The sequence below is a fragment of the Columba livia genome, chromosome 2 (assembly GCF_036013475.1).
Source record: "Columba livia isolate bColLiv1 breed racing homer chromosome 2, bColLiv1.pat.W.v2, whole genome shotgun sequence".
NCBI classification, from domain to species: Eukaryota; Metazoa; Chordata; class Aves; order Columbiformes; family Columbidae; genus Columba; species Columba livia.
Window position 1 is genome coordinate 42,164,079 of NC_088603.1, and position 72,089 is coordinate 42,236,167.

The following is a 72,089-nucleotide window of genomic DNA, read 5'->3' on the forward strand; positions in this document are numbered from 1 at the left end:
GACCATTGTGAGATTTAGTTCTTTAATGTACCTGCATCTAGAACATGAATTTCATACCATTGTTGGCTATGATAAAAATCGATCCTCTAGTAAAAGGAATATTAGGTAATGGATAAGGAGAAAGTCACCCAATTTATCTCCACACTGGAAGAAGTGTTATTCCTTGCTGATTTTTGTACAAAGTTATTAATATCTGAGAAGCTTAAAGGAATAGATGGTACCAGATGATTCTTTAATTAAGCCATTGAAATACTACCTTGATGTTTATTAACTTTTAAGGATCCAGTCCTGTAAAATCTTATTTATATTAATAACCCTTACAAACAGTCTTGCTGAATTATGTAGGGTTTTTTTGCATTAGAAAAAATAGCTTGTGTAAAGGTTGGTAGTACTGGGCCCTTAAATATTTATAAAAGCTTACCAAAATTATTTTATGAGGTAAACTTAAAAACTATCTGGTATCACCTACTATTTTATGCTCCCTAATTTTCATAACTAGGTGTAGAAGTCAGCAAGTATTAGCAGTTCCTTTCTTATCTGAGGGCAGCCAAATGACCTTAGCCTTTATACTCCTTCCTAACAGAGGACTAATCCTTTCACTTCTACTTATGCAAAATGGTCATGCGATGACAATAAGCTAATGATCACAACTGCTAGTGGGTTTGTTCATGGAGCTAAGTCTCTTCCACCTAGAATAATCTATTTTTTCTACTGCACACACAGCCAACTGAGTTGGGGGCACAACATTAGCTGTATTTCAGTTCTTAAAGATCTGTGGCATTTTTAACAGCAAGTAGCTGTGCATCCCTTCACAGTAATTTTCCCCAGAAAAAAATACTTTCTTCTCCTTTTCAAAGATATACTAAACACCCATTAATTTCAACTTCAGTTATAGATGCTTAGCTGTTCTCAGGAGTGCAAACTGGATACTTTTGTGCAGCTGGCCAAAAAACTTTTTACAAGCTGTAATTTCAATAACAAAAATAAATAGTTCTGTGTTTTGTGAGATTTTATTTTCCTTAACACAAGCAATCACACTTAAATCAATAGGATGAATAGCATCATGGCTAATGCACTAAGTTAAGTCATGAAGGCTAAGATCAGTCTTCCCTTATATTGTTATGATATTTAACTATGCAAATGCTTCATTCCACAAAGCAAAACTAGAGGTTCAGTTTTAAAGGGAAATTACCACGTAGAAGACATCCATTTCCATCTAATCAAATAAAAGTGTTGTTTTTTTTTTTCTTCTTTTACTGTTGAGCCAAATGAAAAGCAGATCTGATAATATTCTTTTTCATTAAAAAAATATTTAACAGAACCAAGTCACTCCAAGGGGGTTTGCAATGTTTGTCATATGAATATTAGTATCATGAGTGTGAGCAAACAGGTTCATCCACCCTGAGTGTCAGATATCTATATACAGAGCAGTGAAAATATAAACACAAGCTGCATTTGAAGAAATGGCTCCTGCATATTAGGTTTTGGGTTCTCAGCAATGACTGATATTTTTCTACTGCCTTAAAATAATGAGTCAGTTTCAGTTAAAGGAAAACAGCTCACAAAGGCCGAAAATCATTTCCCATTGCAAATAATGCAGGGCTGGCAGTCCAGTAATGGCCTCCTGTGGTCACTGACTTTGTGACATGATCCAACACATTGTAAACAGGAATGTATGCTCATGTACTAAGTTTTCATATTTTAACTGATTATGTCTTCAAAGCTGGGTTGAGTCAGTCAGTGTGAGGAATGTGGAAGGAACTGACGAAAGTGATTTTTATCAAGCTTCTTCATATTCACTATTTCCCTTTATATTAATAAAAATGTAAAACGATAGGCGTACATAAAAGTGTTCATGAGCCAACTTGCAAATATTCTTAGGAGAAAAAAAAATCAGGTTTTGATATAATACAAAGGCCTGGTGCTAAATTATCTTGCTAATATGATTCAGACAGGTTACTCAGAGAGGTAAGCATTTCCTTGGGTAGAAACTCCCAGGACTGAAGTTTAATGATGGAGAATGGCATTTAGCAGAGTATCAATTGTGTGGTTTTCCTTCTTGCTCTCCCTGACCTGAAAAAGACCACATATCTGTGGCCATAACAGTGGTCCTTCTGACCTACCAGTTTCTTTTTAACAATGGCCTATATGGAGATAATATTTCTAAAGCCCTTCTATCGAGGTGCTTTCAACTGAAGACAGGCAAGAGAATCCTTTGCTGCACAAGGTAAGCAGAAAGTTTACTTTGCAGAGCCAGAGTAGAAAAGTGCACAATAGAGAAAGCATGTCTGAGTGAGAGAGGCAACCAACTGGGGATGCTCCTTCCAGCCTGTATTTTGACAGTCCATGCAACTGCTGCAACGTAGCACATTTCACAGGAGCAACTCTCAGAGTTAGAGATGAATGTCACCCTGGCAAGAATCAAGGTAAACCCAAAGCAGGAGCTGAATAACGGGTTCTACTCAAGACCAGTTCAAAGGGTTGGTTGTGTGCAAAGTAAGTTCAACCTATTGTAGCAAAACCTGTGCAGTAGCAGCTTTGCCAAATCAAGTAGTATACACTGGCACTAATACTTTTTCGTTCAGACTGGCGTAACAATTAATCTTACTCATGTTTTGCTGGGCAACTTGGGGAGAGCAGGATCACCCTCTGACCGGGGCCGGCGGGCAGGGGTCTCCCTCGGCCCCCGGCGCGGGCGGCTGCGCATATTCCCGCGCACCAGCCTCCGCCGGGGCGGCTCCTGGCTCTGCCCCTAGAGCCAGGGGTGAGAGCCAAAATCTGTGCTGGGGAGGTACGGGCAGCATCACTCTCCCGGAGGGGGCAGCTCCCCGCTGTGCTGTGGGAGCGAGAGGGGAGTCTCCTCCTTCCCTCCCTCCCCGCCCCGCTCTCTCCTCCCTCCCTCCTTCCTTCCCTGCCTGCCTGCAGCCGCAGCGCAGGGGCAGGAGGGAGCGGCGGCGCGGCAGGCAGAGCCGCCCGGCCCGCGTCCGGGGGAGGCAGCAGGGCGGGCGGGCTGGCGGTGGCTGCCCCCGGGCCCCGCTGCCCCGGCCGCGCCGCCGGCAGGCTCCGCCCGTCGCTCCCATGGCGCGGCGGCTCCGCGCCAGGTGAGGCTGCGCTGCCTGTTGCGCCGCTGGGGCGCCGGCCGAGGCGCGCCGAGCAGAGCTCAGCCGAGCCGAGCCGAGCCGAGCCGCCGGCAGCGGCACGCCGCGAAGTTTTGCGGGAGGCGCCGCTCCGCGATGTGAGTTGCGGGGCTCCGCGGTCGTGCTGGGGAGGGGCGGTAGCGCCGGGAGGAAACTCGACGGGGAAGGAGGGAGGTAGGCGGTCAGCGTTGCTGCTGAGGGTCTAGCGCTGTGCCGTGACACCTTGCCCAGCGCAGATCGGCGAGAACCTGCGGAGATACTCCCTCCTCCGGCCCGTGCTGCGAGCCCCGTGAATGCAGGGGCGCCCCGTGAATGCAGGGGGGCGACGAGGCTGGGGCTCCACCAAGGCAGCTGGGGGGTGGGGAGGGAATCAAGGGGCGGAGGCTGCGAGGAGGGGGCTGTCAACCACCTTGCTCGGGAGGAAGCGAGAGATTTGAGACCCGCATCCCCCCAATCCCGTGGTGGAGCAGCATCAGAAAATAGGGAGGGAAAAAAAAAGCGCCCCCCATATGTCTGTGTTTTTGAGGCGCCTGACCGCTGCGCTCCCGGGCCGTGTGCGGGGCGGGCTGCCGGAGGTCGCGCTGATCAGCATGCAGGCGGCGCCCGGGGCGCGGAGCGGGGCGCGGGGCTGGCGGGGAAGGGGGAGGCGGAGGCGGGGAGCCGTGGGAAGACGCCGTGTGTGTTGCCGTGGGATTTTTCCACTTTGAGACCTATCAGGACCAGTTGCCACGGAGCAGGCGGCGGTGGCGGTGATGGGGAGGAGAAGGCTCCCTCTGAACGCGAGCAACAAATGGGCAGCGGGCGGCAGCCGGGCTGCAGGGGCAGCGGCGGTGCCTGCTGTGCCCAGGTGAGCTGCACCTCCCCCGCCGCCCGGTAAAGCACCGGGCAGGACCGTAGCGGGGGGCGCTGGGGCTCCCCGGATGCCAAGGGCAGCCCCCCGAGGCGAGCTGGGCGGGCTCCGTCTTGGCAGGATCCGCCCGCCCCGCGGCCCGAGCAGGGGGTCCCGCGGCGGCGGAGGCTCCGCGGTGGCCGGGCGGCCCGAGCAGGGCACGGCGCCGACCTTAGAGCCCTCACAGAAATGTCATGATCGCTGGCAGTGAGCGGGTCCTGGGTACTCTGCGTGTGTGGTATCCCTTGAGCTCTGGGAACTGCGGGCTCTTCTCTCGCCTTTCTGGCGATCTACGGCGTCCAGAATTTCCCCTCTCAAAAAATTTGGAAGCTGCCTCGGATGTGTCAATGGGAATTTTTCTTTCCCTCTTGGTTTCTGCCTTCAGAAATTAGAAGATTTTAAGAGTATCTGTTAGAAAATCGCGAAGAGATTCAGGGTGCTGCTTATCGCCCAGTCAGTCTTCCTGAATATCCCTAGACAGCAGAAATTGTGTGATTACAGAATAAAAACAGCCAAATAACTTGAAAAGCATGAATAAACTAAACACTTTAGAAGTCAGAATGAGAACCAGGCAAACAACATTTAGTGCTCCTTTCAAAGAACTGAGCCCAGACGTATTTACATATATATGAAAATGACAAAATAAGCTAATGCTTTTGAGATGATTGTACCTATTTAAAAAAATAATAACCATGAGAAAATGTTACGAAATTGACAAGGAAAGGAGAATGAGTATGTTTAGAGCTGAAAACTCTGCCTGTTCTGAATGCTGAAAAATTTCTTCTTGTGGTAATCTGTCTAATAACGTGTACTTTTAAATTGCAAGGTGTGTGTCATGCCCTACTGAAAGCAGTAGCTTGAAGGCTTTGATATAGAGCAGCACAGTGTTCATATGGCTTACCCATTGATATTATTCTTAGTAATTTAATTAAAATGGACAGGCACACAATGGGCTTCTCATTTGATTTAGAGGGAGAGAAAATATTTAAGCTGTAGAATGAATGAATTTGTAAAACCTTTGCCATGTTCAGAGTCCAATTTTTCAAGGTTAGTTTCTAAATAATAAAATTGCTTGAAATTAATTATAACAGTGTGATTGCTTAGCTGATTCTACAGCCCTTACTTGTGCAAGTTGCCATGGGTTTCTATGGGATTACTCCTACAGGTAATATTCTGACAACTCAAGATAGCAGCATAGGGCCTGTTGTCAGTTCTAGGATACGGAACAATGTGGGGATGTGCCTGTTTGCACTAACCAGAGCACTTTGACTTTGGTAGGAGAAGAACTTGAGGTTAAGTCCAGACCTCTCACATTTTTTTGGCTATAGCTGATTGGGTCACTGAAACTGGATCTTGCTTTCCCTGTGATCTGCTGTAAAATTGGCACCAACTTCAGTCCAACTAAGATGAGCTCCTCTGGGTGATTGTAGTTTTCCATTGCCTTGGGGTGAGCTGAAGCTGCTCAGCATCTTGGAGATCATGGCCTGAGTCAATGAGATAAAGGGGCGTATCTGCAACTATCAAGAATCAATGTGTTTTGCCTTAAATGAGAGATTAATCGAAAACAAAGTATCATTTAATAGGCATACAAGTTCCTGATCTGGATCCAGTCCTGTGCTAGTAAAGTCCATTAGAGCTTTGCTACAGATAAGCAGAATAGCAAGACTTAATTTAAGGATACATTTGTGATTTGTCTCTTCCTTGTGCTTAACAAGGTCCATATTTCAAATCTTTTAGGAGATAGGAATCTCTTCCTGCTCACACTGGAGCTGCATTAGAGTAACTTCAGAGCAAACGCATGATATGTCAGCTCAAGAAATAACCTGCCAGCAGTAGAACTGAAATTTATAAAATTCAGCCTTACTCAGAAGTGCTAACTTGAGTGTCTAAACCCAAAGAAGATGTACTGCTGTATTACAAAACCACATCTAGATGTTTGGTTAAATAATAAGGCACTTCTGAATCTTGCTTTTAAAGGTATTTGCTGTCACCTCACTGGGAATATATTTATATGAGTAACACAAGGTATACATGGCTCACTGGCAGGAAGATTTTAAACTTTTTAATGAAATGAATAGTCTAAGCAAGCAGGAATATGTGTAGATATTTTTGTTGGTACCATTTCAGTTAATCAGAAGATGGACTAAGGGAGGTACTTTTTCTCAGAGCAGAATATTGCATTTACAAGATTTACATTGTTGTCATGTGTAGGCATGGTCTTTGGATCAACCCTCACTTGAGAATGCAGATTTAATTAGTGTTCTATGGCTAGCAAAATAATAATTATAATTTCGCTTCATCCAATAAAATTCGTTAGTGAATTTAGAGAAAACTCTTATGGAGCTATGACATTTAGAAACAGAACAGAACCTTATTTTACCATGATGGTATTCTGAGCCAAGAATAAATTATTTGAGTTCATGGAATATGTAGCACTTTCCTTGGCTTGTTTGTCCAAGCCTTTTATTTTATTTACTAAAAGTAACCTGCAGAAAGTGCAGTTTTGCTAGAGCACTTCAGTGCTGATATGAACAAAATGTCAATATGTCTGCAGAAACTACAAGCAATAAGAATGGTAGGAACTTCTCAATACATTCAATAAGTATTTTTAAATGGATTGCAGTCTGTAAATACATGCATGAACAAGGTGTGCCTTCTGCTTGTAGATCCAATGTGCTATGGGTGAAGTAGCATCAAATTTGGAGTTGTTCTGGTGAATTTAAATTTCTGCTTCTAGGTTTAATCCAGTTCTTTTCATAAAGTAGTTTCTGTGCTTCCGGCGTTCTGGTGCCGTTTGTCAGTCTGGATGTACAGCGGGCATGTGGGCACATCTCGGGGAAAAAGCAGGATGATGGGGTATCGGTTTTACTCGTGGCTTCATCGGAGCTCATGGTTTAGATAAACAATTGCCAAATCCAGTGCGGAGGAGGATCTCATTGTTTCACAGCAGCTAAAGATGTATGCTGCTGCTTCATGAAGATTTCTGTGGGTAGGTGGTGTCCGCATCCATATGTGCCATCGATGACTTGCGTTGCTTACCCGTGTAGACTAAGCAGCATTTGTAGCTGGTGCTGGCTTTTTTTACATGGAGGTTTGAATTTTGAAGAATAAACACAATGCTTACTGCTACTGAATGAGGAAGTGACTTTGATTCCTCTCCCCCTGGATATTTAAATGCTCTATTGAGTACCTTTGGCAAGCAGACTTTTTTTTTTTTAATTAGCTTTTTTATGCAGTGACCAACACTGGACATGGGGAAAGCCTTTTAGTGTAAGGATTGGCACACCTCTTGAGTTCTGCTTTCCATCAGCAAGGAAAAAGCAATGGTAGCTGAATTTATATGTGGTTTCTCTCTCTGGACGATGTGAATGTTTATAGGGATGAAAAAGTGAGAGAAAATGGGAACAGATGGCGGCAGCCAGATGCCCTCAAAACAGGGAAAGAGTAAATGACAACCAGGAGAAAGATACTGGCTGAACTGGGTAGTTGGACTTCCCAAATGATGAAGGGGTCGGTGGGGTTGCACCAAAACCCTCCAGCTCCACTCCCTGCTGTGCCACGGGCTTGCCATGGGACTTGGAAAAGATGATTTGGCTGATTTCAGTGGGGCTAGAAGCCCTTCTGAGGGGTTCAGTGTGGCTTTTTGTGTCTCAACTCAACAGATAGAAAGGAAATAAAATGCCTCTTGAGTAAATGGGGGTTGGTAAAAGGCTTTCAGAGATACGTTCAAATGGATAATGGGAATTTTTACTTAAATAGAGATGAAGATTAGCACTGCAGATCTTGATATACTTGATTAAGGTTTACCTCTGCTTTTCAGGGTCAATTCAACTAGTTAGTGTGTTTGAAATTAGTTATGTCCTACATTAACAACAATTTCATAAAGCTGCCAACTTACCCTTTGAGAAGAAGAAAAAGGTTGATCTCTGCCTGCCAAATAGTACTATAAAGATATGATAATAAAAGAAAAGTGAAAGATGCTAGAAGTGAGTGCTAGCACATAAATGAGATGCTCTTCTGGCTTGGAAGCAGGAAAGCAAATGGAGACTATTTAATTATTTAAGGAACAATAAATGAAAAGTCTGGTTATAAAGTGGTAGTAAAAGGAGAGACAAACAGAATAAAAAGAAAGTTGGGAAAGGGAAACTGCATAAGGAAAGTAGAACGTGGACAGGAAAGGATCAAAGGGACACAGGATGGATTTAAAATTTCTGTAGAGTTTTCAGTTGGAAAATATCTGTATAGATCAGTGTATTGCACCGCTTACAGAACAACCTGTATTTTACTCAAATTGTGGAAGTCTGACAAGGAATGTTCTCCTGGGGGTCACGTCATGTTTGTGCTTCATCTTTCGGATGCCTAACCTTGGTTAGCAGGACATCTGTTTTTAAAGGTAACATGCCCTAGCGACAGACTGTCTTAAGAGGTATACTTTATGGATGCTGTTAGTTTTAATGGCATTATTATTTTATCTTCTGTCAAAGCTGCAGTGAAAGTTACCAATTCCTCCAACAAATAATAGCATTGATATTAAAGGGAGAATTTTTTTGCGGTTTACCAAAACAGGGTTACGTTCTTTCGCAACTGTGCTAACTAAACATATTTTGTATGTAAGGATTGTGAGTGTTCAACATTTCATTAGAGTGCCTGAATGACTGAGTATTTAATATGCTTATATGTAGAGTTAGTGGGACATGTGAATAGCATGTGAGGGTTGTTTCCCACATCTAGATTACAAATGTGTATCGCTTTGGCAGAATTTGCTTAATGCGAATTATTTTTGTAATACTTAGCATACATTTTTATGTGCATGTGTATAATTTGCAGCAAAAGGGTGAAGTCTTTGGACATTCAAATGAATCTATGCTGTTTGCTATTGTAAAGGGATTATAATTAAAAAAGAAACAAAAGCGCTGGGTGTATGGTGTTCAGTTCAAGCAGGTACTCCTCCTCCTTTAAGAACAGAGGCAAGTAGTTCTTCCTCTTAGAAGTGCATCTACAACAAACATACGCTAGGGCGTATGTGGTTAAGCAAACAATGGTGGTTTTATATCTTATTGATGAAACTTCGACTTACGAACATTGAAACCAAAACAAGTTTAAGCTACCAGTGTTTTAATTCTTGAGCTTTTAAAACCATTTTTATTTTGTATTGGGTAATGAAAGTTGGCACAATCTATCCAGGCTTCCATTTAAATTATTTTTAATTTTAATTCTTCACATAGCAATATTTGTGTATTCTTTTCAAGACACTCTTACCTTAAAAAACAACACACCTTTTCTGACACTTCAGTCTGAAGTTTTATTTTGAAATGGTGGTACTCTGTTATACTTTCCTCCATGTAGGCAAAAATGGCACTTGCCAAGAAAAAAATCTTGAATCGATACATAAAAATGTAGGAGTTCCAGAAGAGCAAAAATAAGCAAAGGCAGGAGACTGTTCACAAGACTGGGAGTTATTAAATCCAGGGGTCAGTCTTTATAGCAAGTCTGGCTAGGGCTTGGTGGTGTTTGTTTGTTTGTTTTCCTAGCTGTGCTGCAAGTGCTCTTTAGAACTTATCATGGTCCCTCCATATTAATAAACATTATTTATTGTTATTAGTGTCAAAACAGAAAATGACCCTTAGTTCTTTTCTCATGAAATGCAGTTAACGGAGTACAAATGTCATTGCAACCTTCAAATATTCTGACAGTGTTTCTAAACGTCCTTTTTGCCCTTGTTTTCAGCTTTGTTGACAACAAGTCATCAAGATGAGAATTGGTGACTTTTGAACAGTCTATTTTTAACAAAGTTTGTGATAGAGTATTTCTGTTCTTGAGTACGTGTTGGTCCCAATCTGCACAAGCACTAAAAGGGAAGGCATGTATCAGAGGAGAACTGCTTTTAAGTGCTTGTTTTTGGGTTTTGCTGTTCTCTGGGTGTGCCTGGTCCTGTTCTGTAGATAAGAGTATTGATCTCTCTGCTGCTGCAAGGATACCTCCTCTTCTTTAAAGCTGAGAGATTCCAAACTGTTTCAAAGAAAATGGTCTACATCACGTTATAAAATGGGATACAAATGGGAAATTGTTGTTTTCTAGGAGCTTCGAACTTAGAGTGGAACAACTCCCAAAACACAGTATCTCTTAAACCCTCAGTTGTCTCTTCTCACACACTGCAGATAACCAAAGCACACTGACTCAAATAATAAGAAAATCTCAGCTTTGACATAAAGGCAGCACATGGATGACAGCACTCAGTCCTTTCCCTGTAAGTATGTATTGAGGCTGCCAAGCTGAGATGTCCTGGCCCTACAGGCCAAATTTCTCATCCCATTCTGGGTTTTAAGCTGATTGATGTCACTGAAGGGTTAATAATTTCTGTTAGCAAAATGTATTGGACATTTGCTGTTTCCAGAATCTTTCACAGTTTTTGCCCTTTGACAAAAGACATTGTATATATATTCTGCTCATCATTTTCATCAATTACATGGTATTCTTATTGGCAGCTCTCATGCATAAATATTTATTTTGCTAGAGTAGGAGATGACAGGATTTAGACATGTGAGAAACCTAAATCTTTGGCTCAGAAAAAAATCCTGATGGATACAAATGGTATTTCAATAACTTTCGATCCAAAAACTTTTCTTGCAAAGCGACATGACTTCTTGCCAGTCACGGCAGGTGTTCCATCTGTACAAATACTGCCTAATTTGAACCAGTCAAGCTTAACATGTTTGTGGTTTGTTTGTGTTGTGTTGTTGATTTTTTTTTTCCTCCACTATCTGCCACATTTTCAACAATTTTTCTCAGCTCTTTAAGCAAGTGTGAGGCAGCAGTGTGGAACAAAATGGACAGAGGCCAAGCAATTCCTTAATTATAGCAGGGTTTTTTTTAACACATTGAACAACAACAGTCAGCTATGCAGTGTCAGTAGCATTGCAACTTCTTTGGTTGTGAGCAAAAAAAATATATATTTGCATGAATCTGGTAAAAATTGAATGCACGCTATTGTGTTGTCTAATACCATCTCAGCCCTTCTCATTGTCATGCTGCATGAACAACTATGAGCATATCAGCCGTGTGCTGTTCTTTTGATCTGGTTTGTGCAGCAATAATTGATGTACCCTCTCATATTCAGTCTTTGTTGTCTGCACTGCTCTTTCTGGCAAACTAGCCATAGGGATATTTGGTATTACACCTCTGCCGCTGATTTTGGCTCAAAAATATGGATATTTTTAACACACAAAAAGCTGTCGTGCTGGAGAGCTTTCTTGATATGAAATCAGGCTACAGGTCAGATCCAATAAAATATATTTTGCATTAATTTCAGGATTAGTTTGTATAAAAACACCATTCCAATTTGGACTTTAAGTGTGGTTGTATCACCACACTGCAAACATTCAGACTCTGTCCCTTCTCCAGAGAAGAACCTAGCCTTCTCCGAAAGAAACTCTCTTCATGCAGTGTCAGCTCCATGCACTGTGGTTCTTACACTGTGGCATGCATGACTTGACAAGCTGTGCTTTGATGGTAAGTAAACTGCTTTAAAAAGTTTATAGATGTTTGAATTAGCTGGGAAATCATTAGAAAAACATGAGGTGAATGAGGACACTGCAGGTTACACAGGTCTTTTATTTTCCTCTTGCTGTGGAGTTTCAGAGCAGGTAAGCTCTGGCTTTCTGTGGGCTCCTCAAAAGGAGTATTGTTGACTGGAGTTATTGTGTCTTCTTTGTTGTTTTAACGAAGCAATTTTATTCATATGGGCTAAAACTGCTTGTTTTAAATTCTTATTCTAGAAGCTGTGGAGTGCAGCTTTTAATCTGGACTAGTCACTTGGGTTTCTGCAAAGGGAGACTAAAATACTGTCAGGCTTGCAGAGTAGCACTTCATTAATGCAAAGCAGTGGGGAGCTGGAGGCTGATCCTGTGACCATGCGTATTCTGCCATTCACTTGCCTACTCCAAGTAGCCTTCTCAATTTGCTGTGCATCCCAAATTTCCTCAATTTGTTTTTTTTAAAGAATATTATTATTACCTTTCTTCTAAAACATTTAAGGCAAAGTTTTAAATAGATAGTTGAGTTTAAGAAATACCTATACTGTAGCAAAAATGACATTTTTGCGAGTGCAGATTTGTGTATGCAGGAACTAATAGAGCTCTGCAGTCTCAGCCTTTCTGACTTTTGTTGTTTCTTCACTTTGGAGCACAGAGTTGCAGGTAAAGGGCACTGACGAGGTAGCTTTTTAGTGACTTAAATACCACAGCTGACAAAAATCTAATTTCTAAAGATCAGCTATCAGGGAAGTGTACTTCACTATTGCTATCTGGAAAAAAAAAGCATGTTTGTTTTTAATTACAGATACTGAACTTGTGGGCAGTTGATGGGAGTAGGGGTAGGCTGACTGTAGAGGCGGAGAGTTCACGGTAGTTAAAATTGCAGATTGGTGAGAGGTGAACTTCTCACTGACATTGATGCTCTACTCAGGTTCACTGTTTTGACCCATGTACCTGACTGTTCTTGGAGACACCTAGCAGCATCTTGGATAGAAGGATTGCTCCTGTAAACAGTTCCATTTCGGTCTGAGAAATTAGCTGTAAACTTTGTCCCTTCTCCAGTATAACTTAATCTAGACGATTTTATTTGACAACTTAATAATTGTACCTAAGCTGCCTCTGAAAATATTTTGCACTTGGATTTTATTAGTCTTGAATATATTACTACTTCAAAAGAATTTTTATAGTTCTTACTAAATAAAGAATGAACCTGGAAAAGGGGAATTGAAAGCGAGTGCTCTGTTTCTTCTCTTCCAAACCAAATTCAATATTAAAAAAATAAAAGTGTAATTATATTATCCTTTCATCTTCTTCACACCAGAATGGGGGAAAAAAGCACCCATCTGTGTAAACCTTTTGAAACCTGCATCCTGTGCCATAACCTGTACTTTTTCAGATTAGAGAGGAATGCTGTGTTCCTCAGATGTGATAAAGAGAATATTAGTATTCAACGACTGTGATAACAGGCAAAGACAAAATTGGGCTGAAAGTTGGGTACCCTGCTGCCCTGCAGTATCGGTGGTGTGGGCGTCTTGGTGTCTGTGCCATAGAAGGAACTGCAGGCAGGATGGACCTATGGCCACATCAGACCAGACATCTCTTTACTTCAGGGGCTCTGTAGAACATTGTAAAGTTCACTTTGCATCTTTACACTGTGGTGTAGTTCCCCTTGCTGGTCAAAGCCTTTGCTTTTTCAGTAGGAGTTTGACCCTGCGTTCATTTGAAGTGGCAACTTGATTTCTTTGCCCATCCAGAAAAAACAAAACAAAACAAAACAAACAAACCACCACCACCACCAAAACTCCAAGCCAACCAACCAAAAGCACCAGCCTCTCTCAGCAATAGTTTATAAGATGTGGCAGGGTCGGTGGTCCTCAGTCTGAGCCTGTTGGGTTGGGGGTGGCATGAGAGGGAAATGCTGTCTATAAAGAGCTGGCAGGGATGTACCAGGTAAAATACCAGTTTAAGATGGTTCATCTCAAGAGGCAAAGGGCAGAAAGATCAGGACATGCTGAAACATTTCCTGTAACATTTGTACCACTGGTGAGAGGTAAAAGATAAAATATCCTGGTGATGCTAAATCATATCCTTGCTAAGTCTACAATTACTTTCTTGGCAGCCCTAATGGAGGCATTTTCCTGGGCCCATAGAAAATGGGCATTTTGGGTGTGCACAGGACATGGGAATTTGTCAAGACTGAGACATGGACACTGGTATAGAGGGCAAGCCATGGAGCTCCTTATCCATCCAGGAAAGCATCTCAGACAGATCTGTCTCTGGGTTTCTGTGTAAAGGACTCACAGCTACAAGCAGTAATGGGCTTCCCTCAGAAGTCATCTTCTTGGAAGCTCTTCTGTTGAAGAGTTGGGCTGTTCTGTAAAAGAGAAGTTTCTTTATAGGATGGGTGCCTGGTCCGGTGTGTAAGAGAAATGATAACAAGGAATGATGACAAGTTTTAAGTACCTGCTGCTTCCAAACTTAGTTATGCTTACTGCATTCACAAATACAGCCATTTGAGTTTTTCACATGAATATTGTCAGTGTGAGTTGAGGCTGTTTTTAATTGCCATGGGCCTTCAATTTAATTGCATAAGGCCTTCAAGCTTGCAATTAATGACTTCTGGAGGTCTTCTCCAAAACCTTACTGAGAAAAAGTGCTCAATTATTTTCCCTTAGTGAGTGGCATGGTGTAGGGGAGGATACGTAGGTTAGATTTCAATGTTCTCAGCAACAGGGGAGTCCCATGTGGCATTTTGCAATGTGGGTTTAAAATCTCTAACTTGCCAGCCATTTTTTTTCTTTTCCTTCTCCAGAACTTTTGAAACCTTGTTCTAATTTTTCTCTCAATGAAAGTGATGCTTAAAGAACAAAGTCCATTAGAGATGTTGGCACGACAAAGAAAAAGAGTTTTACAAGATGTGAGTCAGCTTAGGAGGTCTGAAATAGGACACAGATAGGTCTTTTTCTTTCTCAGGGGAAAATGGTCATTCTGAATAAAAAGGTAAGATGTTCTCAAGTGATAGATTAGAAAAGTCTTCTAAAAGCATAAGCAAGTATAGCACCTCTGCATTTGCCAGTCAAAGGTGGAAAAGTGTTTTGTTATAGCATAGCAGTGTAACAAGTTAATAAAAAGTAAACTTTGTGTAATTTTCCTTGCAAATATTTGGATTCTGGTGAGAATGTTACTTTGTACTGTTTTCTCTTTATCTTACTGTCCCTCTTCCTTTTTCATTGCTGCTGCTTTTTGAAGGTTACATTTTCCCCTCTCTTAGAGGTGTCAGCTACAGAAGACTCTTTCCATGCACCAGTTTAATGTCTTGTGTGGTCTCAGGGTTACATGGAGCAGGGCAGCAAAAGACTTTCAGTGCAGGTATGTCCTCCCGTACCCCTACCAGAGCTGATGGATGGGTCTGCTGGAGGTAGAGCTGGATTCTTATCTTATCTGGGAATGTGTGTAGGTTCAGATCTGAGACCAGAGTTGTACAGAGGTGTTCCTATTAGTCATTATGTTGCTATTTGTTTTGGAAACATCAGTATTGTAGGTTTTCTTTTTGTGTTTTTTTTTTTTTTTTTTTACTTGAGAATCACTCACATTTAAGGACTTGAGGTAAACCTGCATAAATCTGAGCTCACTGAAATTGCTTTGATTAAGGTGGGTGTAAGCTATAGTAGATTTACGTCCATAATGCTCATGCTGTCTCAGTTTGTGATAGACTTCTGCAAAATCATAATGAAAACATCTTAAGAATGGATGTTATTCATCCTGATTTGAACACAGCATATGTCCAAATGGGAACTGAGGTATTGTTCCTAGTTTGCAATATAAAAATGCTTGAAATAACTATTTCTGGAACTTAAGTATTATCTATTGAATTCATATCTACCCTTGTCATCTGACAGGCTACTAAATCAAGTTTCCGCTCAAAATTATGGAAGTGACAGTCGTACAATGCATTCCATTCCTGCTGAGCCCTGTTATGTAGTTAGTTCAGGGAGATTGGGATCTCGTTTCAGTCGTTCAAGGACAGTGCTTTGGAAAGGATTTGCAGAATTTGTAGTTGTAGCTATAAATCCCCTGTTCCCCCCTGCAAGTATGGTAAAATTTCTCTTGCAACCCTACTGTTCTGTGTTGGGGAAACAGCATTTCTGTTTTATTTTTTTTTCTTGTTCCCTCTTTTTTCACAGCCCAGCAGTTGCGTTGTGCTTGCAGCGAATTCCCTCTGCCACAGACCATGCTTTCCATCCTTGGCAATGCTGTTATGTGGAATTGCTTCTGTGCTCTGTCAGTGTTTGACCCCTTGCAACTGGCAGTGAATAGAAGAAATCATATACGGAGACCCAGACTCTGCCCTTAGCTATGCTTGTGGAAACCTGTGGCATTATACAATTGGCTTGGAAAAACTTAAGAAATCCCGTGAGATCCACTCCACTGAAAGTCGCTTTGTAAATGTTAGACAGGGCTGTTGTTTTTGTGCTAGTACATTTTATTTTAAAGCCCTGCCTGAACTGCAGTTGATGATGCTGTTTCGTAACATTGAAACAGAGGGACAGATTTGGAGTGTGAGATGTGCTGTGCTGTCAGTGGAGTTTGCTACTAAAAACGTTTTAACTAGGTGCCCTGGCAGTGTCTGTGCTGTGAGACAGACATGCTCTGTGGGCTTCTGGTTACTGTCAGCGTTCAAACTACTAGCCACAAACATCCTCCTCCATGGCTTGGTCTCTTTTGGTAAGGAATCAGGCCCATCTCCTAGCAGGGGTGGTCACTGGAGATGCTCAGAGGCCTGGGCCCATCTCAGTGGACACTGGCCCTGCGACCTAACAAGTCCCAGGCAGCAGAGAACCTTGTCCTTCCTGGGCCAAGAAAACTGGGTTTAGGTCTGATGCATTCCTGGCACCATCCAGGACCGAGCAAGCACAAGGCTGAGGAATATAAAGGGAAGGTGCTCACATCACCTTGGTGTCGAGGCAGTGGGGTGAAGCTCTGGGATCTGGCCCATGGTGGTGTAGCTGACTGCCCTGATGTTTGTGACCGAGAAATACAGCACACCTGGACATGTATGCTGCTGTATGGAAAGGGCCTTATGACCTTTTTGTTTCATGTTTAATGCAGAACCATAGGAAATAAAGTCCAGCCTATTGACAGATATTGTACTGACTGCAGCATCTTTGACTCATACCAATCATCTCTGCAAGTGTGGAGGGTACTTCATACAGCTGGTCCACAAATAACTGAAGAGCTTGAAGCTGTACAATTCTTATTTTAAAAATTGTTGCAGTGATAGACCTTAGCAGATTGAAGTTAGAGGCAAAAAGCCCTGCCAAGAGCCCTTCTCTTCTTGGTTTCTGTGCATTTGGATCCTACTGAGACAAGAAAGCAATTTATGAAAACTCAGGAAGTGAAGCAGATGTGATGAGATGTATTGTATACACCTCCAGTACTATCATTGGACATTTTTACCTACTTCTGTTTTTCAGGAAATTTTCAGAAAGAAGAGTTTTGTGTATTTTTTTCCAGATTGAATGGAAATTTTGCCATCGTTTAATATAGAAAGGGAGTCGGAAATATCAAAATTACATGTGAATTATTTATGCATACAATTTGCTGTTGTGAATGGAGGAGCAAGGATCTTAAAAGCTGTTAATTACTATGAATTTTATTGTACTGACTACAGTTTTAGCTGCAGGCCACATAGGTTCTGGAGGGTAATGTAGTGCTGTACAGTATAAAGGCACTTCTGGGAGGGAGGAGAGAATGTGCCAAAACACTCACTGCTGAGCAGTGAAGTTACATCTAGATGTTTTGTTATGTTACCAGAAAGGAGTGGTGTTTCTCCTTCAAGGCCTGAACATGAACAGCTTTATTTATGTTTCTTCTGGTATGTCCAGAACAGAAAAAAAGAATAGAACGAAAGTTACGATGGTGTAGTACAGCATCTTCACATTTTTTACTCTGTGCTTCCTATATTCAAGGGATTTCCTAGCACAAATAGAAACATCTGCAATAGCAATTCCTGTTTATGTTAATCTTTTGCAATCAGCGTGCAGTCTGAAATAATTACAATGAATACACCCTCTGCTCCAAATGCTCACAACTTGCATTTATTTCAGGCTTCTTTGCCTCAGAAGTCTGAGAACATAATCCCTCATTGTGCTCTGCTTCATCTCCTTTACATTAATTTACCCAACAGTACCTTTTGTGAGCTTCATTAACAATGGTCATGTCATAATAAATTACATAAATTAAGAAGTTTTTAATTAAGTAAGTTAACAAAAAAAAAGTCAAAGCATAATAATTTAATTAGATATCATTTTCCTGTAATAAATTTGCACACGAGGTGTGTAATGAAGTAGGCCAGGGTAGAATCTATAATCTGAATTTTTTTAGCCTTCATAGCTTTACTAATTTAATCTGCAAAAGGATTTTTTTTTTTTTAATAAGTTCTGTCTCAAACATACTTTGTTAGACAAAGACATGGCAAAGAGTCTCTGACCCTGTGAAGACACATCTTCCAGCCTTTCCTCCTCTGTTTCTTTTAGAGCTGCTGGCCCAAGTCAGGACCATTTTCTCCAACATGACAGTAGCCCTTCAGCTCTATTTGTTTGGCACTGGGCAGAATTGGGGGGTATTTTTGGTTGAATTGTCCAACATATATGTTAGAAAGAGCACGTTCAGTGAGGAGTCTCCATGTTGGTGCTGTCTGCATTTAGCTGGGCTGCTTGCCCAGGCATGTGGGAAGGAAAAGTAGGATCAGCTTTGGCCCATGTGTGCAGTGCCACAGAGTGACTCCTCAGGTGTCCTCTGCAGCCACCAGCACCTGCCTTTGCTTTCTTTCCTGACCTTGCACCCAGGAACTGTAGGATCATTATATCAGCTCCTGCCTCCTGACCTCTTAGAAGGTTCAGCCAGGCTGCTGTCACATGGGCAATGTTCCCATTTAAGGGATTTGGCCCAAAAAGGAAAGCTTTGGTTTTCCTTTATGCCCAGGGTCTGCAGCTTCATGACAGTGAAAGGTTCTCTGATTTTCCATGGTGAGACCATGAAGGGATTGAACAAAAAACAGTGGGAGAGGACACAGAAAGGGAATCTTTAAAGTGATTAATATTGGTTTGTGTTTTTCCCAGATACCTCTGCAGAGTCACAGAGAGAAGTGAAAAATGCTGCTACATTACATGCACTGTTTTAGTTTTGCTGATTCATAGAGTCAGAATAATGTTTTGTAATTGTCTTTCTCAAGTGTAAATGACTGTGTATTGAAGGCTATGAAAAATAATCGCCAGTATGTATTATTTCTGGAAAGCATCCTTTCCTTTTGATATTTTAATTTAGGGCTGATATAGAGAGGCAACATTGATGTCAGCAACATCAGTTTATGGTTTGGGGTGTGTTTATGAGTTTTGGGGTCTGCTCCCGTTATTCTATTTTCCATCAAACTCTGAAACCACGGAATAAGAATTTGGACATTCTGCGAAAGAAAAATAGCAACAGGTAATTGAATTCGCATATATGTACAGGTGGGGTTGCAGAGTGAGGAAAACATTTGTGATGAGAGAGATAAGGGAAAGGCAGTGATGCTGGATCAGGCAGTGACAGCCCTGCCTGTGGTGGCATTGACAGTGCTGTGTCTCTGTCCCTTCCTACTCAGCTGTCCCCACATCTTAGGTCACTGCAGGGGTAGCTCGGCATTATGGAATACAGAAAAAAAGGATCTGTTGCGTTTTAATACTGGCTCTACAGGTAATTCTTCTGCTTTCTGTGAGATATATGTCATATTTAACCAGGTGAGGTCTGTTGTGAAGATAAAAAGGCAACTTATCTAAGATGGTGTATGACTCCTAAAATTCACCAGAAAGGTCACAAAGCCTGTGAGCAGATGGATCTCTTACAGTTCTTCGACTCACAGACTACAGTTAATTGTCCAGCAGAAGACATTGTAAAGATTTTCAGTATATCCAGATATCTCCTCTCTCTCTGTCCCTGCCTTTTTACATCAAAAGAGAAGCAGTTGTAATTCTAGAGAAGGTAGCAGGGCAGAAGTTTATATAGCAGAAGCACATGTATTTTACAGAAAATGCCCCACTTAAGTTTTGGGGTTCTACTTGAACAATTGTCAGATGACACCCCTAGAGTTGTAGAGTATTGCATAGAAATCATTGTTATAGTCCTTTGCAAAATTTGAAATCACTTGTGGCTTGCATGGTAGCCTGGTGGTAGAGAAGAAGATGGACATATAGGTCCAGATAGCAAAACTGAGGTGAAAGAATAGAGTTAATGGGAACACAAGAGCAGGGGAAAAACTAACTCACAGAAAGAGGGGGAAAAATAGTCAATAAAAGGTAGGAATTAAAATACAAAATGTTGGCTGAGAAAAGCAGCTTGCTAATAGTCACTTGCTAGGATGAGAATATAGTACGTTCAAGAAGAGACTCAAGCTGACCTTCTCCCAGAGGTTTGGGAATCTCCCATGTGAACAACTCTGGGTTGGGTGGGAAGAAACTCTCCCTTTTTAAGTGAAACAAATTAGGTGGCTGAGGAAAATAAATTTTTTTTAATTGTATCTGGAAATTAAGATGTTAGAAATTAAGGTCCTGATGACAGGAGTGTGTCAAATTAATGCATTATGTATTTTTGGAATTATACAGTGTGTCATAAGCCAATTCAATTCCAGTGGAAATGTGACATATTCTCTCTCGTGAGTGAGGTTTCCAAAGGGCTGGAAAGCAAGGAAAATGTAAAGCAAAAAGAGAAGTTGTCAAATGGAGAAGAAAGGCATCGACCGTGCTATTTAAACTGTATAAATCAGTGATGGTGTATCCTACCTCTCAACCCCTTCTGATAGCTCTGTGTGTTTAGGCTACAAGATCTCTTGTACATTTTCGGCCTGTTTCAGGGCAATAGATTTTACCTTGACCTGTAAAGCCAGTCATATCCTTTTACACAGCAGTGACTTCCCAGAGACCAGAAACATAAATCTACACTATTGCCAGGAGGTACATGCTGTGCCTTGCAGCAGATTGGGCTTTTGACTCACAGGAATGTGTGCAAGAGGATTTTGCTCGGCTGCTGGAAATATGTGAGCTGCAGTTTTACATGCTGAATTATTGTTCTTCATCTTCCAGAATCTGAACAGTTTAGGAAATGTGGAAAGGAAAATGTAGACTTAACATCTGCAGTCTGGAATTGTCTTCCTTTTCAGAAAATTATTGTTTCTGGCATTCCTGTTGGGGAAGAGGAGCTATCCTTCCCAAGATATTCGGTATAGATATGAAAATGATGCAAGAGCTAACAATTAGTAATTATTATTCAGTGCTGCTCCTTTGCTTTTGAACATGTTTTTGGAGTAGAATTATATCCAAGTCTCCGCAGGGGCTATTGATATTTTGCTAATGCTAAATTAAAGTGTGCCATGTGCTGTGCACTAGGGGTGGTCAGTAGTGGCTTGACAGAATTTAATTGTGTGTGTGGTAGGGGTGCTCAGGGTGACTGCGTGGTGCGTGTCATACAGCCGCAATCTGGGAGGAAAACAACCTTTCACAGCCCCTTGCGTTTTTATGAACAGGAAGGAGACATCCCCAAGCTGCTTACCATCCCACGCACAGGCGAGGAGGTCCAGCTCCTGGAGTGGGCATCCTGCACAGCCAATTTTTGTTCCTTCTGCTCATCACCTATCCCTCTGCTTTTTCAATTCCCAAGCTGTAAATACGTAAAATGAGACATGAGTTAATTAGAAGCCATGAAACAGAGATTGAAGCTGAGCTACCTTAAAAAAAGGACCTTTGAAGAAGCAGGTCCAGATTGGAGACAAAGGGGAGTAATCTTTATAGCCTTCAAAATCACCTTCCTGTTAAGATGTTGGAGCATAGATTTGGAGGTATCAATATAAAAATTTGCTAGTATTCCACTTTTGTGACATGCTGGTGCATTCTGGAAGTGCCAAAAAGGTATATCATCCTGTACTGCCCCATTTTCAGCACTCTCCCTCTTAATTTATCTTCAGTATTATTTTTCTTGATGAGGTCCTCACCTTTCTCAGACACGTTGTGTTCAGCATATTCACCCTGCCCTGTGCACTGGCGCAGTCTGTGCACAGTATGTTGCAGTGTGTCTGGGCTCAAATAAAGTGGTATTGGGAAGAGAGTGACCAAAATTTAACCTGTAAATCATGTAGCTGAGCCAGGTGGGTGGGAAGAAGTTACCCGAAGAGCAAAGATGAAGGTCCTGCACCCAGGATCTCCTTCCCGCTGTCTTTCTCTCACTGAGGGTAAGGTAGTTCAGGCAACCCTGCACTGGCTATGGAGAGGGTTCACAGGAGAGGAGTTACTGCCATCTGTGTGGCATGCAGTGACTGAAAGGGTGATTAACGGGATGCAATGCTCAGAGAGGTATAGGTGCAGGCGAAGATTTGGGGGAAAAGCAGCCCTGGTGTGTACTGTACGCCCAGCTGTCCTCACTTGAAGGGTCTGCTGCCTTGAGGCAGGGAAAGAGCAGGAGCTGCGGGTGCAAGTTGATGCAAGTACTGCAGCTGGTTTAGTGATGGCAGGGCAGAAGAGTTTGGGAGGAGAGTGAAAAATCTGAAAATACATTTGGCTAGCATGGTGTTCAGGAGTAATTATGTGGAATGGTGGCATTTTGTTAGTTTATTTAGTAATCTGTGATGGCACTAGCTGACTATTGAGCAGCTTAAATCTAAGCAACTGGCATTTCATGCTTTGGTGAAGAGTGAGTGGGTGAGTGAAGTAGTAGGGGTAAATTGTGAATAGGAGTGAAACCAATATGTGCAGCTTTCTCTGAACCTGCCCACCTCTTTCTTTGTGTAATACTGAGCAGCTGGGGCTGTGCTATCTCATCATCAGTAATCAGACTATGTATCTCCAGGGATGTGTTATGCTTTCAGTTGCTTTGGTAGAAATCTAAACTTATTACCTACATTATGTGCATTTAGACCAGCAAAACTGCAAACTGAATTTGAGTATTTTTTGTCAGGTTGGTTGGTGGGAAGTACTTTCATTTTCTGAGACTGCTGTCTTTGTTTACCCAAAGAAGAAACTGCTTGAATAAAATATGAGAGAGCATTTGCACTATTGTCTTTTTCTTTCCTTCTGTGAGGAAGGTTGTACTAGTCTTAGTAGCAGTAAAACTAATAGAGTTCACTATAAATTAATTAAAATACCTTAGTTTATTAAAAAATGACATTTTCCTAATGCATAATGTTTATCCCAATCTATAAGATCATAGGACACAAGACTTGGCCAAGGTAGTTGCAGAGGTGTATACTGCTGTAATTGAATTCCTTCAGCTGTTTGAAACATTTTTAAGGGAGATTCACCCTCCTCACCTTGAATTTAATGGAGTTTTCCTTTAAGTTGCCCACTGGATTCCCTGTGTGCTTTTTAATGCTAGGCCAGGTAGTTATGAGTTTATGAGTTGCTGTCCTAGACTGCTTTCTCCAGAGGTGTAATTTGGAAACTGGTGTTTCATTCATTCCTGTTGCTTACCTGGGTCTGAATCTGTGATTTCGTCTGTTGTTCAGTTTGCAGACTGATGACTCATTCCTTTGCTTCACCGGATGGCTACACGTGATCTTACCCGATTCTTAGATGAGCTTTGGTAGCGAGCTAACAAGAAATGTTTACAGCGTTCGGGGTGAATCACAATTCCACAAGGGTTGCTGTAACTAAATAATTAAAAAAAAAAATCATTTATAGGTTTTATTATGTCTCTGTTGGGCCTCACAGTATATGTAGAGGATGTAAGGAGGTGCTCCCTGCCCCTCCCTAGCATGCATGAGAAAAGTCAGGGTGTGCAGAAGCAGAGTGTTGGTTTCATTCAGGAAAAAGGTATAGTGAAACCACCAGAAACATCCATCTCACATCCTGTAGAAATCAATGTAAAGAAAGAAATCCTAGTGGGATGTCCATTGTATTTGCAGGAGTTTTCTGTAGAAGAGCGGCTTCCTGCATGCCATGTCCCCACATGACTTAGCAGCATCCCGTAGGTGTGAACGCCTGTCTCTGCACAGCAGCATATGCAGTAGATGAAAAGATGGGTGGTGGAGGGAAGACATGGTGACTAACTCTTCATTCCTGGAATTGCACCCTCAGCATGGAGGAGAGCATTAAGTATGGCCCAGATAGGCTCCTCACACTCCATCATTACTGGTTATTAAGCCACTTTCCTTTGGGATCCTGTACTGAGCAGAAATCTCTGCAGGAAGGGTTAGGGGACCTACAGATTTAAACATATGCAGAAATCAGCACTTGCATAATAGCTTAGTTCTTTAGTATCATCCAGTTTATTCTGGTTTGTGACATGGGCTTCAGGTACAGCACATGTTGATATTCTCCTTATGCCATGCGGTCCAAACAAATGGTGAAGGAAGGACATTCAGACTTGAATTAGTTTATCTCCCAGAATCTGCCAAGTTTTCCAGTGTCGCCTGTTTTCTTACTGGTGTCTCTTCTAGTATTTTTATTTAATTATTTTAAAAAACCCCAGGACACTGAGTTTACAATATCACCTTAAACCTGGCTGTTCCTGTTTACTACTAAAAGATATCTTACTGGAGTGCAACTGAAAGAATTGCCAGGGTATAATTTTGCCTTTTTGTGTTGGCTTTGGGGGAGGGGTGGGATTTGCTTACATTAATCTTTCTGCTTTGCTAGGTCTGTGAAGACCACAAGGCTTAATTTCTCTAGGTAGTTCTAACTTGTTTTTTTTGTTTTTTTTTTTTTTTCAAATGTTCCTGTGCTGGCTTTGAATGGTAAGGGACAATTTGCAGTAACGACTTCTGAAATTTGAAGAGTACATACACTCAGGGTAAACAATGTCTTTCCTTATTTAGGTAAAGGTCTCAGCCAGTGCTCTCACTGGTGGTGTCCTTTTGAACTAATCTTGATTATTGTATTGTGCACAGTGCAACAATCAAGTGATACCAGGCAATATTTCTAGTGTTATCTGCTTATAAGTGACACCCTTGCGGCAAATAAAGGCAGCAAAAAGAGTTTACACTGGGCACGCTCAACCTGTCTTCCAAGGGCTGTGTCCATACCCCTTCCCTGCCAGCCACTTGGGATCTGTCTTCACCTGGTAAATGCTTCTTGTGGTCACTTCGAGGGTCTGCATGATCATAGTCGGCAAAACCTTTCTTCCATCTGGATTTCAAGATAAGTTTACACAAGTTAGAAGCTGGGTGGTGAGGGTCAGAACTGGGGTTTCTCTAAGGTCAGTTTATTGGGTTCCTTCAGAGCACTGGAAAAGCAGCTTTCCATCCCACGACATGTTGGGGTATCACTTATAGGCACTTCCCTTCTCTGTTTTGTTTAATAGTCTGGCTGCTGTTGAGCTTTTGCAACTGCGAAGTCAGTTGGATTCTTGTGTACCAGATTCTGCGGAAAAATTTTTGGCCAGTGATGACTGGTATGAAAGAGGAGCGTGGACTAATTCTGTTTAACAGCTTGTGCAAAACATATGTAGGAGTGTAAGGAAGAAACTGTCACTACTGAATCTCAGAAGAAGTAAATGTAAGAAAAATGTTTAGAATTTAGGGAGGATGGAGAAAATGGTGTGCACAGATTGAACGTGAAGCATCAAGTCCCTGTTCAGAAAGAGAAGCCATGCAGCTGCTGTTTGGGAAACTGGTAGTTTTCAAAGAGTTTATTCTGTTGTATCTTGCTGCTGATTAGCGAGTCCATAAGCTCTTGGTGCGTATCAGTTTTACCACATGATTAGAGCTTATTGGCTCAGGTTAGTGAAATTTGTTTCTATGTATGATGAGTATCTTTACAAGACAAGCACAAAGATGTTTGCTAATTATATTCTTTACCTTTCTGAGAGAGCTAAAATGTTTGTTACAAACAAGTTGTGAAAAGCAAACAGCATTTCACCAGTAGTATTACGTGAACACAAACTTTTTGTGTCATTTTATATGAAGCAGACCTAAAAAATCTCACAAACAATAACTAAAGCAAAGCTTTGAAACAAACAACCAAAACCAACAACAACAAAAAATCCAACCAAACCAACCAACCAAACAAACAAAAAACCCAAACCAAAAGAAAACCACACACAACATGGATTTAGCTTCAATCAATACAGCAAAATATTTACTTAAATGAGTGTGACTTCCATTTGGTGATGTAAGAGAAAATATTTTTACACTTCATTTCTCCTCTTTACCATAGTGTCGAATCTTGCTTACTTTATGTAGTCAAGCATGGATAGAGTGAATTAAGTAGTATTTTTATGAGTTATCTGGACATTTGGATTTCTTATGCGAGGACCGTTCAATTAAAGAATGCTACTTGAAGAAATGGTTTCAGATGAGATTAAATTAGAAGATCAAAGTAAGTCATTATTGGCTCATTTAGGTAGATACTTCAGTTGTATTTTTTTTCTTAGGATCTTTTTATTGTGTGTGTTTTGTTTTGGTTTTGTTTTCCCTCAGCATATGTACATACATCCCCTCTGGTTTTGTAGTTTTCTAGTATTATTTCCTCTGAGGTTCTTTTCCTCATTAATTTTCGTGTATACCATTTTTTCATGGATCAAATTAAATAAAATTAAGGTACAACAAGTGAAATATACAGAGAAACAGGTTAATGTATAGAAACATAGAAAGCTTGTCTAGGAAATAGCTTTTTAAGTGGGCTACTTCAATTGGTAAAATTAACAGAGCTAACCACAAAATAATGAACATTTTTGTGGAGAAGGGTGAAAGAAATATTAAGAGAATGTTGTGAAACTCCAGGGGAAAATATACAAAGAGCAACTTCTAAAATAATCTAGCCGTATGATCAGAAAGAATTGAAAAACAAAGTAACTGTTTCCTTGCCATCAGCCTTTCCCACCATGAGAAAAGCCATAAGAAGCAGTGAGTGAGCAGTGATTGCCAACACTCAGAGGTAACGAATGTGGGCAAGTATGTGGTGGGCTGCCTTTTTCAGGCTTGGTGCTTAAGGAAACTTCCCTTCAGCATAAAACAGAAATAGAAATTAAACTTGTTGCCTTGAAATGTAAAACCAGATTGTTTAGGGCATTTAAAAGGAATTTGTCTTCTATCAGTGTTATCAGCCCTTGAATTTTACAGATATTTTTGTTACTGTGAAACTGAAAATTGAGATAGGGCCCTTTTTTTCAAGGCATGAACTACGTAATCCCATGATGTTGCGCCTTGGTTTAGGTGTGGAGGTTATCTCCACGGTAGACTCCCTCTGTGGCTCTGGAAAAGGAACTGGTCAGCACTAGCACTCCCCTTCTCACCTGTAGATTATCTGGACCTTCAGAAGTGTGGAGCAGAGGTGGTTTGCCTCTCTTCTCAAACAACTTGCTTTGCTTGAACTTGCCTTCAGAGTCTGGCATCCTGGGAGCCTCTGGGATTGCTAGGTTAAGCAAATAGGCTGATGGAAAGTTTGATTGATACCAGAAGTTGAAAATAGTTGTGCTGGCTCTGCTGGATGAAAAAGCCATGGAGAATCTCTGAGTGAAAGCGATCACAAGATACCGAACAGGCCTGGACCCTCTCTGTTTGGCAAGCTAGGACCTGCAGAATAAAAGCATTTTTTCCTTTAAAGGCTACAAAACCCAGCAGGAGGCTTCAGGGAAAACCTTAGTGGGTTGTTCCTGTAGAGTTCTTCTTTCTCCCTTGCCACACATTGCATCTATTTCTGTAGAGGGGTGGGAATTGGCCTCAAATTTTCTAAGAAAGGATTGTAAATGGAAAATTTTATTTCCTATTACAACCCATTTGAATGACTTCTTAAAATTTGTAACAAAAGGTGGAATTTTAGAAAGCTTGTTCTACCATGGCTCAGTTCAGCTCCTCCTGAAATCATTGGGACAATTTATAAGATACTTAAGTGTGGACACAGTTCCGTGAGTTCATTTTGGTTTTGCTTTGTTTTTAAGCCTTCTAGCTACATTTTGTGGGGTTTTGTTCTGTAATTTGTATGCGGAAAACAGAATGAAAATTTGCCTTTGTTTTCTGGCCAGCTCGAGGGTTATTTTGGTGCCAAAAAGCATTTTTTTAAAGGCTTAAACTTTTTTTTCCCTTTTTTTAAAAATTTTTTTAAATGGGGACCCAAGTTAGTGTTTGATGCATTTAAATCAGTTAATCACTTAATTGGTTCATTAGATGCTTACAAATTTGTTTACCAAAATTTTGGGCATGTGTGACTTGCTGGCATTTGAAAATCTTCTTTCAAGAGTTTCCAAATAACTTTATGCATATCCATTTTGAATATTGTCATGCTGTCAATTCAGTAATTCAGGTTGTTGACTTCAGTTCATTGACATAAATGAATAAATATTTGTAGTTTTGGTTCTTTGCTTTTAGATGTTGGTATAAGTTGAAAAGAAAGAGCGCTATTTTGATTTAGAGTATTATGTCATGGAGTAATACAATAATTGTGTATCTTCAGTGTTTGTTTGTTAATATAGCCATTTCTCAGGAAGCACTGTTGTTGTGAAAGCCAGCATAATTTTATTTTTTACACTATATGCCTTACCATTAGTATTTTAAAGATAGAACGTGTGTAATTGGACATGTTTACTCACTCTAGTCATAGTGGAAACTGCTCAATGGTAGGATGTTTCATTAACCCTGGCTAAGTGATAGCAAACATCTACAACCAAATTCTGGGTTTGAGGCATGTGTTTATAAATCCTTGTTGCAACTAAAGCACCCCATGAAGTCTTTCCTTTACAGACAAGACAGATTGCACAATCATGTGTAACATAGACAGGAAATAAAAATGTGCTTCAGTAGGACTTAAATTTTGTGCTGCTGAGCCTAGAATTATCTCTGTCTTAAGTTATACAGCTTTCAAGTGTTTTTTTCTTGTTTTTTCTTGTTTTTTCTTGTTTTTTTCTTGAATTGTGGTTCTTGCAGATGTTTTGTTTAACTTGCTTAGAAGTAATCACAGCATGGCTGGGGGTGGACAGCATCTCTAGAGATCACTTAATTCAACCCCCCTGCTCAAAGCAGGTTGCTCAGGTTCCTGTCCAGCAGGCTTTTGAGTATCTTAAAGGATGGAGATGCCACAGCCTCCATGGGCAACCTGTTCCAGGTTTGACCCACCTCACAGAAAAAAAGAAAAAAAAAAGGTCTTATGTTCAGATGGAATTCCCTGTATTTCCATTTGTACCCATCACCTCTTATCCTTTCGCTTGACACCACTGAGAAGAGTCTGGTTCTGTCTTCGTTATTCCTTCCGATCAGGTATGAACCTTCCTATTCACTTATTTAGTCTGCACTTCATCTGTCTGTCTATGAGGATGTTATGGGAGACAGCATCAAAAGCTTTGTTAATGTCAAGATAAATAACATCCACTTCTCTCTCATCTCAGTGAGATGAGCCAGGCATCTCATTGCAGAAAGCTATCGTGTTGGTCAGATGTGAATTCTGTGCTCATAAATCTATGCTGACAACTTCCCATCACCTTATTTTACTTTGTATGTTAAAGAAATTGTTCCCAGGTGTATTTGCTCATCGCCTTCCAAAGGCTGGAGGTGAGGCTGACCTGCCTGTAGTAAATTGGATCCTGCTTCTTGAAAATAGGACTTGTGCTTTCTTGCGGTCCTCAAAACCTCCTCTGATCCCCACGAACTTTCAAAGATAGTTGAAAGTGGCCTTCTGTTAACATCAGCCAGTTCCCTCAGGACCCATGGGCTTGTGTATGCCCACTTTTTTTAAATGTTGCTTAACTTGCATCTTCCTTTGCTGAGGGCAAGTCTTCACTGCTCCAGACTCTCTCTTTGGTCGCAGGGGCTGGGGATTTCTGAGAAAAGAATCTGCAAGGAGAGAGTTTTTAAATTGACTGCCTTTTTTTCTGGTAGTAGTCTGTCCTTCTAGCTATTAGAGACACATTTAATGTGCTTTAAATGCAAACCAGTTCTTTGCAGAATGTGTGTATTAAGTAAAGTTTGTTGATCAATGTATATTTAAAGCTAAACTATTATGATATTTCCATGATTACACAGAAAAAGAAAAATTCTAGTGCACAAAGGAGTAATAATCTACCAAAAATGTGGATTATTTTTTTTCTTTATGCTTCTCTCCTGTGTTGGCCTGGCTGAATGCTGGCTGCGCCGAAGTATGTAACAGGAGCGATTACAGGCAGTGCAGGGATTTCGGAGATGGTTTTAATGTGTCAGAACAACAAGGTGGATTAGTCTGCAGTCACGTCCACGTTGTCACTGAGAGTTGTCATCTGTGCCTGAGCAAGGTTGTTCTGAGCGTGCATGGGTGTAACAGTCCCAATCTACAGGCATTCCTGAGGTTGTCAAATGGGGAAAAGGAGAGAAGGAAAAAAAAAAATGAAGATGCTATTTCCAGCTCAGCAGGAACCTGACAGCTCCTGAGCTAATCAGGACCAGGGCGCCAGAAGCCGCTGCCTCGCAGGGTGCGGATGCGAGTGTCAGCAAGAGGCAGGATTCTGGCTCCTGGTTTCTCCTGAGTTCCCGATCCAGCAGCAGCTTATGGATCCCACTGTTTGTGGGGGTGCAAAGCATGAATCGTCCCCTTTCTGCTGAGCATCTGCTGCCAGTGGGAAGCATAGGTTAGCCAGCTCTGTCCTCCAAAGAGGAATTAGACATCCCCACTGAGCAGAATCAGAGCTGAGGAGCCACCCACCTTTAGCAGTGTTCATCATACTCTTCCAGAATTGCTCCATCAGCTTGAAGTGAATACTGACTTTTAAAAAGCTTTTCAGTTTCTTTGGGTTCCTTAAACATCCAGCAGCATTCGGGGGTTGCGCAGCAGCAAGGACTCAGCCTGGCATCTCATGAAGGTCTGCCAGGGTCAATCCTGATCCTGCACACAAGCGAGAATGGCTCTAGGTGGGAGCCATGGCACCGCCCCAAAACTAGTGGGAGACTACAGATGTCGCAGTAATTATTCCTGAGAGTAGATGTGCCATCTTTTGGGCTGCTTTCTGCTGGCACTGTTACAAAAAAACAGTAGTTTATTTTCCCCAGTGTATCTTTGTTGTTAACACATCTTGTTAAGTCAGGGTTGCCATGTTTGTATCTTGTTTGTGGTATACCACTCACAACGTAGCCCACTTCAGGTGTCTCATCTTAGAAACACATCGTATAATCTTACCACAACCATCTGAGCCTCTGCTTGAGATCATTACTAAGGCCCTGAGGGCAAGACCAGCCCAGCAGCATCCAATGGGGCCGCTTTGTTCACTTGTCCGAAAGGGGTTGTAACCATCAATGTGCTGAAGAAGCATCTTTGTTTTGGAGAGACCTGACTGAAAGCTCCAGGTGGAAGAACTGCTAAAGATAAAATAACATCTTTTTAGTAAGACAGAAAAATGCTGATGTTATTTAAATTTTGTATTTTGATTGAAATTTTTCATCTTGTGTAATGTTTAATACAAATTGCTTTCTCAGAGGGTTCAAAAGGTTGTTTGTAAAGTTTTTTAAAAGTCTTATTTTAAAAAAATGACACTCATGAAATTCAGTAAGAAAACATGTATGTTCCAATAACATTAAAACATCCATTAAGGTGTCAGTAACATCTTTGATAGAGGTGTTATGAAAAATGCAGCAGAAATAAGAAATTACTTAGCTGAAAGAATGCCACCATAAAGGGAAAGATGTAAGATTATTTTTTTCTCTTTTCCTCTTCATCCACCATCAAGTTTTGAGTTGTGCACATTTTAATGAGCAAGGGTAGAATTTAGAAATTTGCCTGGGGAATATTTTAATAACTTTATATAAAATAATTATTAGGAGGTTATAAATAGGCTATTTTTTTCTTTTATCTTACTACTAACATTGATTCTAAGAAGCTAGTATTTTTTTTGTTATAAATAAATGATTGTCACACTAAGGCAAGTGTTAAAATCACTGATAGAGAAGTAATCACTTGTTCTTAATGTAGTTGTTTATGCAACCATAAAAGTAACTTCATAATATGAAATGGTGGTCCAGTGTAGATGAAGTTGTACGACACCTCCAGGACTGATGGTTGAATTTCCCACTTCTCCCTGTTTGCAGAGGCGTTTGCATCTACCAAAGCACATTTCAGTGTTGCAACTTCAAAGAAATGAGAATCGTTATTTGCATGATAATGCCTCTTTTTTTGGTGGAAAGAGAAACAGCAAGCTGTATATCCTAATGAAAAGGAAGGAGGTGAAGTGACCCGTCATAAGGACTTTTTAGGGGTTTTTGGGGCTCATGCCCTGAGTAGTGTTTTGCCAGCCCACAGGCTTCTGGGTGGCCATTGCATAGCTGTGCCGCGGCCACTGGCACACGCTCTCTGCATCCTCTGGTGGCTGTGAAAGGCAGGAGAACCTCGATTTATTGCCTCACACTCAGCACCGGCATGAGGCTGAGGTCTGCAGCAGCCCTGTTGGTAGAGGGCAGGTCTCCACAATGGTGACAATATGGGGACACTGTCAATGCCACGGCTATGAGTGTGTCCTTTTGGCACTCTGGGGAGATGCTTCTGAGCACAGAGCACCGTGAGTGTGCTGGTGGTGCAGTAACGTGTCTGTTGCAATGCAAACACTGGCTGCTTACAAATTCAGCTCATCTATCATAGATCAGCTTGAAAACCAGTTGACAGCACTGTGTTGACTGAAGTTTAATACCGGGCTGTTCCTCAGGCTGGCAAAGGTTGCGAGGTTTGAAATGCAGGTTTGCAATGATGGGCTCCTCTTTGCAGCTGGAGCTGGAAAATCTGACATTTTCAGGGAGCATCTTTTTGGGATGCAGGCAAACTTTCCCTGGACCAGAACATGAGTGACACTGAAATGTGTATGGCACCCATGCACTGTGACAGTTTAGTCCATTTTATTGTGCATGAGCTGGTCTCTTAACTTCCCTGTCCAGTAAGGGATGGCAGGGTGGAACTGGAGGCTACCATTGGCTGACTGAAAGGAAGAAGGGAAGGAGCCAGGAGAACAGGAGGTGCTCAGATATCAACCAGCTTATGGAGATGGGACTAGCAATGCTGAAGCACTGTGGCACTGCATCTATGGCAACTACGGGAAGGAGAATAAGCATTGTACTGTTTTCTGTGGTGGGGAGTGTGAAGAAAAAGAGATTTGAAAATGCTGCTCTCGAGTGATATGGTTTGCTGTACTATTTGTTTTGCCGTTCTTCATTGTATGTAGACTTGGGACTTGATAAGGATGTTGCATACCCCATTTGGACTTCTTTGGGTGTCCTGTACTGTTGATTGGTATTCAGATGTGGGATTTGAATGCATAAAAGAGGTAAAGCTTCCTTTGAAATTAATTGATTCTTAAAAAGAGAAGGGGGGCAATTATCAGGATGCTTTGCATTACTCTCAGTGAAAACGTGTAGTAGATACAGGGTAAAACACTGCTGCTGTATGGGTCATTTATTGAATCAGTGCATGTCTTTCTGCCGTATTAGTCAGTAGGAAGCTGATGCTGCTGGTGGTGGGCCATTTCATGGCCCATTTTGTAGCTCCTGGAAAGACTGTATAATATATAGAACTTGCTTGGCAGTTGCACTGGGCTCCAGGTTGTAAGGGCTTCACCCATCAGCTCGTGAGCCAGTGTGGTCTCTCATATGAAACTCCCACGTCTGGCTTCCTCATTTCGCAGTGAGAGCACAGGTGTGAGAGCAGTTTTTACTTCTCATTCTTCCTTCCTCTTCCTGCAATTCCACAGGCTTTTCTGACAGCCTTGAATGCTCCTGTAGGTTATCACTGCTCTCCTACCCTCTGTCTTTTTTGTCCTTGAGTTAGTTGTCCCGCCAGTGAGAGACAAAGGCTTTCTTTGTATCTAGGCCATCTCTATGAAGAGCCCCTAGACCCTAATCTTTGTTTCTGACAGAGAAAAAAAGCAGGTGAGTGGCTTTGAATTCATATGCCTTTATTCGGGGGGGAAAAGGGAAGGTCAAGCAAGTGAAAAATTAAAAGTCTTAATTTCAAAATAATTCCCATTTTTAATTTTCTCTACCATTTTATTTCATTGCTTCTCCATTTTTTTTAGTTTTTGAACGAATTGTTTCATGAGACGAAATAGTAGTCTTGTTTTACCTGCTACCACCCACACCATTTTGGGGCGGTATATGAACACAAGTGACATGTGCCAGCAGACAACGCCACCATTATAGTTACGCTCAACACAGCGAGAGTAGCTTGCTCTTTCAGGAACTGGAGAAGAAGGGTGTTACATGTGACACACACTGGTGACATAATCCTTTTGCTCCAATGTGAATTTTATACATTTTCTTAGAAATGAGTGGGTTAGTGACCAGGCAGGGACTGCAGGCGACACGATGGTGCTTGGCATACCAAAGAAAAGCCCAGGCCACATGGGCTTTTGTGCTGAGTGAGGAAATTCAGCTTGATGGCTCTCCTGGAATCAGGCTGAAATGAGACTGGTAGTAAACAACTTCTGTGCTAATAGCGGGGTGCCTTAAGCGTGCAGGTGGTTTGGAACAGAAGCAAGTGCCTTTAAGCATTGTTTTATGGTGGTGTGCATTTCAGACTGAAAAATGGCCACAAGCTTTATTAATTTAATATTAACGCTTTTTCATTACTCTCTCTCTCCCCCCCCGCCCCCTGCAAACTGCTTCACTCAGCCGTTATAAAGTGGCTCTTTCTTTTTTTTCCCTTGCCTGCCGTTTTTCACAGCATGAGGAGGGAGAGGCAGGCGGGTGGCAGGAGGGACAGCTGAGGACATAATGGCACCTCATCTGTTGCCAGACGAAGCCAAAGCCCAGGCTGCTGCTAGATAACCTGTTGAGGTAACTTGCAAAGCCCTCAATGATAAAATCATCCCTCCTGCTGCAGCTGTCGCTTTCTGGTCACCTGCGAGGGAACTGCACCTCTTGGGAGAACTTTTCCCATGAGGATTTTCCATCCTCTCTCCTGCTTCTTGATGTCTTTGTAGAACCATATAGAACCATAGAATCATTTTGGTTGGAAGAGACTCTCAGGATCATCAAGTCCAACCATAACCTAACCTAACTCTGACACTAAACCATGTCCTTGAAAACCTCGTCTAAACGCCTTTTAAACACCTCCAGGGATCGTGACTCTACCACTTCCTTGGGCAGCCTGTTCCAATGCCTGACAACACTTTCTGTAAATAATTTTTTTCCTAATATCCAATCTAAACCTCCCCTGGTACAACTTCTTGTCTATCCCTTCCCAGTGCTTGCCATCAGGTATTTCTGCCACATTTGCCAATGAGGGCTGTGCGCTGGGATGTTTTAAAATTGGGAAGCAAGTACTAGTGATTGACAGGACTTGATTTGTACTGTTCCCCTCTATGATTTGGAAATATGGTGAAAAATTTTTTTTCAAAATCTTATTCTTACATTTTCTTTCCCATTCTAAATATGTCAAGTTTATTTTGGTGCCAGTACCATCGGTAACCAGAGTTAAATTAGCTCTCCTGTTAGCTTGGCTTGGTTTTCACTTTTCAACAAGCCTTAGTAAAATAAATCATGTCCCACTTGTCTTTAAATTTCATTATCATGACCTAAGTTAATTTGCTGTAAATTATTTCTACCTGAGCTTCTTCGGCTGTGAACTTGCAGCCTCCAGTGTCTTCCTCATTGGATCATTGCCCACCTAATCAAGATTTTATTTTTTTTTCTTCACAACTCCTGCTTTTTGTATCAGCTAGCTCCGCCAAAGTCAACTTGGCTGTATAACTTCCTTGGGGACACACAAAGAGTTGATGTACTCTTGTCTTTAAAATAAGGGTTTTATTGAACAGGGTTTCGGTCTCTTCCTGTTGTGCTCTAGTGCTGCCAATAAAGACCACTTTTCCCTTACAATAAATATGACCTCAATGATTTGTTCTCATCTTGGAGGCAGCCTTTGCAACACCTTCTTTTGGCTCTTCCTTTCTTTCCTTTTCTCCTTGGGAAGTGTGACCGACTGAGTGGAAAATGTCTGCTCACTCAGTATCGAGCAGCTGTGCCTTGTTTTTGTTTTTTTAGCACAGCTAGATTTCATGTCTGATAAAGACTGGTGTTTATTTCCACTGAGAAATGCCGATCCATTTTTTTTTCCTCAGAGCTGTTCCTATTACTTGGCAATTGTTGATAAACAACTTTTATTTCAGCCCCCTGAACACTGAAGGCTCGCCTCTCACCCAGCTGCTGAGTTGCAACCAGGCTAAATATTTTTGCTGAGTAAGGGCCAGAGAGCCCTTAAAGGATTTCAGCATCCTACATCAAATTGTAATAACAACTTGCTATGATCGTATGTCCTCAGAAGACAAACTTTTGCAGCGAGCTTTTTATGATTTTGGAAAAATACTACATGGTTGTTTTTTGGTTTTTTTTTAAAAAAAGGTTTTACCTGACTTCCTGGGAAGCATTGGGGATGCTCCAGAGCAGTCATTTCAAGCGGAAGAAATGCTGATTGTTGCTTAGGTGGAACACATGTAATTTGCAAAGTCCTTTAATGGCAGCAGAAGGCCTTGTGTAACTCACTAGCACATTAAAAATAGCCACTGTTTCTTAACTCTTATTTGGAGACAAGTGGTAACATGCAAATGTTTGTGATGAGTGGTCTAAACATCATCTTTCAGTATAGTCTTTCTTTTGAAAACAGACACTCTTGCTCAGTGTCTGGCTCCTGTTGGAGCAAATATGTCTGCTAGAGTAGTTTAACTATTATATTGTGGTGGATGTTGATGGATTTCTGGGTGCATTCAGACGCTGCTGAAGCCATCCTGTTACCTCCTGGTACAAGAACAGTGGGTACAAAAAGTACCACCTTGGGCACACAGCAGTCACCTCAGTGCTGACATGCTTCTATCTGACCTGAATTACTGGGCTCAATATGAGGTTTACTGGTAAAATGACACGTCATATGGTAGGCAGGGGGTCAGATTAGATGATCTAATGGCTCCATCTGGCCTTAAACTCTTTAATTAGGGAAATGCTGGCAGCACAAGATGGCATTGAAGCTTTTTGCTGCTAGATTTTGCTTGCTTGGGAGATCCTCAGCTGAAGCAGAGCTGCAGAGGTTGTACTTGGGCTAGTCTATTCCTTGGCATCTAATACCAGTAGCAGCCAACAGAGCTAAAAGTAAGTCCTGATAGGAACCTGCTAATCTCTTTTTCATGAGGTACAAAAGCCCTGTGTCTAACTATTCCAGACTGTCACATATTCAGCTTTCAGAGCTATAACGATATCAAAAGATAGAAATAAAATCTATTATTAGCCTGGTACTATGGCATTCATTGAAAGAGAAAAGATAAGTTTCTCTGGCACGCTGATGAAAAAGAAATGACAGTTATTTGAAGCTGTTCATGGATTAAAATATTAAAAGAGAGGATTTGGTTTTAGTGGTGGGTGGTTTGATATAGTAGGGGTTTATGATACCTTTGTTTGACATGTTGGGTGCAGAAACGGGAAGCATAGATGTGTGCAGTGTTGTAGATGTGCTCTTTGCTCTCTCAGCTAAGCAAGTGTTAGTGTGCAGGTTTAATAATCATTGACACAGCAAAACCAGCATCACCGATCAAACAGTTTATTTGGCAAGCCTAAGTGGCTTGTAGTTAACTTATTGTGTCACTTGATTCCAGAAGGTCACTAGAATGTTTTCTTAAAGTTGATTAATTGCTTATTGATCTCATAATTATTCCATGCTTGCTGTCTCTTGCTATTTTCTGAAACGTGTTGATACATCACAATTTTAATTTCTTTAGTAGGAGATTGTGGCTTTGTGGTATTGAGCATCCACTTTTAAGTTTAGAACTTTTATTTGGGAATTTCAAACTTTATTGATTTCTTTATATAAAAATATTACACATTTTATTTTTCTTGGATTTTTCTAAATCATATACTCTACTTTTGCATGCCTCTTAAAGGTCCTCTTTATTGTACAACTAGCATATTTCAAAGCACAAGGAGCTGAATTAATAACTGCTGAGGTACTCTATTCTAATAAAGTGCTCTCCCCTGTTGCTAATTTAGCTTGTGGTTTTTTTCTCCCCCTTTCAGATTTTTTCATGCAGACTAATTGCTCTGGAAGTATGTTCTTTATCTTTGCGGTCTCATCTTGTGGATATTAATCAGGTTGTTTCATTTTATTAGTAACTTCTGCTGCCTGGCTGCTTTCCTTGCAAATTCCTTGTGCCATAGATTATTGTTCTGTGTTTGTCACTGGGCAGTTGTGCATGTAGAGAAACAGCCTTGGTTTCCTATAGTTTAACACAGCAGGGTAATCTGGATCCCAATTAAAAGCAAGAGTATGTGAAAAAGGGATGCTAAACTGTCACTGCGGCACTGCCACTGCTCACATCTGTATTTCCTTTTGAGGCGTCTGACCCTGGAGATGCTCCCATCTGCGATGACCCATCGCGGTTCCTGGGAACCTGCTCTGTGGCAGAGGGTCAGCTGGAAGAAACAATTTCCAGTCAGTGGTCTGCTTCATTCTCCTCCTTCCTTCCCTGTCTTACTTCGGAGTCTGTAACACATCTTATTTCTTCTAGGACTCCCTAGTGCCCAGGTATCTGCTGCCAGCAGCTGTCTTGCTGGCTGCTTCGTGCAACTGTTGTCAACTTTAGAAAGCTGCTAGCATGTTCCTTGCTGAATGGTCCCTGCAGGTTTGCATGCTTATTTCTGCCTTGCTGACTTTATTATCAGCACAGCTTTCCCAGCCTAATTACAACTTCTCTCTTCCCATTGCCTACCAAGTTTCAGGAACATTTGGATGAACCTCAAATGAACCTGAAGATAACACTGTATAAAACCAAATGAGTGTCCTTAAAACTGGAAGAAAGGTCTCTAGGTAGTCTGAATCTTGCTTATCTTTGCATAGTGGTACCTTAAAGGTCTATTAGTTTCTGATAACACAGTACTGGGGATTAGACTTACACTTTGCAAAATAAGAAAGAGATTTTCAGTTGGACAAGGACACCATCTGCAGTCACCAGGTGCAGTTATCAAGATTAAATTGCAGGACTTGTCACTGATTATGCTGGTAATCATTGAGGTGATCAGTGTAATTATCTTGAGATCCAGAAGACTTTTTCTCTGATACAGTACTGCTGAATCAAGTTGAAGCAGCATCCATCATTAGCTACTGGGTAGAGTCAAGATATGGCTCCAGCCAAGCACTTGTCTTTTTCACTTTGATCACTTTGTTTTGTAATATGGGAGAAAAAGAGATCAGCAAATATTGTGAAATTGACCTTTTCTGTTGAAAACACTTTCTATTGGATTCTATAAGATTTACTGAAAACCTACAGCATTGCCTAATTGTGAAAGGCTCCTAGGTATTCGGTTCATAACCAGACTTTAGAAGTCTTTAGTCTGGGTCTCTTTACCCAAGGAAGATAACGCATTTCCACTTCAGATTATTTTAAGCTTTCAGAGTATATTTTTTTTCTAGTATAGATCATATGGAGGATTGACTCAGCTGCTGCTGGAAAGGGTTTTCTTGCCAAACGCAATTCGTGTTGATGTTGTCTCAGAAAATGTGACTTAGACTCAGTAGAATATAATCCCAAACTCAAAAAATGTTTTTTACTCTAATGCACACTAATAATCTAGAAACAAATGATACACCTTTGGAGAAATCTTTACAGGCAGTCATTTTTCTGCAGTGGAGCATATCCCTTTAGTGTCTGTAATGTGGTTCTTCATGTTCTTACATAGCGGTAAAAAAAATTCATTTTGCAGATACGTTTGCTGAGCAGTAGCTGGTGTATCTTCAGCCTTTATTCATTCTTCTATAGATTGTCAAGCCAATTTATTGCAAATATAGTGATAAATTATGTTCAAGACATGATGATGTTTATCTTATATCTTATGCCTTTCATTTTTAACTTCATGTTGCCACTGCATATGCAGTGTAAGTGTATATAATGTTTTGTTTCCTTTTTCAAATATGCATACAAAATGTTGTTTATATTTCCTGGCACAGTATATTGCTCAGGGAAGACACAAGTGCCTTTTGTAGTCGTAAGTCATATGAAGGGGATGCAGGAGATAACTGGGAGAAGTGGGCAGCACTGTACATCTTCTAGAAAGCAAGTGATGGTGACAGCAGAAGAATAAAACCATATTCAGTCTTTGTTAGGGCTTGAAAGAAAGAGGTCTAAGAGCATCCCTGACACCTGTTCCTTTAATTTCCATCAAACATATCAAATTCCATTCCAATAAATGTGTTACCACAGAAGACTTCCAAGAGCAAAGCGTCATAGGAAAGATAGGAGATGATTTTTAACATTTTTCTGTCATTGATCTGTTCTTATATCTGCTAAGCTTCAAACAATTATTTATCAGCTGTGAGTTATAAAATAATTCCTGACTTGAGATGAAAAGGAAGAAGAGTCAAATACATTTTTAACATGAACCCAACCCGTTAGTCTTAAAGTGCTGATTCATTTGCCCACACAGTATAATTAAGTAAGCTGTTAATCTGTAATAAGGAGTGATACATTCAGTGATCTCACAATCAGAAAGTAATTATAGCTTAAAATGTTCATTTGGCTCTCCTCAACCATTTTCTTACTCTGTGACTATTAAGAGTGGGTATTTGTAGCTTGAGATCTGCAAACTTTTACGTACACAGTTTGCTTCTGCAAGTGGAATTGGTTTGCCATGAGCAGTTGTTAGAAGGATGTCTATACTGGAAGGTTTTTGGGAACAAAATGTCGACTGGCATTCTGAGTCCTGTCTTAGGGGAGAATATTATGGTTTGAGTACATTTGGTGTTTTATTAGATAATGAATCCATTATGTAATTGGAGTTCAGGCTCACACTGATTAATCATGACATTTCAATTATTCATTGAATCAGTGATCTTTTGCACCCCTTTTTTCCCACCTCATTTGCTGTTGGCTTCTATTAATTTCTCTTCTCACCGCTTTAGGATTTAATCTTGCCGTGTTCTGAGATCCTGAAAATGTTTCACTGCCAGAGACTTTCTTCTGGGAATTTAAATCACCTGGCACCTTGTAAGCAGCCCTTGGCATCACTCTGGTTTGGTGCTTCATCGCATTTTAACCGCCTACCTTCAAGGTAGCTGTGCTGTGGAGCAGCCAGGCAGCCGTACCGTGTTTGATGACTGCCAGGGAGAGATGCCTGAAAGACAGAAGTTTGCCAGTACCCTGGTTGCTGAGACTGGAGACCAGTTTTGTCTGCTAAATCGAATTCCCTGACAGTATGCTGGAGCCACATAGTTGCCCAACTCATAGTCTGTGTGTGCAACCAGTGAGATTGCCCTGAGCTGCGGCATACTGCGGTGCCTTCCCCACTGACCGCACGCAGACGACGTTGTTTTAAAGGATTGTGTTTGTCTGGAGCAATTCACTTGGTGCCCATGAAATTTGTTGTTCTGTAGCAAGCAGACAGCACAGGGATCAGGAGCGGCTGTTCTGTTCTCCTTTGGGTCCTGCTGCTTCTGCTCAGCTCCAGCTCACAGGTATCCTTGCTTTCCAGCTTGGTACCCACTCAGTGGTGTAATTTTATCATATATAAATAGGGAAGTGAACAAAAATACCTTTTTTTAAAAAAAATAATAATTACTGTTATTTTGATACTGTCACTTTTGAGCCATCATCTAAATCCTGGAAGAGATTTGGAATAAGAAAAAGGAGGCTTGCCATTTCTACATCAATCTTCTTGTGTTTTTAAACAGTTGAGGTCAGATTGAGCCTGCAGGTGTTGGAGGAACCAGGCAGGATTTCATGGAGGTTTTTTTTCCCCAATGTGCACAGACTCTCTTGGCTTCCAGAGGCGCAGCTTCTCTCAAACGTGGCACAAAGATGCACAGGATAACCCAACATGTAGTTTACTGGAAGGTCTGTACCAACCGGTAATATAAGATTGAGTAAGGATAAGATGTATGGAAACAGTTCTTCCTATGGATATTTTCTCTGTTTTCATTCTTCATACATAAGTTGTCTACAGGTGTCTGGTGGCAAATCTTTTTCTTTGACTCAGGTAAAATTTTCCAGTCCTTTGTCCTTTAGCAAACTGGACTTTTCAGGTGGCCTCACCACCTGTGTCTCCGGCTTATGGTTGTCTTTTCAATACTAATTACAAGGTTATATATATATAATATATAATAATATCACATTTTATGAGAATGGCAAAAAAAAAAAAAGGAGTACAAAGACATAAAATATTATGGATGTGAAGAGCAAGGCAGGCTGGTGTGTGTGCTGTAACAGACGGGCATTACAGGAAAAAGAGTTCAAGGAAAATAATCCAGTAAAAAGAGGAGTATTTTCTGTTTCAGTGGGTAATATGCTAAATCCAATTTAAAGCAGAAATATTCAGTATGGCAGAGTTAAGACCTATTTTACTAGAGAATAGGAGACTAGGTTTATCAATGGGCATCTTTTCTATATACCAACATAGTCAATGTCTTAGGGAAAAAAGAAGTTATAATAATGTCAAGTCTTTCAGAACTATAAAACATTTCAGTAATTTTCTGGAAGTCAGATAAAACGATCTTTTTACAGCATTCCCTTTTAATGGATTTTTAGTTATAAAATTTTAATATTTATTCAGAGTGCAAGTTTGCTCTAAATGATGTCTAAAAAAAGAGCCCCAAAGAAGGATTTATTTCCTGGGCTTTTCTAATTCTGTATCAGACTTCCAAAGCTGGCACGCAAGAAGGCTGTTACTCTGAAGGGTAGGAGTTTACTTAAACTGGGCTTGAAAAGTCAAGTTCTTTTTCCAGGGATCTCTTGAAGGCTTATTAGCAGCTGAGAGTTTCATTTGAAGGCAGTAGAGCTGCACACACAAATACTAGCAGTTTATAGATTCATATGTAAGTCGTATGCACTGTACCTGAGTAAGACAGGAGGCACCTTGACATGTGTGGTGCATCTCCCATGTGGAAGGCCAGCAGTTGCTCATGGGGACACTTTTGATATTAACTGAAGAAACAGTGACATTTGCAGTGGACTCTGATCTGAAGGAGCGTGGAACTCTGTAGTGCCATTGGGGATCTGTTTTCAAATGAGGTCTTCTTCAGGTACTATGCCTAAAGTTATCAGCAAGGTCATTTAAGTTTTCTGTCTGTACATCATCAGAAGCATGGTATGGCTCAGCAGGTGAATTGTTCACCAGACCCTAAAATGCACATTCTTGGGAAGCTGGGTTGTACATAATTTTTTTGAATTTTTCTGGTGGTCGATAAGTGTCAAACTAGACAGATTGAGTGTAATCATGACTCAAACAACAGGCCACCCTCTGTGGTTAAACTGTTGGCTGCTTCCTTTTGCCTCTTCCCATTCTTGCTTGCTCATTTGAGCACATAAGCTACAATAACAAGAAATTCCTCTTTAATCATGACATCTTCAGTAACCACAAATACAAACTGTGCGTGCAGATGCCAACCATCTCTAATTAGCTGTGACCCCTTTGACATTGCAGGAGTAATGGTTGCAATGTTTTTTGTCACAGTATCCATCTTTGAAGACCAGAAGAGGACACTATTCTAGTAACTCACATTATTGGTAGGGAAAATGGAGCTACTGTCACTGAATTTCCTTCACAGTGAGACATTTGTGCCATGTGGCTCTCCTTGCACATGACAAGAGGATAGTGTTGTTGCTCAAATGCCAGCAAAGACCTAACTTAGCTTATGGAATCTGCACCGTTGATCATGCATAAGAGATCAGCAGCAAAAAACCCCTTTGTAGCCAGACTTGCTGATCCTAGAAGCCACATAAAAATCTGTAGGTGACTTAAAAGCTACGCTCTCACTTTCTTACTGTGCCCATACTGGACTCCATAAGCTTGCCTTGCTCCTGTGCCCTCACTGCATACCCCAGGATCCCAGTGCTACTGTAGTTGCCTTTAGCATTGCTCATGCTTTTGGGACACCACTGCAGTCCCGCTTCATCTGCTGGAGAAGAATTAGACCCTTTCTGTTGACCAATGCCTGCTGCAGGCATTGCAGTTTTCAATGCATCTCATCAATTTGCTGAGTATACTTCTCAGATGGTTTTGCCAGGATTCAGAAAGCTGTAGTGAATCAGCCTGGTAGCAGACCACCAAACAATGACCATGACCTTTTTTGGTGCAAACTTGGCTTTAGGAAGTGCTTTGGAGGTTCTTCTTGGTCCAGCTGCTAAGCTGGTCATCTCCGGTTGTCATATAAAATCTATTTCTTGTAGCACATCACAATCCAATCGAGAAATGATTCATTGTTGTTGTGTAGAATAAGAGGACACTTCAAAACACTGACTTTTTTTAATTTATTTTTGGTCAGCTCATGAGGCACCCACTTCTTGAGCTTTTTCACTTTTCCAGTTTGCTTCAAATGCAGAATGACTGTAGAATAGTTGACGTCAAGTTCTTCAGCACATTCTCATGTAGTTGTAAGAGGATCAGCTTTGATGATTGTTCTCAATTTGTTGTTGTCAACTTCCCAATGGCCAGCTGCTACACTCCTCATCTTCAAGGCTCTCGTTTCCTTTGCAAAACTTCTTGTACCACCACAGACTGTATGTTCGTCAGCAGTTCCTGGGCCAAATGCATTGTTGATATTGCAGGTTGTCTCCTCTTGCTTTATGATCCGTTTTGAACTCAAATAAGAAAATCACTCAGATTTGCTTTTTGTCTAGCATCATTTCCATAGTCTAAAATAAATATAAAATAAACAGCAAATAATAAGTCAGTAGCAAAAAAAAAGCCCATGCATCGAGAAAAGTGTGTTAAAATGATGTATAACATAAGCACATTTATTTAAGAATCTATTCCAATATCAAATGGCAAATTTCAACAATGCAAAAACCACAATTTCTTTTGCACCAGCCTAGCTGTGATCAGCTCATCAGTCCCTGGAGTAGGAAGAGGGAAAAAAGAGGGAACACTGCATAGTGAGTAGGAAGAGGAACACGATGGGAAGAAACATGTGCTCAAAAGGCGACCAAAATGCAATCCAAAGGAGACCATGCTTCAGCTGCAGCTTGATGCCATAGCACCTTCAGTCTTTTTCTCTCAGCATCGCATGACATCACATCCCAAAGTAAGAGCATCTTCCAGAATACCAGCAATATTTACCAATCGTTATTGCTAGAAGAGTGCTTTCTGCACAGTGCCTGTGCTGTTTGCCTTAGGGAACAAGAATGTTTTTTAGGATCATATCTTTCTCCATTTTCTCATTTCTGCTTGTTTGTGAGTGATAACAACAACAAAAACAAAAAATCTGCCCTCCCATCTCTTGTCACTGAGGAGTCGTTACAGTCTGTGATCTAGTGAAAGCCAGGGTGGTACTGACTGCAGAGAGCTGCTGATGATTCTTCCCATCAAATGTCTGACCACAAGCAAGATGGGAGATGATGCTGTGTGTGAGTTGGGGGTTCTTACTTTGGCATCGACCTGTGCGATTCTGTTCTACAGACTTCATTTGTGGCCCTCATTTCTGTGATTTAGGGCAGGAATCATCCCATAAAGTCTTTTATATTAAATACATTGGGTCATGGTTTTGTCTTTATCATATGAGATCTTGCTTGCTGAATAACCGTCAGGAAAAGGGTAACGTTCTTGATCTCTCCTCAAGAGAAATGTTTGGAAATTCACCTGAAAATGTGTGAGAATTCAGGTGAAATTGCAAGTAAAGTGTTGTGATAGTGGAGTGACTTGAACAAAAGCATTTGGCTGTCACAGGTGATTTTTGTAGTGCTAGAAAGTGATCTTTGAAGCACCCTTTTGAACTCCAGGCACGCGCTGTATGGAGAAGGTATCTGGTGAACAAGCAGGAAGGAATCTCTCTCCTCCATTTGGAGGATATACATTTCAGGAGGACTGTCACCAACAAGTGGCTCCGCTGCATTCATCTTGATGGAGATGCAAGCTGATCCTGATGGCTGAGGGGGTGGTGTGTGTTTAAAATACTATAGGCAGAATACCTCTTAAGGCTGATTTTTGTCTCTGCTTTTGAGTCCTCTCAGATTGGTGGCTGGCCTCCAAGTGCAAGGGACTGGCAGCTGCTCCATTCTTGCTTTTTACGGGGTCAGAAGCTGTGTGGAGGGACAGTGAGGAACTGCTCACACATACGTGAGCATTTGGGTAACGACTGAAGAGCTGCCATGTGGACTCTGGAAGTCTCCACCATAGGAGAAACCACTTTTAACTCCCCTTGATTTCCCCCTTCTCTTTGTTAAGTAAGACATCTTTAACGATATATGTGATTGATTCTTTTTTTATGCATATTTTGTTGTCTAAGTGAGAGTCTCAGAGAGTCTCAGTCTGTGTCATATTGATGGTTGTAGGATTTCCTATCCGCCCATATTTTGCTCTGAAGACAAAACAGCATAAATGAATATTGCAAGTAGTCTTGTTGTGGACTTTCTGTAGGCTCTTTTTTCCAGATCGGTAGTTGGAGGCACAAATGCTTTTTTTACAGCACTAATTTATTGTGGGGAGGAGTTATTAATAAAATGTCTAATTTAGTAATATTGCATTCAAGTACTAAGATACAGTCTGTGCACCTTGCTTGCTGGAAACATCTGCAAATACCTGACACCTGAAGCTCAGAAGAAATCTCACTGTGCATTAAAAGCAAATGTGCTTTCCTTGAGGATTTCAAGATTTGTACATTTTCCTGTGCTGTTTGTACTGAGTGAGTAGTCTTGGGGAAGCATGAGAAGAGGAAAGCTTGAAAACCAGTTTCAGTCGCAAGACTGTAAAGAATTCTTTTGTGCAATCCTCCCTCTGCAATTTTATTGCCCTGCAATATTTGACTTGTATGTTAGGTTTACTATGTTTGTACTTATATTTTAGAAATGTACACAAAAAAGCCTTTTTATACCATGTTGTTACCTGTGCTTCTGGTATTGCTGTCATTTCCCTGTGTCTTCATTTACTTTTAAATTTATTTTTATTTTTTTTCTTTATTGGCAGTTTTCTAGTTAATTCATATATTTATTTTAATTCTGAGTCTGTCATCCCTTTCTCTGTAGTCTTTTAGTGTTTCCATCTGGTATGTATCTCTTGTCTTTATTCCAACTTTGTTACTTTCTTTATTCATTGTGTTCCAAGCAGAGAAAATTATATAGATGCTCAGAAAGCCAAAAATCTTCTTTTTGGCATTTCAAATGTGCAGGTCCTAGTTCTCTTTTCTCTTGTTGCAGTCACTAAGCTGCCTGTGAGTCAAGAAAGTTATTGCTGTAAGTTTGTTGGTGAAACCCAAACCTCAGATACCCCTTGGATCAGATATTCTGATTATAGAAGTAAACAAAGCTCTGTTTCCCTTGACTGATGCTCAGTCCCATTGGGTTGCTTCCAGTTAATTTACTGAGAATTCGCTGAGCTTTTTTCTTGCTCAGCTAAGTTTTGTTGATGGGGTTGTTAATTATGGTTTTAAACTTGTATTTGCACTTTCTAACTACTTAAAAGATTGGGAGTTTTTTTCCCTCTTTATCCATTTACTTAGTTTTCTCTTTTGAAGAGGCATTGCTTCATTAAACACTTTCCTGCTTAGTCTGTAATGATCCTTCTTCTTCCACTCTGAACACATTAATACAATAAAGAAAAAGAACTTTGTTTGCCTTCAGTGTGTTGAAGAAGTTCCACATTAGTTTTGGTGCATGGGGCATCTCTGACACATGATCTCTGGTGGCATAACAGCACTATGGAGGGCTTGGTAGGATCCATGGTGTAATTTCAGGTTGACAGGGGCTTTTTAGCCTGTAATGACTCAAATATGAGACTTAATTGTCACACTGTGGTGAGAACAGTGTGATTTTTATGCTTCTACAAAATTAAGCATCTGCTTCAGGTCTTTGCTCCTTCAGCCCAGTCCATCGGTTCTTGCGGCAGGACTCCAGTGTCGTTGGTGGAAAGCCACTGTATAGGAGTAGTCAGTGATGAGATGCTTATTCTGTGGTGATGAGCTGGACCATTCATCTACTCTCTTTGTGCAGCACAGTAGTGAGACATGTGAACATGGAGGGAAGATAGGTGGCTGTTTTTCCAGGGACAGGCTTTGCAGCAGCACCCAGGACCATGGGAGGAAGGAGTAGGTTGCCAGCTCCAGCTTGGCCTCCAAATGCACTGCATGTTTTAGCAAGTGCTTAGCACTTCTGGGCAGGCTAGGAAGAAACAACTTCTGCAACTTGTCTCCTTCTGTAGGAGATTTCTGTCTGATCTGAAGACCAAGCATTGTGGTGACCAAAGAGCTGCAGGGAGAAATGGCAAGGATGCACCCAGTGCAACCGACTTCTCTCATGGAAACCCTGTTTCTTCCACAGAGATCCCGCAGGACTCTCTGTTCTAGAGGTGCTACCTCACTTGCATTTCCTCACAGGAAGCTTTTTGTGCTCTGTTTACTTCTCTTCTTAATGGTTCACAACTCCAGGGTTAACTTCACTATCTTGTTGCCAACAATTTCCTTTCTTTTTAATTTTACACTAGAAGATTTCCATGTTATGGTGTCCAAGTGTAAAATTTCTGTGTGGGTTCCTGGGCTTATCTCTCTCTTGATCAACAGATAAGTTGAAGAGTAGTGGTGATACACTACAGCTCTTTGCAGGGCTGCAGTGTGTTGAGCTTTTTCTGCTCCTGAGCCATAGCCATGGAGCAATCACACATAACGTACATGTTATACACATGTTTTGGGTTTTGTTTGTTTGTTTGTTTTCTGTGATGTTACTGACATGCTGCGCCTCGGCAAAAGGGTTAAATAAAGCATGAGCTATGGGTTTGAAATACTGCATGACACATCTGATCCGTATTACTGTGATGTGCCAGAAACTACAGTTAGTATGTGAGTTCTACAGGCAAAAGTGGTTGCAATTTTTCCTGTAGAATCACATGTATCCTTCCTGCAGGGATTTTGTTGTTCAGTGGATGATACTGTGCATTCAGGAAAAAGAAAATCATTTATATGTAAATAGAACCTGGAGGCTGCAAATATCCAAGCTGCTACAAAGACAGAGGGCATGTATGTGAAAACAAATGGACCTGTTGTGGTTAGAAAATTCATAGTTTACCATAATAGGGGAAGAAATAGATGAGGTTGTCTTTGAAAGCTTATAGGTCAGCATTTCAGGCTTCTGTGTTTGTGCTCCAATTAAAGGAAAAAATAGAAAAGCTTCTGGATATTTACTATTTTTAAGCCAACTTTAGAAGGGACAAGCAGAAACAATATTTTTCATATGTTCTATTAGCAAATTACATGCCATGAATAAGAGGTTTTTTTGTTTGGCTCGTACGTAGGTTTGTGAGAGTTTTACTTGCTTGGGGGGATGTGAGGTTTTTGGCAATTGTTACATTTCTTTCTTTTTCTCTGTGTTAATAGAAAATTTTCAAGAAAACTGCAAGTAGGAATGATTTCTGTGGGTCTCACAGCAGTGTCTCACAAAATGCTGAGAGGTACAAGAAATCCAGTGGTCCAAAGAAGAAGAGAAGGAGGGGGAGGCAAACAGGGAGATGGTGGATGTTTATGGTGTCTTTCAACAGCATTTGGTTTACTTAATTTTTGCTCTTGATACAGCAAAAATATTTCCTTACTGAAGTACTTTGTTTTGGACTTAAAATAGCACAAAATATTTTGAGATGTTTGCATTGACCACTACAAATTCCTCACTTCCCTGTCACTGTTGCCAGAGGTCCAACTCTTAGTTCCTGTTAATGCATCTTCTACTTTAGTAAGGGAAAATGTAATTTAGTTTTATAGCTCTTTTAGAAAAGTCTGTGATAAAAACAAAATAGTGCCTCCTCTAAAAAGTATTAAAGCCCAAACCTGTGCAATTTGTAATAAGTGTAGTCTATCCTCATAAAACTGTACTGAGGATTTATGTACTAAACTCAGATTAATGCTAATAGGAGTTACCTAAATAAATCCGTTGGTGCACTGATGGGATAATAGATCATTTATTTAGTGTTGCACTTCATGTTGACTTAATTTTATTTCTATTTTTTTTAACGAAAACAAACTTGAGATTGGAGTTTATGGTAAGAGGGATTTGTTTTCCTTCCTCTCTGTAGGTGTGCTTCTAAGAAGATTATTGACCATGAGGAAGCCCGCATGTTAGTCAGTTTTTACTAATCTCACCGAAGAAGATGAAGCCACATTTCGACTTCGCCGATCCTTTTCCCATCACTATTGGCTGAATGAGAAATGGTCGTGTGATTATGCTGACACCCCAGCATGAATTTGGTAGACCTGTGGTTAACTCGTTCCCTCTCCATGTGTCTGCTCTTACAAAGTTTTGTCCTCATGATACTGTGCTTTCATTCTGCCAGTATGTGCCCGAAAGGCTGCCTCTGTTCTCACTCCGGAGGTCTGAATGTCAGCTGTAGCAACGCGAACCTCAAGGAAATACCCAGAGATCTTCCTCCAGAAACAGTCTTACTTTATTTGGACTCCAATCAGATAACATCTATCCCCAATGAAATTTTTAAGGACTTGCACCAACTGAGAGTCCTCAATTTGTCAAAAAATGGGATCGAGTTTATAGACGAACACGCCTTTAAAGGGGTGGCAGAAACCTTGCAGACTCTGGATTTGTCCGACAACCGGATTCAAAGCGTGCACAAAAACGCTTTCAACAACTTAAAGGCCAGAGCCAGAATTGCAAACAATCCCTGGCACTGTGACTGCACGCTGCAGCAGGTGTTGAGGAGCATGGCCTCCAACCACGAGACAGCCAACAACGTCATCTGCAAGACTTCTGTGCTGGATGAACATGCTGGGAGACCGTTCCTCAATGCTGCCAACGATGCTGACCTCTGCAACCTTCCTAAAAAGACTACGGACTACGCCATGCTGGTCACCATGTTTGGCTGGTTCACCATGGTGATCTCATACGTGGTTTACTATGTCCGGCAAAATCAGGAGGATGCAAGGAGGCACCTTGAGTACTTGAAATCCCTGCCAAGCAGGCAAAAGAAACCAGACGAAGCTGATGACATTAGCACTGTGGTATAGTATTCTGAATACAATGACTGCCTTTGTGATGGAAACTAGATTTGGATGACACTAAAACCAGAGGTTTACTTCTAACCTTCATTGTAAACATTAAGACTTTTTGGTTTTTGGTTTTTTTTTTTGTTTGTTTTGTTTTTTCCTTGTTTAACTAAATTATGCCACTGTTGAGCTTTCTAACAGAAAGTTTTGTCCGGGTGGTGTACTTTAATTATTTCTCTGGTGGTATCCTAAAGCAAGTGAATTAATATGTAAACATTAGTTTAGACCCATTCCACTATTTAATAACGAAATTTATTTTTTTAATTTAAAAAACAAATAAAAGCTTAAATTTGAACCATGTAAAACAGAGTATTTTATTGATCAGAAACCTGTCCAGTGCCAGAGCACACTGGGTTTGATCAAGTAGAAGAGAGAAGCAACAATGAAGTGGCTGTGAAAGGTCCTGGAGTGGAAGGTCCCTGAGGGGCACTTCTCTCCTTGGGGTGCCAGGTGAAGAGCTGGTGGATGGTAGCCCATTTTTGGGGCCACTCGCTGTGATGGGCGAGGGGCACAGTGTGGGGTGTGCAGAGTGCCCTGACTCCGGGTGCAAGGGACCAAGGCCTGGGTAAAACCAGAGGGCATCTCAGCAGCACTGGGGAGGAGCCAACACGAAGGAGCTGCATTGCAGGACATCAGAGAGAGGTAAGTGGGGAAACGTGGTGGGTTTTCATCTCACACTCCCTTACTCTGTCCCAGGAGCTTCAGGCAGGTGTCCCCAGCGCTGGGGAGGAAGGCGAGAAAGCAGCAGCAAACTTAGTGTCGTGTTCAAACTAGAGTACCACTAGTGGTGGAGAGGAAAAGAAAAATAAAATGGTTAAATAAAATTAGACTTTTTAATATGCATATTGGTTCGTAACTAAAAGTAGCTTTATTTTTTAGGGTGCTTTTCTAAAAAGGTGAATGAAATAAGTGAATGTATAGGCTGGGCATATTCTATTGCGTGTTTTTTTTTATTATTTTATGGATAAATACTTAGGAAAACACAAAGTCCACGCAGTTAAATTCAGCTTTGAATATGAAATGGAAACTTTAAATCTCTGCTGTCTTGAAAAACGTGATGGTTTTCTCCTTTCGAAGGGAAAAATTCACAGGAATGTATTCCTCTTGTCCTTTATTACTATAATAAAACAATACTTGTCTCTGGGTTCATATAGACACTGAAGTATGGATTGCAAAAGGGTGGATTAAATACTGTATAAAACACTGTTTTGCAAAATCAAATGTTGAAGGACAGCCTGAAAAAATTAAAAAAACTCTTATCTCCCCTCAGATTTTTCATTATTTCTTTTACAATTATATTCTTTTATATTTTAGAGGGCACAAGCCTGTTTATCTTACTTCTTTCAGCACGTTGTTAAAAGAATATCTAAAATTTATTCCAAAACAGGTGAGAGAATTGGAAAAAAAAACACCCAACATTTTATTTTTTTTTAAACGTGCATAGACTCAACTTCTTACGTTATCTTTGTGGGCCAAGTCCTGCCTGAGTAGCAGTTCTTGTGACCAGCTTAGCTATTTACATTTTTCTATCTCAGTGAAGTTTTTGGCATATTAAAAGCATGTTAATGCTTGTAAAGCATGGAATCTATCAAAAAAATATCTGTTTTCTGATATTTCTCTGTGTGTGTGTGTCCCTCTGCCTTTTCTCTTTGCCATTAAGTAAAAAAATTACTTTCTAAGGCAAGGAGGCTGTTCATTACGCATCCTGCTTAGTTTGCATTTTATACCCTCCTTTTTTCAAGCTCTATCTTGGTGAACTTTCCAGCATTGCCAAAATGCCGCCTCCAGCTCCCCGAGCTCTGCGTGGCCTCCTGCGGGAGCCAAAAGCTGTAGGGCTAAATCCACACATGAATCTGAAGAGAGCAGATAAAATGTTATATTGTGCTGGCAATATAACAAACCCTACTGAGCGGGACATGTAGTGCCTCTGTGTAGGCTGAGCCAAGTTCATTCCTGATAGAATCTTCCTAATTTCTCTTAAATCTCCTTCAGTGCAAAATTGGACTTTTTTTTCTATAGCTATGTTCCCCAAGTGATATTTTGGATCCTGGCTATGCTACTTTTGAAAAAAGCAAGGGGGACTAGCTAAAAGAAGGGACTGAGCTGGAGGTGCTAACTTAATCAAGAATCCAGTGCTGTTTATTCACAAATAAGTACAGGAATATCTCCACAAAATTTGGACAAAATTAGTTAAATGACATTTAGAAAAACATGGACAGTCTTAAAACACGTGAAGTCTTGTTTATCTTTATTTTTTTAGTTTTTCCACTTTATTACTTGATCTGTAAGCCTGGATCTGGAGCTAGTACAGTTTTGCCCCAACTGAGGTTCTGACTCTATGTGTTTAAACCCTGCCCAAAACCAATTCAAACCCAGTTAAGCAGTACTCTGTAGAAAGGCTCTGGAGGGATGGTTTCATGTCAGTTCTCCAAGTCTACTGTTTTTCTTTAATTGATGCTCTATCAGACATCTCTCCTCACAGAACTTTTCTTCTTTTAAAGCCAGTACTGACATCCCCATTGAAAATCTAAGAATCAAGGTAATATTCTAATAACCAATAGATGTAAACTCATCAAGCTGAATTTGTCTGACGAAGAAAATAAATCAAATCACTGTCCCTCAGCTCTGTGGACTTGACAATGCTAGTATTAGTGACAGCTCAAATACTTGAACTGCATCTCTTTGTTTCATTAAAAAGAAACAGAAAAGAAAGATAAAGACCTTTAGCATATGAAAGAACTTGTTTTTATCATGTTTACCACACACCTTTCTGTCCAAAACTACTGCCTGTAGAAAAGCCTACATGCTACCCTTTGAAGTCAATGACATTTTTAAAATTTTGATTGCATAATACTGCAAGGAATTATTTTAATTACTAAAAGAGTTTTGCTCAAAAATGGGTAAATTGCTATATTTTTTGCTGTGATACCTTAGTATATAAATACAATGAAAGGAAATAGATTTTTCCGTATTCACGGGAGGTAGTATATGATAGACAATAAAGAGGGAAATGCATAGCACAGTGATTCTTAATTTTTTATCTATAAGATGTTTCAGGAAAAGTAGAACTAGGCCTCAGTAGGTTAGATGTGATTCATTTCACTAGCCTAATTTTTTAAAAAAACTTACTTCCTCATTTTTGTTTCTAAAGGGTAAAGGATAAGCCTTTTTTTTTTTTTTTTCTTAAAACTATTACTGATTTTTCTGTGCTCATTTTCTAGTGTTATTATGGTCTGTGGGTAGGATTTGTGATGGTGCATTTGGCTGTGTGCATTCAGGCTCATACTTTGTACTTTTATTCTGCTCTCGATTTTGTACAGAATTAGATACAGATATATTCACCAATAATGTATATTGTGTTTTATAAGTCTTCAACAGCAAGATTTTGCACAGCAATTGCCATAACTTTCAGGGACAGTGTACAACTAGAAAATGTGGTGGTGTAGGTTCTGGTCTTCCCAGGAAGGAAAGAGAATTCTATTTTACCAAAGAGGTGCAATACAGATATTCACCACAATGGTTTTCAGTTTGGAAGGGGCAAATCATAAGCATTAGGAAGCAAGCAAGAGAAGGGAAAGTGAAAAGAGCAGCTGGAAGTTAAAATGCTTGAAGGTATCATGGAGTCTGGCCGCATGTTTAGATGTTCAGTAGGGTCTCAGAGTGAATCTAAATAGACTTTAAAAGGGTGTCCTTCTACTTCCACACTGGGAGAAAATCTGTCATTGCTAAACAAGAGTAAATGAGATTTCAGGAGTTAAAAACATAGTCTTTAAATTGTAGGAGTGAAATTTGAAGAAGGAAAATAGAAGAGGGTGTAAATTGTGGGAGGTTAGATGTAAAGCAAAACCAAATGGGAACGTTTTTTTCTAAGCAAAGCAGAACCAGGAATCCCTCTTTCGCAAGGGCCAAGAGCTGATCAGGTACTAAGGGGGAGTTGTGGACAGATATGGCAAATATTCTGAAAGAAACTAGGCTAGCATGTGAGAAGGGGAAAAATAATCCTATGGATTAGTTACTGGTTAAAAGATAAGAAATAAAAGGAAGAAGAGATTATCTATTTTCTTGAAGGAGGGTGGTTGCTGAAACGGTGTCCCGGTGTCAGATCTCAGAAAGGGACCAATGCTGTGCAACTTAATTCTGGATGACCTGGAAAAAGCAGTTAATAATGAACTGATAACATTTGTGGGTGATAAACAGTTACTGAGGGCAGTCCAGCCTACAGCTAACTGTGAAGAAATGTAGCAGATTCTCACGTTTCTGAGTTAGCAGATGATGATAAAACGAAGGTTGAATTTGGTGTGAATAATTGAAAAGTACTACAGATGGCACATCCTTAGCTGTGAACACAAGGATGTTCTCTGAATTGGCTATAATCAAAAGGAAAATAACATCTTGGAGGCACATTGGGAGCTCTTTGATGACTAACACCAGAAATTATTGGGAGGGGAATAACCAAACAGCGTGGTGGAACGGCTTGGTAAACCACTGAATAAAATCTCTGATGAACCCACATCTAGAACATTGCATTCAGTTCAGGCTCTCCTCCTCCCCCCAAAAAGCAGATCTGTAGCCTCCAAACTACAGAAGACGTAGAGAAAGGCAAAAAGATAATCAAGGATATGAAGTTGTTTCCATAGGAGAAGACTTCAAACATCCCCAAGCATGGGGAGGAGATGCCAGAAGACAGCGTCATAAAAACAGGTAACTTGAAGGACTGATACTCATTTCTTGAACAGAAAATAGAGCGGTTCTGATTAAAGAATACCAGGCAGCAGGTGTTGTGTTTTGGTTTTGTTTGTTGTTTTTGTTTATTTGCTTCTTTTTCATATTTTTTTGTTAGCATGCATTTACATTATAAAGTACAGGATACTGTGGAGGAAAAAAAACACATTCAAAGGTAGGACTTCACAAATTCATGGAAGTCAAAGTTGCCAGAGATTATTTAATGCTGCTAACATTGATATATAGTTCTAAAGAAGGAAAGCCCCTGCTCATGCCAGGAAGTAGGGATGGTTTCCCTAGGAAAGGTTCATAAGTCTGTGCTGCTCTGATTCTCCCTGAGGTGCTGCTGCAGGTGTTTGTTGAAGAAGGGGAGGTGGGCTTGATTTTATGGCACTGTTGCTCTCACGCATTGGGTGGGATGCATATCGTGCTGCACTGCCCTCCCTGTGGGGCAGAAGGGGGCATTTGTTGTGTGAACAAGGAGGTTTCACATCCATGGAGCGGGAATGAAGCCCAGGAAAAGCAAAATCACATTAAACTGTTGGCGTCTCCTTGCTGTGGGGAGGGTTCAAGCGCTCCATGCTGAGTCATGCCAAGACTCTCTTAACTAAAGGGATGACAGCTTTTCACTGGGCACCTATGGGAAGGTTATTCAGAGATTGTCCCTGACATGTTGAGGTGCTTTGATGCTACTCTTATCGCTCACCTGGTGGTTCATGTAAAAAGGATGAGGATTTCCCTATGGGTTCTTCATTAAAACAAGACTAAAGACTTGTTTTTCACAAAGAAATCCTTTCATCATTGTCTGTTTCTTTAAGTGAAAACTGGCATGGCAACTTAATGGAATTGTGAGTACTTCATGGTGCCATGTATGGCAGGGAAATGGCCTGTCATCTTCAGTTTTGGTTTGCCCAAGTCCATTAATTTGAGGAGTGAAACCAACCAACAAGCATTAAATGCAGAGTATACATGCCATACCATGGCAATATATGAAGTAGGTGTTTTTTGCATGCCAATAAATACATGAGTATGTGTGTGTGCAGGTCAACCATATATTTCTTGAATTCACTCTTAATTCTCTGCAGTTAGTCACGTGTATGAGTGTGTCAGGTATGTGTACGCACATGGACACAGATGAAAGAGCAACTCCTTTGGGTGTTTTCATTTCCGCTATTTAATCACGAAACAGGTTGCTTTGAAGCCATGATTCACACTCCTCCTGAGCCAAGTACACCTCCATCCTCAGCCTTTCAGTGCCCCCTTGGTCCCAGCACCAGCTGCACACGACGTGACAGAAAACAGGGTGACAACTGGCGCAGCTCAGCCTGTTTCTGAGATTCTTACTCAAATCCAGTGGTTACCGTGTAAAGCTGTTACAGACCTTTGTGAACAACCTTCTGTTTTCCTTCCAGCTCACAGAAAGCAATATGATTTTCTAGAAAGAAAAATGGTTAGACAGATGATGTAATGCCTTTCAGCTCATAAGAAACAGTCCTATTTGTAAAATGTGCAAATGTGACTAGTGTGCTTGGATCTGTTCTCTTCTGCGCTTGTTAATAAGTAGGTTCTTGGCAGTGCAGTGTGCTTGGCTTTGTTTTTCTCCTAGGAGATAGTTATGCCCCTTGGAGGAGATTTCTTGAGATGGTTCTGAGTCCGAACACAGCAGCTAAATCCAACAAAAGCTCCAGAATGAAAAATGAGATGGTTTTAAGTTTTCCCTACTGTTAAGGGAGAGGCAGTTAAGTATTTGGGAATTCAAACATCTGTATTATTTTTCATGCTGCCTTGAGGTTTCAAATGCACATTGTGAGCATCCTACTGGTTTGGTGGGGCAGTCTGCAAGCAGATTTCATAAAGATGCAACAATATCCAAAGCTTTTTTGTTAGTGGCTGATTAAACAGGGCATGGCGGAGGGGGGGAGAACAAAGTCCATATGTTTAACAGTCTGTTTAGATATCTTTATCCTTCACAATTTCAGTCTCTGCCTCATAATTAAGGAGTTTGTGATCATTAGATTTTTTCATATCTCCATCTTAATTTGGGAAAATACCTCTTTTTAGACAAATCTGCCCTCACAGTGGTAGTATCTGACCTGCCAATACTTGTGTTTAAAAGGCAATTGAAATTTAACATATTTGATAAACCTGATCTGCACTGAGCCTGCTTGTATGCCTGTCTGCATAACTGCCTAAAAATTTTTAGGTATATATTAAAAATTTACATTTTCCTTACATAGATGTGGCTATGAGACCATGCTCTTTCAGGTATGTTCTGAAAGTTTTTAATGTAAAAAAGCAAGGAAAAAATTGGAAAGGGAAAACAGACTCCAGAACTTTCAGGTCCTCTTCATAAATCAAAGCTGGACAAAAAGGAAGAAGAAAAGCCCTAGCACAACCTATTTTTCTTTCATCCTTTGAGGATTAGCTTTGTGCTCACCACTGCATTTTATGGTTTACCAATTTTTATTACTGTACCTAAGCCAGATTAACATTCACTTTCAGCAAAGTCTCTTATAAATGGAGTTCTTAGCAACAGAAAATACTGAGGCGTATCAAGTTGGCTGAAAAAGTGAATGCAACAAATAAGCTCTCTAGACAATCTTTCTATACTCTGTTAATTAAATTTAGTGGCAAAGGAAAAGAGTTGTTGACTTAAGGTAATACTGGAGCTATTTCAGATTCTCAAGGAGATATGGGATTTTATATTCTTATTGGGCCTGTGTAAGGAGTAACCAAGACACCTTTTTACTACACTGTTTCAGAAGCTACAGGCCTCGTTGCTGTTACAGAACAACCAACCTCTTCTCTCTTTCTTCGCGCAGTCACTAATGACAAGTGTTTTGGGAAACACCATCCCTGGGAAATGCCACCCAGAGAGCAGTTTGCTCGGAGTCCCACATTGTTTTAGACCATGTATAAAGGGAGGGAAACTGCTGTTTGGGTGATCTGGGAACCATCTTGATATAACTGTGTTGCCACCAGTAGCAGACACACCACGGCTCAGGGTCACAGGCAGCTCATCCCTTGAAACCGTAGGGCGTTTGTCTTTTTTTCCTTTCTGACAATGCATCCTGACCTGTTCATTGTCAGGGATTGGCTCAAGGAGCATGGACATGAGTCCACCGAGCAACTGTACGAGCAGAGCCCATTTTAGTTGACATAAGTAGGCCTTAGTTAGCTTGTCTATTAGGCCGTGGGAAAGGGGGGAACGGAAAAGTACTAACTAAGGCAGGGTCAGGATATCCTTGAAGAGATAAGAGTCAGAAGAATGCGGGATGCGCATAGCTAGCTAAACCCAAGTAGGTGGAGTAAGTAAATGTAAGCTTTTAGTGCTTAGCCTATTAGATAGAGACAAGTATGCATAATTATGGTATTTGGTATAAATGCACCCTATCTCGGGCAATAAAGTTGAATCATGCTTTATCACTCACATTGAGTCGGCCTGCATGTTTTCTTCAGCCGCGTACTCGCAGTTCATGAAGCTGATTATCTGGGTGAGCCGATTTCATGACTACTTTTCTACAGAATGACACAATTTGATTTTGAGACATCAGACTCTGCAGTACTATAAACAGAAAAAAAAAAATAATACATAACTGGTTTAATTTTCAAGAACATGTGTCTAACCACATCATAACTACACTCAAAATGTTAGAATTTTTTCCCCTCTCTTTAGTCATTTGTTGTTTAACCTTTGTGGTTGAATAACCTTCATAGCTCTTCCTTCCTATTGCTATGAGTGGTAGACCTCTTTGAGAAATAATGTGATAATGTGCATAGGTGAGAATAGATTTGGTCTTTTCTCATGGTTTTTACAATACTCATGAACCGATTGGTATATTAGGTTTTTCACAAAGAAAATTAGATATCATGTGTATACACAAGCTTTTTTAAAAAATGGCTATTCAATACATGAACAAAGTGGAATTGACTGTATTTTATTCTGAAGTTCTGAAGCAGAAAAAGACTATCTGGAAGGGCAAAGTAATGTGTAAAGATATTCTTTCAAAAGACAAGCTCTGCAGTTCTTTGAACCATTTATTTATTTTCAAAAGCTGTGGCAACCCTGAAATGATAGTTGGAAGGATCATACTAGATGCAAATTGTAAAGCTGAAAAAAAAAACATTTTTAAATAATAAAATAAAATCACTCTCTATCTTGGGTTCTCACATTGTGATGTGCCAAAATTCCTGACTGAACTTGAATTTGTGCTCTTTGTTAGCAGACTTCCTTCCCAAATCCAGGAATGCACTTTGGGCTTTATGTAAACCAGAAGTTTTGCCATTACCGGGGGATCAGCATTTCTGCAATAAATGTGTTTTCGATACGGGATGATTGTTTTGGCAATTGCTTTTGTACTGAAGGGGTTAATGTGGGTTTAACCTCTGAATAATGGCATCACCCAGCTCTGCAGTGGTACACCCTCAGACTTGTGGAGTGGCAATAGGGAACTAGCATTTCCTCATGCTGGCAGCACACAGCAGTTACAATTGTCTTAACTTTTTATTGTTAATCTGATAAAAGACAGATGGTGTCTTTTTTTATTTGGCTGTACATAGACTTCTCTGGAATCCGTAAGTGTGTGTGTATGAGAACAGGCCTCTTCAGTATATTTAAGTGGATTCACTGGATGTTATTAGCTTCCTGTAATGGGTCACTGTTCAGCCACCATCACCCACAAAGTTACTTTATAGCAAAATTGCTGGAGTCAGCAGGCTTCTGGAAAATAACCACCATTATTGTTTAAATGCTTGTATTCCAGTATTTTTCCACAATTACTGCTGTTCTGCACCATTGTGTCTTCTGCGAGCACCACTGTGGAGGTAAGCAAAAAAGATATCTTGGAAGGAACAAGCTCTAAATTTTCAGGCTTTTCTGAAGGGGTGGAGGAAAGGTCTTTCATGGAAACTACCTCAGTTAAAACCACGACAGTATGGAGACCTGACACACATTTCATGCCTAGGTCAGTAAATAGATGCTGTACTTAGCAGAGAGAACAAATGATTTGGAGCGAGAAGAGTCATTTAGAGCTGAGCTGCTTTTCCTGAAAAATCCACAGAAATGCAATGATTAATTAGACTTTACATGTTTAAAATCCTGCAGGCAAGTCCTCAATCAGTGTTGAAATGCTTTTGCTTCTGATGGCAGTGGATTTGTTTTGACATAGCAGGTATGGCAGTCAGTTTTAGCTGCTAGAAGTCTATGAGTGATGATGACTTATGTGACCATGGTATTCAGTGTCTGATGAGTGTGCTCCTTCTGCTGCAGGTGTTACATTGAGCAAAATGGAGAACCAGCTCTTCAGGACAAACTGAGAAGATGCCTGTGAAAGGCACTGCATGGTTTGGCTGAAGATGTGAAGAGTGAGCAGATGGCACCCCTCACTGCAGGCCTGATGAAGCTGTTTCTGATGAATTTGGGTTTGAAACACCAGTTCTCTTCCCTTGTAGAAAACCACATCGGTTCATGACACATGGACTTCAGTTGTTCCAGCCTCCTGTCCCTGTGCATGTGTGTGTGTGTGTGCACTTGCATGGGTGCGGTAACATTCGACTCAGCTAGGTCTTGCTGATAGGAGAACAGGAATTTCTGTGCCCTACATTGTTAGTGTGCATACAGATGACAGGCTGGGTGGCAGCAAATATCCCGAGGAAGCTGTCCACAGGCCTTTCGGAAAGCAGGTCAGAGAGGGTCAGAGGGTGATTACCATGTTCACACGCTGTTCTGGTATTGGTATAAAAAGTTCGTTATTTTTTTTTGTTCTCTTGCTGGCCTAATAGTGGAACATTCTCTGTAAAAGTGAAGGTAGAGTAATTGAATCATTAGTTATCACTGTCACAATGCAGAATCACTTAATTACTGCATGATATATGTCATCTCAGGGCCTGCTGAATTGCTTTTGTCTGAGGCCACTTCCCCAGGGCAAGGAGCCAGCCAAATTCTTCGTGCATCCCTCTCCAACTGCAAGTCACCTGCCTCTGAGCAAAAGACACCTCGTTCACCTGACAGCTACAATCAGGGCCATTCTCAGTGTCCTTCAATGGCAAACTATTGACCTGTCTCTCAAACGTGCATTTCCACGTGTAAACTTCATTTCCTATTGGAGAGAAGTGGTGAGGCAGAGGCAAGGTGAAGGGCGAAGTGAATCTGCAACTTGTGCTCCCAGGAGAAAGGAATAACTGGGGTGGGTGAAGGAGGACCTGATTTGAAGCAAGGGGTTACATGAATGCCTGGAAAAGCCAGTATAACACAGAAACTTGTAGTCTGTATATAGGAGAGGCCCTGAGAGCTCTGCAGAGAGGGAAGGAAGAGGTGGGAGAGGCTGGGTAAGATGACTACCTGGAGAGGATGCTCTGCATGAGCTTATGCATTGAGTCAGGCAGCTGATGAGGAGGGAGAGGAGGATGCAGAGGGAATTCCCTCCATTCAGTCACCATGACCCTTGTGGACACCGTTATTTGTTTTCCACCTCCTATAAGACCATTGACTCTGCTCCCTGCTCCAGAAAGGACATTTGGGGGCAAAGTTGAGCTAGGAGAGAGGGGTGTCTGGATACTTATGCTTCTGATGAGGAGATCAGTTGCCCAGCCCCATCCAGCCTGGCCAGAGTGTTTCTGTCTCACCACTTGCAGCCTCTGAGGCCTCCATGGCATGATGACCTAGGCTGGTAGGTGGCATCCCACCACTGGTCCTGCTTGTACTGTGTGGCTGGTTCCCACTGAGACACTCAGTAGGGGAGAAGAGGTGCCAACTGCTGCAGTGGCTGCTGAGTTGATAAGTCACTCTCATGTGTCCACCCTACAGCTTGCCTGGTGCTTGGCTCTTCCCTGCCCAACCCTCACCAACTCAGAACAGGAAAGACATTTTTCTTTCCAGGCAGAAAATTGTAAATAATGTTCATGCTCTGCTCTCCCACAGAAAGGTGTTTAAACCAGCTGTGTGGGTCTTTTGAAACACAGGGAAGATATAGTGAAGAAGGAAGGAGGCTACATAAATCAAGTCACCCCTTGCATGCCTCTCCCAGCTTTGTCCATATTTTTAAAAATTTGTAAGCTAGGAGACCACCTACCCTGCTGTAATGCCTTCCTGGGTGAAATCCAGAGGTGTAGAGGGTCAGATCCTTACCTGCAGTACCTTAATGTAATTCCATTAAAATTGAAGGAGCTGTTCTCATTTATCATAGTGAAAGTCCTCCTGCAGAAAGCATTTTTAACTGCCAGCATCCTCAATGAGCATGAAGGAAAGAAATACGTGGTAATTTGGAGGGAATGTTTAGTCCATTTAGTTTAAAGGTGCTTGTTAGCTCAACATGAGCCATCAGTGTGCCCAGGTGGCCAAGAAGGCCAACGGTATCCTGTCCTGTATCAAAAATAGTGTGGTCAGCAGGACAAGGGCAGTGATCCTTCCCCTGTAATCTGCATTGGTGAGGCCACACCTGGAGTATTGTGTTCAGTTCTGGGCCCCTCAGTTCACGAAAGACATTGAAGTGCTGGAGCAGGTCCAGAGAAGAGCAACACGACTGGTGAAGGGACTTGAACATAAGACCTATGGGGAGAGGCTGAGGGAGCTGGGGTTGTTTAGTCTAGAGAAGAGGAGGCTTAGAGGTGACCTCATCACTCTCTATAACTACCTGAAGGGAAGTTATAGCCAGGTGGGGATTGGTCTCTTCTCCCAGGCAGTTAGCAATAGGACAAGGGGGCATGGGCTTAAACTCTGCCAGGGGAAATTTAGGCTGGATATTAGAAAGAAATTCTTTACAGAGAGAGTGGTCAGGCATTGGAATGGCCTGCCCAGGGAGGTAGTGGACTCGCCGTCCCTGGAGGTTTTTAAACTGAGATTGGACATGGCGCTTGGTGCCATGATCTGGTAAACAGACTAGAGTTGGACCAAGGGTTGGACTTGATGATCTCTGAGGTCTTTTCCAACCCAGTCGATTCTGTGATTCTGTGATTATGTGATTCTGTTCCTATTCCAGTTATGCCTCAGTGTTCCTGTCAGAGAAAAAGATAATGATACAAGGGCTTGGGCTGGCCTGAGTTTGTTCAGTAGTGACTTGAGCTGTGAGGGCTAAGTAGATCAAGAGAGCTTCAAGGCTTTGCAGATAACAAAGATAATCTAATTATCATTATTATCTTCAGTGAATTTTGAAAAGGTCATATTCTTTCATCAGTGTGTGGAAGGACAAGGAGGATCTGCATGAACTCCTCTCCCACCTTAAAGGTAGTAGCATTCCTGGCTTTTAGCCCAAAGCCTGGAAAGGCCAATAAGACTTCTATTTAGAATTATCTGGTACAATATTAAAAACGTGATTGCTGCACTGAAAGGGCAGTAAAGCAGGACTAAGAAAGAGCAGTTATAGTTATAATATAACTAGAAAGTACTAGGGACAGGTGCAGACTGGTGTCTCTGCTCCTTCTTCTCGTAAGAGCATGTTAGCATACCACAAAGTCATGGGGGTAGAAAAAGCAAGAAGCCTGCATGTGTTCAGAAGGCCTATTATGACCATGACAGTTTTGCTATGTATTTATCCTCTGGAAAGATGACAGTGAAGCAGTTAGACCACTCAAATATCTATATATCTATATATCTATATATCTATATATCTATATATCTATATATCTATATATCTATATATCTATATATCTATATATCTATATATCTATATAATTGTCTCTCTGTGTGTGAATGCATACACATACATGGCAGGGTGAGTGGTATCTTGTGAGTGCAAAATGACAGGTACTAACCCATATTTTCTGATACTTTTCTCCAAGTTTCTCATCCTCCCACCAGTTCCTAGCATGATGATGTAGCTAAATCATCCCTAAACCTTTTCCATATTACATTGTTTGCCAGTGAACAGGATCTGATTAAGAAGTTTCTAAAACTGAACTTGTGAGATGCTGTACCTTTCAGCCTAAAATGCAAAAATTTAAACAAATTTTAAAATATCACTCTCAGGCTTTGTCTTAACTTAGAAACTGTACCTTCAAACCACAGGTTGATTAACTCTAGTGGTTTTCATGCTAGTATTATATCCCTCGCTTCTATGAGGAATTTACAGAGAAAGAGTTAATAAGCAGGCATCCTCCATTTAAAAATAACCTTGTTTTCCAGGCATATAGAACTTGTCTTAGATACAATTGCTGTCTCTACCCAAGTTCCTAACCACTGCCAAGGAAATGAGGATTTCTCTGGGGCTGTTATCACTAAAGTCCTATGAAATATAGTCAAGTACTCTAAATGTAAACCCTTGTTGCCTGCTGCTGGCCTCTTCTAGGACCTCATCATTCTTAAATGTGAATGGTATAGATGGGAGACGTGTCTGCTGGGGTGCTTTGTATCAACAAAGATTGGGAAATTCTAGATGAAATACAGGAGTGTTGCTTGACTTTTAGACAAATATACCTTGGTAAAGGTCACCTGTGAAAGAAAAGATGTATGGAAGATGCCTGGAAAGGTGTTCAGAAAACAGATTGTTCAGTTTTATTATTTCCCTCTTGCTTGTTTTTCACTTTTGAAATTGAAGTCCTACCAGGGCTGCAGAATTTTACAGTGACTGGAAAAATAGCAAAGTGATCAACTGCCACAGCCAAATGATGTTTAATAAGAAACAGGAAAAGCTTTCTTAAGTCAGATTACCTAAAATTCTGTTAGCATCTAACTTTTTTTTTTTCTCCCAGTGACTAATTAATGTCAGATAAATACATTCATAAAGTCTTTAATAATAATTTTGCTTCTTCATGGAGGTGCATGAATTCAAAATAAACATCTTTGATGCATAGAATCATAGAATCATTTCAGTTGGAAGAGATCCTCAGGATCATTGAGTCAAACCATAACCTAACTCCAGCACTAAACCACATCCCTAGGAACCTTGTCTATACACCTTTTAAACACCTCCAGGGATGATGACTCCACCACTTCCCTGGGCAGCCTGTTCCAATGCCTGACAACGCTTTCAGTGAAAATTTTTTTCTTAATATCCAATCTAAACCTCCTCTGGTGCAACTTGAGTCCATTGCCTCTTGTCTTATCACTTGGTACTTGGGAGAAGAGACCAACACCCTCCTCTCAGGCAGTTGTAGACAGTGATAAGGTCTCCCCTCAGCCTCCTTTTCTCCAGGCTGAACAGCCCCAGTTCCCTCAGCCACTCCTCATAAGACTTGTGCTCCAGACTCCTCACCAGCTTCATTGTCCTTCTCTGAACTGTCTCTAGTATCTCAATGTCTTTCTTATGATGAGGGACCCAAAACTGAACACAGGATTCAAGGTGGGGCCTCACTAGCACCAAGTACAGTGGTACAACCACTTCCCTCATCCTGCTGGCCACACTATTTCTGATACAAGCCAGGATGCTGTTGGCCTTTTTGACCACCTGGGCACACTGCTGGGTCATGTTCAGCCAGCTGTCAATGAACACCCCCAGGTCCCGCTCTGCCAAGCAGCTTTCCAGCCACTCTTCCCCGAGTCTGTAGTGCTGCCTGGGATTGTTGTGATCCAAGTGCAGGACCCGGCACTTGGCCTTGTTAAACCTCATACAATTGGCCTCAGCCCAATAATCCAGCTGGTTCCCCCCCTGTATGGCCTTCCTATTCTCCAGCAGATCAACACTCCCACCCAATTTGGTGTCATCTGTAAACTTACTGAGGGTGCACTCAATCCCTTCATCCAGATCACTGATAAAGAGATTAAACAGAACTGGCCCCGATACTGAGCCCTGGGGAGCACCACTCATGACTGGCCACCAACTGGATTTGGCTCTGTTCACCACAACTCTTCAGGCCCAGCCATCCAGCTAGTTCTTTATCCATCACACGGTACACCCATCCAGGCCATGAGCTGCCAGTTTCTCCAGGAAAATGCTGTGGGATATGGTGTCAAAGACCTTACTAAAGTCAAAGTACACAACATGCACAGCCTTTCCCTCATCTACTAGGTGGTTCACCTTGTCGTAGGAGACCAGGTTGGTCAAACAGGACCTGCCTTTCATAAAGCCATGTTAACTGAGCCTGATCATATGGTTTTCTTGTATGTGCCATATGATGTTACTCAAGAGGCTTGGAAAGTCTGCAAAACTAAACTCAAGTTCTTTCAAACAGGTCTAAATTAAAAGTTAAAAAAAAAATCAAGAAGGTTTATTTTTATTCTCTTCACCTGTCCTTTACCCAGCAGCTGTAATTTAGTCACCAAATAAACAGGGAAGACAAGCCTCATACAAAATATGCATGTTGTCTCATGTCAGCTACAATGGAAGGAATATTTGTTGTACAGGTTATATCTGCTGGTTTGATTTCTTTTAATTCCCCAAAGTTTCAAGCTAATCTATGTTCCAGCTCTAAGTATCTGTATTAGAACCAGATTTACAAAACCTCAAGCAGAAGTCTGATTGAGATTTTTGTAAATCTGGCCTTAATGAGGAGACTTAGAGCTGGATTATCCAGATTGTTTTGGAAGTTGAGAGGATTAAAAACTTGTCTTAAAATGAGGATTCTTTAGCATCTTCTTCGTTAAGACCCTAAGTTAGAAATGCCTGTTTAGGAAGAAGGTAAAAGACAGAAATCAAAGTGTCTTTCTTTAAAAGAATAAAAAAAAATTCTTCATTTTAAAAGTGCAGGGCAGCCTGGAAGAGTGAAGCCAAGCCCAGGACACCTTCTTCTTGTGCTGAGCTATGATGCTTGCAGGTGCTGAGTGAGGGTGTATGGGGATGCTACTGCCAACGGGGTGGGAATTGAGCAGATAGGAGCTGCTCTTTCCGGCTCCACTTGGGACAGAGCGAGGTGTGGGCTGGCCTCTCTCGGCCAGTGTGGTGGGTTGTCAAGCTGGTCATCAGCAAGAGTTGGTGCTGCTCCTGCCTCCATGCCCTGAACCTCCTCTGCCATGCATAGGCCTGGTATGGTGCTCACTCAGTTCATCTCCCAGATCACCCACAGGAGTGGGGATGTTTGTTGACATAGGTTTCTTCCCTTTTCTCTTTGCTTTGTTTCTTTCTGCCAGTTGCTGAAGGCAAGACTCAATCCTCTGGATCATTACAGAACAATTACAAGCTCCAGTGGGGTCTAAGGGCTGAGGGGTGCTCTGCAAATATGTGCAAATACAACCTAGGCAAACAGTTTGTCTTCCTCAGTCATGGCAGACCCATGATGAGAAGAAGTGTATTTGGAAAAGGAGTTGCATGTTTTGAGGATGTTTTCTAGATCTGATGTGTTAACTACACCTTTGTGCATGTGGTTAGAGGGGCTCCAGCATCCTAAAGACCTCTTCTAAAATGCACACAGCTTGCTAATGTCCACTTTTGAAGAGAGGAAATTGTTTTTTTTATCATGTTTTCTGGGACTGTCTCCATTTACTTCAGTGACTCGAATGAGGATTAAGGGCTCAGAGTATCTGAATGCTTGGCCACTCATTACAACGAAAGGTCTTGGTGTCAGACATCATATCCTAATGAAGTGTGTATTAACCAGCTGGCCAGGAAAGTCTAGCTTTAGAAATATGTGACATACTGAAGTGCTTCCATTTTGCTCATCAAATTCAGTATGAAGATCAAATTGTGCATCTGCAAGCTCTTGAAAAGTAGCTGACAACAGATGGCTTGTTTGCTCAGAGACAAACTTCTGCGGCTTGTTACATGGTGTCTGAGTCTCTGAGTTCACCTTCCTCTCTTGTTTTTGCAGTTATCCTGAGAAAGAGGTTGGGGAAACAGCAGAAAACCTTAAGAGAAGCTAGAATCAAAAATACTTTGTGGTAGAATTTTAGGATTAAGATAAACTGTGTCTTATATTGTCCCCTAACGTACTCAGCTGTTTAAACTATTTTCTCTTACGTAAGATCTGTCAATACTGGGAACATCTGCTAAGGGGTTCCACTGCTGATTACAGGTATGCCACTGAGCAAAGCAAGTGCAAAACTTTATATCAAAGGGGATGCAGCATGCTTTCCCTGATCATCTCTATCTACCATAAAAATACCAGTAAAGTTCACACAAGGATTTCTGGTTGGTTGATTGGTTTTGAATTAAATTATCAAACATCTTACATTTATGTAAGTCCTCAAGAACATTTGCACTTTCTCTCTTCTATTAGTGTGTCTGTTATAAAAGTGGAAATGTACTGTCTTCTCTTACACTTGTGGGTATAGCTGAGAAAGAAAAAAGGCAGGGTGAGGGCTGGGAACGAACAGACAAGCTCTTGCAAACTGCAGAAACTGCAAAAAATACTTGCTTGTTTGTTTTTCTCCCGATTACATCAGCTGGCCTACAAAAATTTGTCAGCTCCTCCCACGTGCCTTGCCAGGGGCCTTACATTGTGACAGCTAAAACAATACTGTTACTGTTTAAACAAATGCAGTGTTTTCAACTTTTGAGACAAATAGTATTCATAATCCTCCTAATACTGGTATCTGCAGAGGAGAACATTGGTTATGAATCAACTGCTTGTTTCAAGAGCCTGTCTCAAAACATCCCCTACTCCACTGGCCACTTTGGTAGGTAATCTTGTTCTAGTCCAACGTCAATATTTAAGACAGGATTTTCTGTCAAAATTGAGAACACACAGACTGGTAAATATGTAGTAAGTGGGATGTCAAACAATCCAATTTTACTGTTTTTCACTAAATGATCAGGAAGAGTTTTCCTGATACTAACCAAAGAAGTTTGCGCAGATTTGCTGATCAGATCTTGCCTTGCTGAAGATTTGGTATTACTGCAGAGCCACAGATACCCCTTTGTCTACTGGGAGAGAAAAAGGCACACAGTGAGGCTTCCTTAGCATTTCTGTGCTACTGCACGATCCTGAGCACATTTCTCATGACTGCTTGCAAGGTTAATAGCAGAGTTTCCAGTAAAAAGCAAGAAAACTCTTGTGCATAGAAAGCAGAGATAGTCATGTATGTATGTACAGGCTCACTCTAGGATAAAGACTTGAATAAAGTGGTATATTAATAGGATGTAGTAAAAGAAAGGTGGTGACACAGTGTGTGACTAGTTACATGGTTTCTAAAATTATTAAATATAAATAACCAGTCAATATTTGCTGCTTATCAGGCTTCTTATTAGCACCTTGCACCATCCTGTGAGCTTTGCAGTGACAGATGATGACACATTTGTTGGAGGACAAGGTAGTTGGTCCACAGATCAGATTATCAGCAGGTCACTACGGGGTGTTTCAAAAAGATGGACCTAATTTGAGATCTCTGTATCTTTGAAATTTGGTCCATCTTTTTGAAACACACGGTATTTCAGGAAAAAAAAAAAAAAAAAAAAAAAAAGAAAAAAGGAAATGGTAAAAAAGAAACCTCTAGGATGTTTCTGGGCAAAACAAACCATGGAGAAAATATTAAGAGAACAAGAAGGGTTATTATATTATCCTACTGCACCGTGTTTCATGATGTTGCAGCACACAATTCAAGTTGGAGCCAAGTGTCTGCTTGCCTTCTAAAAGAGATTTCTAAGCATTTGAGAAGAGCTGGTTCAAAATGTTGTGAAAAAAGATGGCTTTTTTCTGGAGAGGTTGTTGATGCTTTGCAAACAGCTCCAAGTACAATTGAAATTTTCATTCATTTTTTTGTTCTTCTGTTTGAAGAAAACTGTGTATGTTGCGTTATTGCTCTGTTGGAAAATTATCTTGTAACCTTGAGGCATATATATTAGTTTTATTTCATTTTAGACTATTCAGCTGCAAATCAAGCATAGTAAATCAAAGCTGTTTGTTTAGCTGGTTTAAAATTTGTTGGCTTCCATTTAAAGCCAATAACCATAATGGTTCCATAACACTTCCTGGCTGTGCTAGTCCTCAAAGAAAGAATACACTCATACAGCTTTCAGCGATCTTCAGGAAGGCTAGAACTCTATTTTTTGAATAAACATATTTTCATAGCTATTGAAAGTTTCAATTAAACTCTGATTTTGTACTATCAAATTATTCCTCAGCCTTATTGAAACAGAAAATAGAGGACTTACTCCCATTTATCATTCCTCTGTTGTATTAAAATACACCATTCTGAAATGGTTCATACAAGACTGCTCACCTGTGAATATGCAAAATAAATGCAATGACCCAGCAATGAATCTGAGGAGCTGGCTCTGCTGCTGGGCTTTGCATTTACCCACTGTGGGAGTAAACCACTTCTGGATGCAATTGTACCGAGGCTGCGTGAAGTATCAGAAGTCTAATAGTCCTGCTTAAACAGGAGTCACAGTCTCCGTAGGCTTAAATCTGTGCGGTGCTGTGAACTTTCACAGCTGATTTACAGCAGCTTTCACTAGCTTTCACTAGGCTGATTTACAACAATGCCTTTGTGAGCATGGCAATGGTAATGCTGAGCTTGGCTTCCTGAAGTGTAGCAGCGCTATAAGGAAACGGTCTGGACTCAGCTCTCCAGGAATGAAGTTGCTCCTTCAGTGGATATGAACAGTTAAGCTCAATTGAACAAAACATATGTTGCTTGCATAAGATACATTTTGGGTGAAAACGCTGCTTTTAATTATAGACGGTTGCATAAAATGTCAGTGATTAAAGCACAGATTTAGCACTATTCTTGGCCTACATGATACCAGCCAGAAAGTATGTTTCTCCTCCTGTTTACTCCTCTTGGAGCAGAGTTTCTCCAACTTTCGGAAAGTTTCTTATTCAAGAGAATAAAATCAACCAAAGAGAAAAGTAGATTTTCCTCATCTATTCTGTCTCTCAATGTTTCTCAACAGTGATATTGCTCAGGATGGGATCCAGAATAAGCTGACCAGGGCTGTTTTGAAAAACAGGGAAAAATGGAGATCTAGTATCTCATTTCAAAACAAGACAGCTAAAATTCAGGTTTACGTTGTCTGAGGCAATTTTAGCCTTTGGTGTCTTTTTGTCCATAGACTGATGGGAAAAGCCCATCCTTTAAAATCACCATTTGCCTCTGATATGTAAAATTCCTTTAGTAGTTGTCCAGAGCCTGAAATAATTATATCCAAGGCAAAACTGTCAAGGTTTGAAATCTGATCAGATGTATATCCAGCTGAGCATGATCTACTTAAGTATTTGTTCTCATTTAGCCATTGTCATTCCAAAAATATTGCCATGGAGGAAAATATAAACATGATCCTTTCTTTTTTAGGATTGTTACCATCTGTATCATAGTTACCAAATGCTTCTTGCTTAACTTGTATTTAAAATTAACCTAGTCTATGCATCGCCTGCCTTTACTGTAAGCATACTGCCTTTACTGTAAGCATAATATCACAGCTCTTTTCACAGAATGTGGTCTACTTCGATAATCATTTTGCTTTAGCTTTGAGTAATGTTTTCTGACAAGCGCTATTTTTGCTACATCTTCTATAAATATGTAAGTTCTTATTATTCTGCTGTAGTGATTCACTTCTGTACTCATTTCTGTAGAAGTATGTTGAATTACACCAGCTGAGGTTATGGCCTCTACTGCACTTTTCAGAATGTTTTCTTTTACTCTCCTCTATTTTTAGGTCAATTACTGAGCCCCCATCACATTACATGACTGAAGATAGCACCTGTCCTTTTATTTTTATCCTCATATTTTCTGAGTTCCTGTTGCTGCTTTTTTTGACCTCCCTTCCACATGTAACCGCTTCTCATTATACTATTTCCTGATTTAAGATAGATTACACAATATCTATGTTGGTTCAATAATCCCTTTGAAAGAACTAATTGAGCAGAAAATGCTAGCAGGAGACCTGTGGGTTAACCCCAGCAAAGGCAAAATCCTCAAGTGAATGAGGAGGATACTTTCCATTTTAAATGAAGTGATTAATGGTAAGATCCTATCTTACACCAAATGCTGCACATGCAAGTATTACTTTGGCAACCTTTTGTGAGAGCAAAGCAATGTATAAAAGAGTATGTACTGGACAGCCAGGTTCTGCTTGACTCCAGGAGGACCCCTTAACACAGAAGGGAC

General features: G+C 40.9%; 1 protein-coding gene across 3 annotated transcripts; it reads left to right on the top strand.

Moving 5' to 3' along the window:
* The first annotated feature begins 2,900 nt into the window (after positions 1-2,900).
* On the top strand, positions 2,901-50,747 carry LRRC3B (leucine rich repeat containing 3B). Of its 3 annotated transcripts, none has more exons than XM_065051592.1 (2): positions 2,901-3,235; positions 49,471-50,747. In XM_065051592.1, the coding sequence occupies exon 2, from the start codon at positions 49,634-49,636 to the stop codon at positions 50,411-50,413; it is 780 nt and encodes a 259-aa protein (XP_064907664.1). In that variant the 5' UTR covers positions 2,901-3,235; positions 49,471-49,633; the 3' UTR covers positions 50,414-50,747. The 3 variants fall into 3 exon arrangements, with proteins under 3 accessions (XP_064907664.1, XP_064907665.1, XP_064907666.1); XM_065051593.1 differs by having other exon boundaries at positions 2,901-3,101; XM_065051594.1 differs by lacking the exon at positions 2,901-3,235 and adding an exon at positions 3,807-3,984.
* The last annotated feature ends 21,342 nt before the right edge of the window (positions 50,748-72,089 follow it).

Bases quoted from the DNA above. Each gene is read 5' to 3' on its own strand.
- LRRC3B (XM_065051592.1), top strand. From the start codon at position 49,634: ATGAATTTGGTAGACCTGTGGTTAACTCGTTCCCTCTCCATGTGTCTG.